Below are 64,314 nucleotides of genomic sequence, written 5' to 3'. Positions count from 1 at the left end.
GAGACGGAGGAAAACGTTGCTACGCTAGTGCTGGGCATTGACAACCGTGGAGAAGGCTCCGGATCTGAAACGAAATCTGAGGGAGACAAAGACGGTGGAGAAGTTTACACCGGAGAGGATGGCTAAGGTGGTTGCGCCGCTGCACTTTGTGGATCTGTGGCCGTTGAGCGGCAAAGATCGGCAGTGAACAGCGCAGCTGAGCAGCGCTTTCTGAACAGTGGACTGCCACTCGCGATGGAAGGCGACACCGGGCACCGAATCTGAGTCGGGGATGGTGGAAGAGAGATCAAACCGGGTTATGAGTGGCGGAACACCCGACGTTGTCCATGACAGGAGGCAGTGTGACGATGATCTGCTGTTGGATTGCCGGTGAAGGCCATGTGGAATTGGTCACCGGAGGCGGCAAAAGTTGCCGGAACCACTGTTGATTTTTTTTAAAAAAAAATTATTCTGGCCATATATAGTGCAAGATCAATGTAAAGAGATCTGCAAAAATATTGACGGTAAAGAACAAGAAAACAAAATAGAAGAAAATAAAAAATTCCCAGGACCACTTTGGCGTTAGCCGAAAAAGATTTGATACCATGTATGAAATAATAATGCAGAAATAATAAGATAATGACACAGAGATATGTGTGGTTCGGTCTATGACCTACATCCACAAGATCAAGCCTTAAGCTCTTATTTCTCTGAGTAATATTTACAATATAACACGTTCCTATTTATAGGAGAATCATGTTGGATACAAATAGATTTCTACTCTAGCTTGGTTAGCTAGGTGATAGTCTTTAACTATTCAACTGAAACTCAGTGATAGTCTTCAAGTGTAACTTAGTGATATTCTTCAACTGCAATACTATGGCTATTATTCTTGAATTCCATGGTATACTCTAACCCTAAATATCATCTATATTCTCAAGAACCCTATTAATGTCAATGTTAGCCTCGGTTAACCTTTTCATGTTATGATGTAACCCTGAATCATTAAGAGTAAAATACAGCCGCTTCTCTGTGGACGTAGGCACATTGCCGAATTACGTTAAATTTGTGTCTCGACTCTCTCTCTTAATCTTTATCTTTTCGATTCTATATTGTTCATAACAACATGAACTTTATAGCAAATGCACTTATCATATATATATACATATATATATATATATAAAAGTTGAGTTCTTCCTTAGAGAGCCACTGTTCTTTTAGAATACATTGGTTTTTACTTATTTGCAACATCAATTCATTGAAACTTAGTCTGCAACATAGAGCCAGTACTGTTCTGACTGTAATTTAATTATAACAAATGATAGAAGTTGAAATGTACTGTTTAGTTGTAGAGCTAATAAATTAGCGTACAGAGAGCCTTGACTGAAACCTTTAATGGTTTTTTATCGGGCTGTCAATCTCTTCCCGCAAAAGCAAACATTATGAATCTCCTTCTACAATGAAAGATGATTTCCTTGATCATTTTGTTGTATTGGGTTTGTCTCAATTTTGTATTTTTTTGAATACCCGTTTGCTTAAAATTAGGTTCTAATTATGTGTTTCTTCATGAGATTGAAGATCAATAATGGTTTTTTTTTTTTAATCCAAATATGCATGAGTTTCCATCTATCAGAAAAGAGAAATGAGAGAGTTGGGAAAGTAACATGCATGGACTAAAATTTTCTCCTAGGTGGAATTTGCACTCTTAGTACTAATTGCTTAACTAATTCTTAACAATGTTAACCATGAAAAATCATTAGTTTGTGTTGCCAAAAAGTTTTATTTGAAAAAGTTTAAGACTTTTATTTGGAGAGAAGGCTTGACTTTTACTCTGTTGTCTCTCTACTTCATATAATTTGTGTTGGAACGTTTTATTGAGCCTTAAACGCTTGGTTTGGACTCAATCTCTTTGTCATTAGAAGTTGCATGCGATTGAATTTTGTGGTATTCTTTTTTTATTATATTCTTTTCTTTTCATTCTCATTAGCGGAGACTGTTTTTGGTGGGTTGATTTTCTACGATATATATATATATATATATATATATATATATATATTTTTTTTTGAGAAAATACATTTTATTCCTTGAACTATTCACCTATTTGCAGTATTTTTAACCTCAATGTTTAAAAAGTGACACTTTACTCCCCCCAAAACTTCCAAATTGTTGCAATTCAACAATTTTGACTTTTTTTTTTTCTTTCCTAAAATGCCCACATCTCAAGTTAAAAAAAAAAAATTTAAATTTAAAATTTTAAAAATTAATGGGTGGCTGGCCTCCCCAGTTGGGCCTGGGGTGGCTTCGGCCACCCCTTAATTTTTAATTTTTTTTTTTTTTTTTTTTAACTTGGGATGGGGACATTTTGGGAAAAAAAAAATGATCGAATTGCAACAATTTAGAAGTTTTTTTTTTGGGGGGGAAGGGTAAAGTGTCACTTTTTAAACATTGGAGTTAAAAGTGCAAATGTGTGAATAGTTCACGGGGATAAAGTGTTTTTTTTTTTTTTTTTGAAGGTTGGTTTTTGTGTTTCGTATATTTGAAAAGTTTGAGACTTTTATTCGGAGAGAAGGTGTGACTTTTACTCTGTTTGCATGATGTAATTTTTGCTTTTGTACATTAATTACGTATAGTTGCTCGTAGAGCTATTTGTTTGTTTTGGAAAGTTCTCTTGATATAGCTTTTGTGTTGGAACTAATGAGATTTGTGTCATTTTTGTTTGTCATATTTTATCAATACTTCATACTTAAGAGTTACGACAACCAACCCTTGAAGCTTCTTTGGAGGCACTCTCAATATCAATGTGTACACATTATATACTGTTATACCAATCAATTGACTGTTCTTTATTTATTTATTTTTTTTATAATATATATATATATATATATATATATATAAGTAATTCTTTCATATCTAACAATGAAGTAAAAACACTCTCTAGCAAACTTGCTAGGAAGTCTCAAGGAAACTACAGTGAGTCCTAAACTCCAAACGACATTAAACATTTACAACCTGCAACCAATAACTCATACATTGTCTAGCTAACAAAAGCCTAACTGAATAAGCTTTCAACAACACTGAAAACAGAACACCATTATTCAGCATACAACAACAAAACAGGGTCAGCATCCCGCAGAAAAAAATGCTCTCCAACTGTCCAAATTTATTACATAGATCTTCATTTTCCTTCTTTCTCTTATACTTCCCTTTAAACACCACCCTTGATCTTACATTCCACTTAATTTTCTGCACAAGTTTTTCTTATATAATAATCTGATTCCCATTCTTGATATTGTTTCTCTCTCTCTCCATATATTGTAAACAGTTGAGCTTAACACCAGTTTGTAGATAATAGCTTTTAATCCTCTACCCTTCCAATCCTTTTCACCCAATTTAACAATAGCATCCCATCCATATGAAAGATTGCTCACCAAGCAGTTTTCCATATTCATCCCCCACACCCATCAGCAAAAACTACATTCAAAAAACAAGTGATTTCTTCCTTCAATGCCTCATCTGTAGAAAACACATATGTTAGTTTATGGTTAGGCATATTCTGTGGTTTATGTGAAATTAGATGAAAATGAGGGTAGCCTATCCGGACATCCAGAATACAAGTCCGGGCAGCATTTCCAGAGAGTTCACTTCGAAGACTTGTCTGGATAGCCAGAAGTCGTGTCTAGACAACATTTCCAGAGAGTTCACTTTGAAGACCTGTCTGGACAGCTAGAAGCCATGCCCAAACAGCATTTCCAGAAAGTTTATTTTCAAGACATGTCTAGACAGCCAGAAGCCTTGTTCGGACAACATTTTCAAAGAGTTCACTTTGAAGACTTGTCTGGACAACATTTCCAGAAAGTTTATTTTTAAGGCCTGTCCAAATAGCCAGAAGCCGTGTCCGGATAGCATTTCCAAAGAGTTCACTTTGAAGACCTGTCCGGACAGTTAGAAGCTGTGTTCGGACAGCATTTCTAGAAAGTTTATTTTCAAGACCTGTCCGGATAGCCAGAAGCCGTGTCCGGACAACATTTCTAGAAAGTTCATTCTACTTGGCCTGTCCGGACACTGGGCTTGTCATGTCCGGACATTGAGGGTTTACGCATATGTAACCCTAGCTGTGTCTGGACACGTACTTAACCCTGTCTGGATACAACCACCTTATTGTTGTGCAAATTTATATTTATACCATTTGTATGCACATTGTGATGTATGTATTTAGAGAGCGAATACTGTGAGCTAAGAGAGAGTGATAGAGATATCGAACTGGAGCATTTGTATCTCTCTTAGAGTAAATGTGAGAAATCTCATCATCTATTTTATGATCAACACTTGAAGCCAATCGCAGTTCCAGTGAAGGAGATCACATAAAAGAAACCCTTAGAAGTTCTGGAAGAACTACTGCGGTAGCAGACAAGTAGGTCGCTTGTCTAGTACACTGGATTGTCAGGAGCAAAGGTTTCGTAAGTTTGACATTGTGTAAATTTTTTTTTTTTTTTTTTTTTATTATTTTTTTTTTTTATATAGTGAAGTGATTTATTGAGTTTGGCTACCCCGAAGAGGTTTTACATTTAGAGAGTTCTCTAAATGGTTTCCTCTTTGTAACCAAATATCTGTGTTCTTTAATATTCATTGCATGTCTGTAGTTGGTTGATTATTCTATGTTAGGTTAGATCTATTTATGCACACTATTTTGTGAAACACCTATACAATCAGAATAGGTATAAATTCGAGTCAATTAGGTTTTTCAATTGGTATTAGAACGGGTTCACTCTGTGAATGATTTATTTCCTGACGGTGATCCGAGAGTCCGTATCAAATGTCTCATACTATTGCACCTTACTCTCTTCCCGTCTTTGATGGAATGAATTATACTCTTTTGAAAATCTGTATGAGCGCATACTTTAAACCCATTGACGTCTGGTATAATGGACTAGTCTAGACAAAGCAATAGCCGAATGGTCAATGGGAGGAAAAGAATGTTGCTACTGCCAATGACAAAGTGATAAATGCCATCTTCATATCTATCTTAAATGAGAAATTTTCAAGAATTTCTCTATGTGAGATAGTCAAGGAAGCTTGGGAGACTTTAGAAATCACACATGAAGGAACTAAGGTTGTAAGATCTTCAAAAATTCAGATGTTGGTTGCTTAGTTTGAAGAGATTTAAATGCAGGAAGATGAAACATTTGATGAATTCTACTCAAAGCTTAGCGTCATTAGAAACTCTACTATCAATCTAGGGATTAAAATGACAAATGCTAAAATTGTTAAAAAGATCTTGAGATCGTTACATGAAAGATCTTCAGACCCGTGAATGGAAACTTTAGAAATAGATATTCAAAAGTACCTTGAAACCTAAAGGTGAGTTTAGAGGCAATTCATGAGAAAAAAATGAGACCGATCAAAGGGATAAGTTTACTAGTGGACGCAAGTGTCATGAATGTGGGGGTTGGGGTCACATTCGTGTTGAATGTGCAAATTTGAAAAAAGTCCAAAGGTAAAGCTTTTAATGTCACTCAAAGTGATGAGTCTGATAAAGAGGAATCTTAAGAAGAAATTGAGGAATGAGTCAATTATCTAGCTTTTACTACTTCCTATGATAATGATTATAAGATGAGTAATTCACCTCATGTGCTAAACAATCCTAAAAATGAATATGATTATGAGGATGATTTACAAATTGCTTATAATAACTTATTTGAGGAATGTGATAAACTGAACAAGCAGAACAGGAGAAACTTGAAAAGTCTTAAAGAAGCTAAACTTGAGAAACAAAAGTTAATGAATTCTATGGATGAGTGTCTTGCTATTCATAACACCTTGATTTTTGAAAACCACATTTTAATTGCTAAAGTTAAATCTCTTGAAAAAGATCAGAATGATTCCAAGGATCATTTAAAAAAAAAAAAAAATCGAGTGATAAACTTAATCAAATGTTAGGAAATCAAAAACATTCATATGACAGGACTGGATTGGGTTTTAGTAAGTTTTCTACTTCTTCATCTTCCAATGTTGCTTACACTTCTAAGATCATGTTTGTGAAACCTAAAATGAAAGATGTGATGACTGAGAACTCATGCTTACGAAAAAAAACCTTAGAAGATGTGACCAAGAATATTAAGTCTAAATTCAAGGTCTCAGTAAGGAAAACTCAAATTCTAAGTTTATCCCTACTTGTTCTCATTGTGGAGTCATGGGTCATACTCGCCCAAATTGTTTTCAAATTGGGGCTAAACAACCATGGTCTCAACAGAATTTCCCTAGGAAAGATGAACTTGGATTTGGGAATCAACTAAAAGTTTTAACTACTCAAGTTAAACTCATTGGTGAAAAGTTAGCTGCTTTGTCAAATTCTGCTGATATGAATGATATGTCTAATTTGACTGCTAATCATATGAAAACAACCCCTTAGAAAGAACAAGTTTGGGTTAAAAAGAAAGATCATTTGTGCTTAGTTGTACATACTGCCTTAAGTGTGCTTAACTCTTGTTTGTGGTATTTGGATAGTGGTTGCTCCAAGCATATGATAGGTGATAAGTCCCTCTTCAAAGAACTTAAGGAAGGTAGAGGTAAAAACATCACTTATGGAGATGGCAGCAACTCAAAAGTAATCGGTCAAGGAATAGTGGAAATTCCCGATGCTCATACTCCTCAAGAAGTATTGTATGTTGAAGGCCTCAAGGCAAATCTACTGAGTATTAGCCAATTTTTTGATCATGATGTCGTCGTTCAGTTCTCTACGAAAGAATGCAATATATTTGACTCTCAAGAAAAATGGTTGATAGAAGGAGAACGCAGTGCTGACAACTGCTATTGTTTCTCCCCAAACTCTCAGATAAGTTTCAACAAGGCAACCTTGGACACTGGAGAACTATGGCATCAACGATTGGGGCATCTGAATTTTCATGATCTTGTCAAGATCTCAAAGACGGAAGCTATAGTTGATTTACCCAAGATCCATCAGGTTGAAAAAGGAAAGTGTGAACCATGCCAATTGGGAAAGCAAACTAGAACTCCTCACAAGAAGACTACAAGCATTTTCAGCTCTAGAAACTTAAAGCTTCTTCGCATGGACCTAATGGGGCCTACACAGATAGCGAGTTTGGGAGGCAAGAGATATATTTTGGTGGTTGTGGATGATTTCTCTCGGTATAACTAGGTAATATTGTTGAGAGAGAAATCAGAGGCATTTGACCAAGCTCAGACCTTGTTCAAAAAAATCCAAAATAAATAAGATTGTCAAATCAAATGAATCTGTAGTGATCATGGCAGAGAATTCAAGAATTCTAACTTCGAAGATTTTTGTGCTAAACATGGTATCCAACAAGAATTCTCATCTCCCATAACTCCTCAACAAAATGGGGTGGTCGGGTAGAAGAATTGAGTGATACAGGAAATGGCTAGAGTCATGATACATGCTAAGAATATGGCCCAACATTTTTTGGGGGAAGCTGTCCATACGGCATGTCATATTATCAATCGAGTATTTCTCAGACCGACAACTAACAAGACACCATATGTGTAGCGTCCCAGATTTTATAAGTCGTATTTTAGATATATTTATTTGATGATGATTAGGTAATAATATTTATTCTTGAGGAATTTATTAGACCATATGATATTGATTTTATCTGATTGTTTTATTGGGTGATTTATGAGATATGGTAATTGAAGATTGATTAATATATTTTGGCGTATGATTATAATATTTGGTGACTGGTTAAATTAGGACATTAAACAGATTATGATGGGTCAGATTTTAGAAAATCTATACCCAAATTAGTCCACTTTGCTTTTTTGTCCATTTTTGACATTACTAACACTCTTTTCCTTTATTTTTCTCTTTCTTCCCTTCAATCACACATATTCTTCCTTCTTTACCATTTAAGTTATATCATCTTTCTTTTCTTTATTTCTACCAATCCACTCTTGCCAACAACACACCTACCTTTCCTTTATTTAATTTTCCTTTCTTCTTCCTTCATTCCATCTTACTTTATTTTGCCTATTTAATTCCTCTCTCCTGCTCAACATATTGCATAATCATAGAGTATAAGTGAGAAAGAAAGAGAGCTAGAGAGAGAGAATTTTCAGAGATGAGACAAACCAAGAGTGAGAAGGGAGGATTGAGACAGAGAGCTGAGGAGGAAGAAAGAGAGTTTGGGCGACAGAGAGAGAAAGTCAATCATTGAGAAAGTTATGGGTAAGGATCAATTTCAGCAGAATGGTTTTAATAAGTAATTACCTTTGACGATTCATTCATGTAATCCATAGTAAGTATTCTTACTTACTGAGAGTGATATTGATATTCAATAATACAGATCTTTGTAGTTTTATTAAATGTTTGGCCTTTTGATATAATTGCTTCAACAATGATTTATATTATTGTGAATCAATTGATTCATTACTTTACAATTTTTGATGTGCTTGTAGGAATGGGAAGTCAAAGTAATTATGCAGTTGTGATTAGAGCTTCATATTTGAGATGTATAAAGATTCTAAATTGATGAAATTTGTCGAGAGATAATACAGTCAGATAGATTTGTATAAATGCCTTGTTCGGCATAATTGTGGGTATTTTGTATAAAGAAAAGTATTTTTAAGAGTATTGTTTTGTATTGATAAATTTCAGATTTTCTACTATGTAAGATTATTTTAGCGTAACACTCGATTTATTTACAAGATAAAAGAAGATAAATATCGGGATGTTACAAAATGGTATCAGAGCATTGCCCAGCCTGAGATGGTGGAAACATGCACAAGCCTATGAGGGCTGCTGGTGGACATACGTTGGTGATGCCAAAAGTGGGTTATATTATAAGGGTGTCAGTTAAGACACAATGAAATGTATAAGGGCCAAACGTTAAGGGCCGAGAATGAAGAAATTCCCTGAGGATAGCCAATGGTGACACTGGTGCCCAAGAAGAGTGTTTGTAGCGTCTCACATCGCCTGTGTATGGAAAATGTTATGGTATTTACTCTATGAACATAAAGAAGTTTAAAGGTATACGCTAACTTGGGTAAGTTATGGTTTAAGTGAGATTTGTTTTAAATTGGGTCGCTCAATTCAAAGATAGGTGATAATTTATGAGTTTTAATTTCGAGGACGAAATTCCTTTAAGGAGGGAAGATTATAGCGCCCTAGATTTTAAAAGTCTTATTATAGATATATTTATTTGATGATGATTAGGTAATGATATTTATTCTTGGAGAATTTATTAGATTATATGATATTGATTTTATCTGATTGTTTTATTGGGTGATTTAAGAGATATGGTAATTGAAGATTGATTAATATATTTTGGAGTATGATTATAATATTTGGTGACTGAGTAAATTAGGACATTAGATAGATTATGATGGGTCAGATTTCGGAAAATCTATACCCAATTTAGTCCACTTTTCTTCTTTGTCCATTTTTGACATTACTAACACTATTTTCCTTTATTTTTCTCTTTCTTCCATTCAATCACGCATATTCTTCTTTCGTTACCATTTAAGTTATATCATCTTTCTTTTCTTTATTTCCACCAACCCACTCTTGCCAACAACACACCTACCTTTCCTTTATTTAATTTTCCTTTCTTCTTCCTTCATTCCATCTTACTTTATTTTGCCTATTTAATTCTTCTCCTCTGCTCAACATATTGCATAATCATAGAGTATAAGTGAGAAAGAAAGAGAGCTAGAGAGAGAGAATTTTCAGAGATTAGAGAAACCAAGAGTGAGAAGGGAGGATTGAGACAGAGAGCTGAGGAAGAAGAAAGAGAGTTTGGGCGACAGAGAGAGAAAGTCAGTCATTGAGAAAGTTATGGGTAATGATCAATTTCAGCTGAATGGTTTTAATAAGTAATTACCTTTGACGATTCATTCATGTAATCCACAGTAAGTATTCTTACTTACTGAGAGTGATATTGATATTCAATAATACAAATCTTTGTAGTTTTATTAAATGTTTGGCCTTTTGATATAATTGTTTCAACAATGATTTATATTATTGTGAATCAATTGATTCATTACTTTACAGTTTTTGTAGTGCTTGTAGGAATGGGAAGTCAAGGTAATTATGCAGTTGTGATTAGAGCTTCATATTTGAGATGTACAAAGATTCTAAATTGGTGAAATTTGTCTAGAGATAATACAGTCATATAGATTTGTATAAATGCCTTGTTCGGCATAATTGTGGGTATTTTGTATAAAGAAAAGTATTTTTAAGAGAATTGTTTTGTATTGATAAATTTCAGATTTTCCACTGTGTAAGATTATTTTAGCATAATACTCAATTTATTTACAAGATAAAAGAAGATAAATATCGGGATGTTACAAAATGGTATCAGAGCATTGCCCAGCCTGAGATGGTGGGAGCATGCACAAGCCTATGAGGGCCGCTAATGGACATACGTTGGTGATGTGGTATTTTTGTGTCAAAAAATATCAATAATAAAAATAACCACTCGCAATAGTACGAATCCTGTAGGATAGGGCTATATTGAGGGTGTTGAACCTCAAGGACTGTAGGGGTTTTATTATCAAAATTCGAAAGATTAAAATTAACTTAATTAAAAAGAGAATTGATTTGATTTTCTTTAAAACTAAAGTGTATGAAAATAAAAGAGATTTAAAATAAGAGAGAGTGTAGGGTATTGACTTCACCTCTATCCGCACAACAATAGTTAATCATAATTAATCCCAGAAATTCATTCTATGCATGTTATAAATAAACAAGAAACTACCTCATTAAAGAATAAGCATAATCTATCTTCGGTTGGCACAGATCGTCCACCTAACCACTAAGATGCGGTATGACCCGTCTTCCCTAGGTATAAATTATCAAATTCTTTAACAGGATACATACAATCAATGAATAAGTGTAACCCATCTTCGGTTGGCACGGATTGTCTACCTAAATTACACTAAACTAGGGTGTAGTACAATCCGTCTTCCCTAGGCATGGCCTATCAAATCCTATTGATCATATGTCAATTAAACCCATTGTATAATCATCATCCTCATAATCACAGAAAACAAGAATGATTTGAGATCAACAAAAGCAAAATACTTTCTAAGACAAGAGAAGAATTTCACAAATATTGATTTTGGAATTTAAAAACAATTGCATTTAATATGAAGAACAGAAATCAATTGTAGCAATCCTCATAGTTATACAATCAACATGCATAAATTGAAAATCTAGAAATTAAATACAATCAAACCATTGTGCTGGATAGGGTTACATCAACACCCCACAAAGGAGTTTAACCGCTCATGATCTTCTAAGATCCAAAGATAATTTTCTAATTTCTAGCTCTAGGAAGCGGTGTCTGTTTTTTTCTCAATGCTTAGAGGCCTATTATAGGGATTAGGAGAGTCCTAGAAGCCCGAGGAATCCCAGAAAAATCGTATTTCAATCTCCTAGTCGGATTGGGAGACCTAGAAAAACTTTCCTTATTAATTTCAGACTGCTTTTTGCATCTGCCGCGCGTGTGCGCTCGAGCGTACTGTAGCTACAGTAACGTGCTACAGTAACTTGCTACAGTGTCCGCTACAGTAACTGCTACAGTGAATCTGCTACAGTAAACTGCATTTTGCGCCCAAAATCAATGATTTTCTTGTATCTTTATTAAACACCTGAAAACACAAAAACAAAACAAAATTAAACAAATAACAATGCTAAGGAATTAACATATGCAAATTAAGGGGCTTGAATGTGCAACATTTAGCACTTATCACACCCCCAAACTTACATATTACTAGTCCCTTAACAATACAAAATAGAAAAGAAACTGAAAAACAAAAAGATAAGTCCATCTTTTGTGGGATGTACGATTGCATTTAGCGTAAGCAACAAGCCTTTTAAACCTCTAGGCATTCCCTAGAGGACGAGTGAAGTCTCGTGAGGGTTTTCCAGGAGTGATACCCACAAACATTGTCATCATTATGTCATTCAAAAGGATAAAGCATCATAAAAATAATGGTTCTCATTCCTTAGCAAACTTAAAATTAAAAACTCCATCTTCAAAATTCCAAGGAGTTATAAGTCAAATCACTTACCAATGGCAGATTGAGATACACAAATTTCAATTAGTGCAAAGTGAACTAACACATAATCATGGGGCTTCAAAATAATTCCAATATGAAAGAATCAACATCTCAGAATTCATTGGACTTCATATCAAATGAAACAACCAAGGCATATATATATATATATATATATATATATATATATATATATATATATATATATATATATATACTTTTTTTTTTTTTTTTTGTAGGCGTTGCAATGCTTAGCTCCCTTAAGCTTTCTAGTTGACCCATATATCGAGTGTTAGGCCAATGTCTCCCAAACCAAATGGCTTTAGGGTACTAGGTGTAAAGACACCCCTAAGGACTTACTAACTCGAGTAAAAAAGGCTATGAAACTAAGCTAGCCATTTTATTAATCAACCCAAAAATTTCACTTTTTGACACGAACACTCACTAATTAATGAGGCAAGAGGTCCAGTTACTCAGCGAAAAATTCAAACTTTATTTATTTATTTTTTTTAATAATTGTATAAATGCCTTGTTCGGCATAATTATGGGTATTTTGTATAAAGAAAAGTATTTTTAAGAGTATTGTTTTGTATTAATAAATTTCAGATTTTTCACTGTGTAAGATTATTTCAGCGTAACACTCAATTTATTTACAAGATAAAAGAAGATAAATATCGGGATGTTACAAAATGGTATCAGAGCATTGCCCAGCCTGAGATGATGGGAGCATGCACAAGCCTATGAGGGCCGCTAGTGGACATATGTTGGTGATGCCAAAAGTAGGTTATATTATAAGGATGTCAATTAAGACACGATGAAATGTATAAGGGGCCAAAAGTTAAGGGCCGAGAATGAAGAAATTCCCTGAGGATTGTCAACGGGGACACTGGTGCCCAAGAAGAGTGCTTGTAGCGTCTCACATCACCTGTGTATGGAAAATGTTATGGTATTTACTTTATAAACATATAAGTTTAAAAGCATACGCTAACTTGGGTAAGTTATGGTTTAAGTGAGATTTGTTTTAAATTGGGTCGCTCAATTTGAAGATAGGTGATAATTTATGCGTTTTAATTTCGAGGACGAAATTCCTTTAAGGAGGGAAGATTGTAGCGCCCCAGATTTTAAAAGTCTTATTTTAGACATACTTATTTGATGATGATTAGGTAATGATATTTATTCTTGAGGAATTTATTAGATCATATGATATTGATTTTATCTGAATGTTTTATTGGGTAATTTAAGAGATATGGTAATTGAAGATTGATTAATATATTTTGGAGTATGATTATAATATTTGGTGACTGATTAAATTAGGACATTAGACAAATTATGATGGGTCAGATTTCGAAAAATTTGTATCCAAATTAGTCGACTTTTCTTCTTTGTCCATTTTTGACATTACTAACACTATTTTCCTTTATTTTTCTCTTTCTTCCCTTCAATCACGCATATTCTTCCTTCTTTACCATTTAAGTTATATCATCTTTCTTTTCTTTATTTCCACCAACCCACTCTTGCCAACAACACACCTACCTTTCTTTTATTTAATTTTCATTTCTTCTTCCTTCATTCCATCTTACTTTATTTTGCCTATTTAATTCATCTCCCCTGCTCAACATATTGCATAATCATAGAGTATAAGTGAGAAAGAAAGAGAGCTAGAGAGAGAGAATTTTCAAAGATGAGAGAAACCAAGAGTGAGAAGGGAGGATTGAGACAGAGAGCTGAGGAGGAAGAAAGAGAGTTTGGGCGATAGAGAGAGAAAGTCAGTCATTGAGAAAGTTATGGGTAATGATCAATTTCAGCAGAATGGTTTCAATAAGTAATTACCTTTGACGATCCATTCATGTAATCCACAGTAAGTATTCTTACTTACTGAAAGTGATATTGATATTCAATAATACAGATCTTTGTAATTTTATTAAATGTTTGGCCTTTTGATATAATTGCTTCAACAATGATTTATATTATTGTGAATTAATTGACTCATTACTTTACAGTTTTTGTAGTGCTTGCAGGAATAGGAAGTCAAGGTAATTATACAGTTGTGATTAGAGCTTCATATTTGAGATGTACAAAGATTCTAAATTGGTGAAATTTGTCTAGAGATAATATAGTCAGATAGATTTGTATAAATGCCTTGTTCGGCATAATTGTGGGTATTTTGTATAAAGAAAAGTATTTTTAAGAGTATTGTTTTGTATTGATAAATTTCAAATTTTTCGCTGTGTAAGATTATTTCAGCGTAACACTTGATTTATTTACAAGATAAAAGAAGATAAATATCGAGATGTTACAATATGAACTATGGCGAGGCAAGAAGCCCACAATCAAATACTTTCGGGTTTTCGAAAGTACGTGTTACATTATTTGTGATAGGGAGAACTTGGGGAAGTTTTATGCGAAGAGTCTTGTAGGTATTTTTCTTGGATATTCCACCACAAGTCGAGCTAGTCAGGTGTATAACTCAAGAACCAAGAGAGTGATGGAATCAATTAATGTAGTCATAGATGATGAAACTACTACTGACCATATTGAGGAAAATGAATCCTATGTTGAGGGGGAGCAAGCAGGCACTTCTGCAAAAACCCATGCACCTCCTAGTCAGAATGTCACTACAGTCAATCAAACAATACCTCAAGTTGCAGAAGATAGAAACATGCCTCAGTCACCAGTTCTGAACATGGTATCCAACGAACCTTCCACCAGAGTTAAACTCAATCACCCGAGAGGATAAAAGTTGGGTTGCTGTCATGCATGATGAACTAAATCAGTCTACGATTTGCTGGGAGATGTCAATGTAGGTCTACGATTGCGAAACATGGTGGTTAATCAAGTGTCTTATTCCTATTACCTTTTTCAGTTTGAGCCAAAGAAAGTTAATGAGGCATTAGAGGATGAAAGTTGGGTTGCTGCCATGCATGATAAACTAAATCAGTTCATTCGGAATGATGTGTGGACTTTAGTTCCAAGACCAAAAGATCAAAATATCATCGGTACCAAATGGATCTTCAAGAATAAATCCGATGAGCATGGTACAGTGGTATGAAACAAGGCACGATTGGTAGCTCCGGTAGTGGTCTTTGATGAGACGTTTGCACCAGTAGCCAAACTGGAATCCATTGGAATTTTGTTCAGCATATCATGTCATACATCAAGAGTGCTTTCCTCAACGACATTCTTCAAGAAGAAGTGTATGTAGCACAACCAAAGAGCTTTTAGGATCCTCAATATCCGAAAAATGTTTACAAGCTGAAGAAGGTGCTATATGGATTGAAGCAAGCTCCGAGAGCATGGTATGAGCATCTCACGACATATCTTCTTTCACATGGTTTCATTCAAGGACATGTTGACCATACTTTGTTCATCCGTGGAAAAGGTGACCAAAAACTAATTGCCCAAATATAAGTTGACCATATTTTTGGCTCTATGGTTGACTCGCGTGCTAATCAATTCTTCGAGGAAATGAAACAAGAGTTCGAAATGAGTGTGAATGGTGAGCTGACATACTTTCTAGGCTTCCAATTCCAGCAATCCACCAACGGTATTTTTGTGTCTCAACCGAAGTATGCCAAATATCTTGTGAAAAGACTCAGTTTGGATGGAAAAAGTCATGCTCACACACCCATGAGTACGAGTGTCAACCTGAGTGCAGATGTGGCTCGGAAATCTATTGAACAATCTTTGTACCAAAGCATGATAGGTTGCCTTGTCTACCTTACATCTAGTTTGCTCAATATATCCTTCAGTGTGGGTGTTTGTGCTCGATTTCAAGCTAATCCCAAGGAATCTCAATTGACAACTGTTAAACAGATCCTCATGTATGTGAATGGCACTGTCCATTTTGATATTCGTTTTTCTAGAAAAACAAATCTTGAGCTTGTAGGTTATTTTGATTTTGATTGGGCTGGAAATGCAGATGATCGGAAGAGTACATCTAGCGGTTGTTTCTATGTGGGTACAAACTTGGTCGCCTGGAAGAGTAAGAAACAAAACCCCATCTCCCTCTCCACTACTAAGGCTGAATATATAGCTGCCGGAGTTGTTGCACACAGCTAATCTGGATGAAGCAACTTCTTGCTGATTATGGATTTGCTCAAGGGATGATGATTGTCTACTGTGACAACACTAGCGCCATCAATATTTCGAAGAATCCGGTTCAACACTCTCGCACGAAGCATATTGACATTTGTCATCATTTCATCCATGACTTGGTAAGAGACCCAGGTGGTATCTTTTAAATTTATGCCTATTGAACATCAATTAGCTCACCTATTTACAAAACCCCTAGATGGCTCTAGGTTCGAGTATCTCAAGAATTCTATTAGTGTATGCGATCTCTCATGATCGGCTGCATAACATGCCTATAATCCATGCATATTTCATTACTCTTTGGTATTCTAGGGCATTTTCTTTTTGGCATTATTTTTGTGTGTCCTTGGTGTGAATTTTTTTTTCCTTGTTAGATGTTTATCATCTGATGTATTGTTACTAAATGAATATCCTATATTTGTGTGGGGTCAACATATTTGTACTTTACATAAGATGATTAATATGTCTATGATCTGCCTCTAGATATTGTTGAGGTAGTAAGAGTCATTCTACTCATGATCGAATTTATGCACTCTATGCCCCTATTAAGTTTGTATTTTTGATAGGTTTTTGGGAGTTCTGATAAGACATTTTTTTGTGAAGAAAAATAGGTAGTGTCATTTCAATCAATTTGACCAACTAGCTAGTTGAACCTAGCTCCTAAACACTCTGGCATTTTCTCATCTGTGCTAAAAGCATAAATATGCTCATTCAATAAAAATAAAATAAAAAATAAAAATTAATAATAAAAAAAGGTTCAATATGCTAAAAGCATGAAATATGATTGATGACTTATGGTTGCTTTAGTGCCCATCTCTTGCAACAATGATGTGACCCTTGACCGAGCTACCATGATTTATGGCATCATTCGGCATATTCAGTTTTGCTTGTGTACCCATATGGTGCTAACCATGATTGAGCTTCATGAGGATCATTCTATTGCATTACCATATGGTGGCCTCGTCTCTAAGCTATTGAACATCAAGTTGCCTCAGATCGACGCAACTGAACCTGTGGATATTCTTGAAGGGAATTTTGTCAAAGGAATGGAGATGAAATCCAATGCTTAGCTTCAAAGGTTCCGACCTCAAGGAGATCCTGCTCCTCTAGTTATTCCAGACCCATAAGGTGCGTCTTCCTCGGGGTCATCAGGTTCAGATGTTTCAACTCAATTGAATACAATCATTGGGTTACTCCAAGCTCAAGGCCTAAGCATCGATGCTATCAACAAACGCCTTGAGGCCATGGAGAAAGATGTGGAGCATATCAAAAACCGTAAATGTCGGGACTGCTCTTCGACACATTTTTCATGAAGACAAACAGAATTTTGTTATGTGATTGTTTTTTTTTTTATCCCTTGACTATTTTAACTCTGCTTATTTAGGGTTTAAGGGTTGTTTATTTTTGAACACTATTTCATAGCGATTTTTTGGATACTTCCTTTTGTCATTTTGTGACAAAAAATGGGAGTTTATTTATGTCGCATTTTCATGTTATGTTTTGTCCCCAAATGGCCAAAGGGGTTGTTATTTTATAGTTTGGCATATTCAGTGCTTTACGTGTAATCAGATGAAAATGAGGGTAGCCTGTCCGAACATCCAGAATGCAGGTCCTAACAGTATTTCAAGAAAGTTCACTTTGAAGACCTGTCTGGACTGCCAGAAGCCGTGTCCAAAGAGAGTTCACTTTGAAGACTTGTCCGGATAGCTAGAAATCGTGTCTAGACAACATTTCGAGAAAGTTTATTTTCAAGACCTATCCAGACAGGCAGAAGCCATGCCGGGATAGCATTTTCAGAAAGTCCATTCTACTTGGCCTGTTCGGACACTGGGCTTGTCATGTCCGGACATTGAGGGTTTACACATATGTAAATCTAGCTATGTTCGGACATGTACCTAACCCTGTTTGGGCACAACCGCTTTATTGTTGTGCAAATTTATATTTATACCATCGGTATGCACATTGTCATGTACGTATTCAAAGAGCGAATACTGTGAGCTAAGAGAGAGTGATAGAGATATCGAACTGGAGCAGTTGTATCTCTCTTAGAGTAAAAGTGAAAATTTTCATCCTCTGTTTTGTGATCAACACTTGAAGCTAATCGGAGTTCCGGTGAAGGAGATCACATAGAAGAAACCCCTAGAGGTTCTGGAAGAACTATTGCGGTAGTGGACAAGTGGGTCGCTTGTCTAATACACTGGATTGTTACGAGCAAAGGTTTTGTAAGTTTGACATTGTGTAAATTTTTGTTTTTTATAGTGAATTGATTTTTTGGGTTTGGCTACCCCGAAGAGATTTTACATTTAGAGAGTTCTCTAAATGGTTTCCTTTTTGTAACCAAATATCTGTGTTTTTTAATTTTCATTGCATGCTTGTATTTGGTTGATTATTCTGTATTAGGTCAGATATATTTCCGCACACTATTTTGTGAAACACCTATACAATCATAATAGGTGTAAATTGGAGTCAATTAGGTTTTCAACATAGAACATCACCTATTTATCCCTATTTGAGTAAAGTATCTCTTGTAGACAGATTATCACTAACAGCCAACCATGTAATAAAAGCATGCTTTGGTATTGCCTCAGGGAACTAAACAATCTTCCACCATGAAACATAATCTTCTTTGAATCGAATAGCTTCCCATGTGTCGGCACAAATCTACCCCTCATTCCTTGAAATGCTCGAAATAGGATGATCATTTTCCCTATACTCACCAAAGGAAGCTTGCTTTGAACCCTCACAAGATTCTCAAATCTTGCTGCCTATCAAAGCCAATCATTGTTATAAATAACAGTAGATATATAGCATAGCATTTTGGTAACTCCCTACTTCAAATATGATTTGGGGACCATAAATTTCTAGTAGACCTCCATTCGGGTGCCAATGATCCAACCATAAAAAAATATTCTCTCCTCCCCCAACCTTATACTTCATAAACTTTCTAGATTTTTCTTTCAAATAGGCATTGATCTTGATTAGATGTTCAATCAATCGATATATTTCCACAAGTCCTACTATATCTATCATGTCTACCTTTTTGTACTTATTTATTTCTTATTATGATTTTTTTTTTCATTTGTTCAAACAGCTACAACTTGTTTAGGATGTGTTTTATAGCAATCCACTCTAAATTTTTGTTTACTTATTAACTAGTAGACAATTCAATCATAAATGTATTTTGACGTGCTAACTTTTGTTTTTAATATTGTTTTTTGTATAAAGAGAGATGTTGAAATCCTAGTGGTTTGTCTTAGACAGAACAAAGCATGGTCATGGAACCCATATCAGATTATATTGGGCTAGTAGCCAGAGCATGGCCATAAATTCCATATATTAGATCAGAGCAAAACAGATAACCAAAACATGGCAACATGTTTTATGTAACGCTCCGGATTTTAAATAAACAGGAAATAGGAAAATATATGATTTTTCACGTGATGCTACTATTTATTAAAACTTACATACCGGAAAATTTTCTTTTAATTTAGAAACCGAAAATTCACTCAAAGAGACAAAACATTAGAGCTACTCCTTTCTACTGAAAGGAAATTTCATAAACATAAACTTATATTGTAATTACAATTCACAACTATTATCTTTATACAACTCAAAAGTTGTCATAAGCAGCATATAAAAACTACAACTGCCTTATAGTAAGTCAGCCCTTGAGGCATCTTGCTAGCCTTATGGACAAAAGTATGGACACTCATATGGGTTTTCGTCAATAATTTCCCTGGTGACATCTGTAAAATTAATACAATTTTACAGGTGAATGTTCACCCACAACTTAGTAAGTGCAAACATTCTGACCATTATGTATGTGATGTAAGCCCCCTTTTTTCGTTTGAAAATTTATCTAAATTGTATTTATTAAATAGCTATTATAATGCAAGGTTTTCACAAAAAGGTTTTTGTTTATAGAGTCATAGCTATTTTGCAAACCAAGCCAAAAATTTTGTTTATATGCAATAATGAAATCAATATTTTTTTCCTTTGCATTTTTTTTTTTATTATGCATATAACTCCACATCCCATTTATGAAACAGTGTAATAATTCATATAATGTAATGAAAAGTATGCTTTAAATGTAGTGCGTACATATCATATTTCATGCATATTTCATGTAAGTATATATAATAGGGGAAAATCCACATACCCCCCTCAAACTACTACTAAATTGACAATGTTCTCCTTAAACTTTCAATTGCGACAATGTACCCTCCAAACTACCAAAACATTGTCAATGTCCCTCTCAATGACGACAATACCCTTAGCAAAATTTTTTTTTTTTTTTTTTTTAAAAAAAAAAAAACTAAAATTTCTTGAAAAACCTAAAAAAAAAAATCTTTTTATAAGAAAAAAAATTAAAAAATTTTCGATTTTTTTTTTTTTAATAAAAATTGAAAAATTTTCATTTGTTTGTTTGTTTTTTTTTTTTTTTAAATGTTTTCTTTTATAATTTTTAAATACAAATTTCCGTTTTTAAAAAAAATTAAAATATTTTCGTTTAAAAAAAGTAAAATTTTCGTTTTTTAAAACATATTAAAAAAAATCCAAAAAAAAATAAAAATTAACAAAAAAATCGTTTTTTTTTTTTAAATAAAAATTTATGTTTTAAAAAAATCGTTTTTTAAAAAATTTAAAATTTTTGGTTTTAATTTTTTTTTTTTTGAATTTTAGGGGTATTTTTGTCATATTGAGAAATATATAGGGGCATTTTGATCTTTTTACTAGCTTTGGGGGGAATATTGACAATATTTTGGTAGTTTGAGGGGTACATTGTCGCAATTGAAAATTTGGGGGGAACATTGTCAATTGAGTAGTAGTTTGAGGGAGGTATGTAGACTTTACCCTATATAATAACATGCTCATTTTTCACTCATTCAGATATCCAATATCTTGCATAAGCTGTGTATACTCCCACTTAACCACTAGGTTGCTAGTATTTTATTTCTTTGCCATCTTCGAGGTGCTAAGTGTGTAATCACTACTAATCCTCACCTAACCGCCGGGTTAAGGTTAGGCTTTTTATTTCCCTTTCCCTAACTTTAGGATATTAAGTGTATAATCCCGCTTATGTTCGGGTACCCATCTCTGATAAACTTTTTCACAAATTACATATTTCACAAAACATATTTTTCACAATCATGGATTTCCTTCCAAACCTTATTTCTGTTCATAATTTTCTTTCAAATATGTTTCCATTAAACACATGTTAATTTTCATAATCATATTCAAATACATAGGGCTTATAATGTAGTACTTCGACTTTTAATCTAGATCAAATATGCTTTAATTGGTATTGGTATAAGAAGTGGTGTAATTGATTTCAAGTGTGTGGAGGTAGAATTTTGGACTTTCTGCCTGGACAAACGTTTGAAGTGGGATTTGATCGTTCAATGAAGAATGTTCGAAGTTGGATTCAAACAATCGAAGGGGAACGTTTGAAGTTGGATTCGAACATTCGATGTCTACCATAAATATTTCTTTTAAAATTTTGGACACCTCAACCCAAATACTCGCTGCAGCTCGTATATAAATAGAATCCTACGAACCTAAACCTCCATTTTTGTTTTCCCTATAGCATAGAAAACCCTAGAAAAAGAGAAATATGAGAGATAGAGAGAAGATAAGGAGAAATGGGAACTCTTAAGGTTATCTTCATAGGAGGTAATCTCATATTCTAATATCATCTTTACTACTATTATGAGCATGTATCCTCTGTATTTATCTTCTATTATTACCTTGGTAATGATAGTTTACATTTGGGTTAGTAGTTTAAGCTTATATGTTGGATTTTAGGAGTTAGATCATGAGTATTGATAGGTTAAGTTGTGGATAACATGTGATTTAGTAGTTTCATCATGGTTAATCTACTGCTTAATAAGTTTAATATAGAGTTACATGGCTAGATATTGTGTTATAATGAGATTAATGATGGGTTAGTAAGTTAATGAGTATGGATGTACATTGTGGTGCATGAGGCTGTTATTTAGGTTTAAGGCAATGTTAATCTTGATAAAGTAGTCTTGAATCTTGTTAGTTTACAATAAAGTTAAGACCTTTGATAGAATGAAGGATTCTACCAAAATGATGAAATATGAATGTTTGTTAGGGTTGCCGAATTATTGACGACGAACGATCAATATGATAACCGAATGTTCAATGATCAGGAAAAATGGCATTTTTGCCCCTCATACAAGTTTAAAGGTATTTTAGTATAGATTGAAGTTTGTCATTAGATCATTTCACAAATTTCAAAAACAGTAAATACCAAGAAGGTTGTTCGACTGGTTCGCACGACCAAGGTGAGTAATACTCACATAGATGTTATTTAAATTATTTTGTAACGTGATTATTTTACGTATCAAACGTATATGCTTACAAATCACATGAGATACATTTTAGAATGATATGAACTCTACTTTTGTGAAAATAAGTGATGAATAATGAAATGAAGAAATATATGAGTTTTGTAAGTGCGGATGTAAAAAATTGTAAATAATTACATCGTATGACATGATATACTGTGCAACAGGATCATGGCAATGGGCTACTATTATACAAGTTAACCTTATGGTCAAAGAGATTTACTTTTTATATTTAACCTTAGATCCAATGGCTGTTTTGTGATTAGCTCAACCATGTTTTATTCGTGATTGCTAAAACATATGTCATTAGCAGTGTGGGCCACTCGAAGTCGGACTCGGTCGGGCTGCTAGTGATTGACGGTATGCAGCAACATCTAGGGCACTAGTGTTATATTATAGGTCCATCAGGACAACGCCAACCCTACCAAAAAAGGGTTAATATAATTGGTAAATCATATGGATGTTTAACATATGACATACTTAATTAATATATTATATTGTACTATATTTGTAATGCATTACTATGACATTCTTTTTATTCAACAGATGATTTCATTTATATTGTTGCTTTTGATTTACAAACTTTTACTAAATAACTGAATTAACTATAAGATAACATATACACCATGTATATTATTACTCACGAACTTGTAGACTTATGCTTACTTTTTACATGTAAAACATGTGTTATTTTAGAAATACCTTTAGATGTTGGATTCGAGACAAACCTCGAGGCTGTTGCAGCTGTTTGTCGTAATGACATTAATTTTATTAATGCTTGAGGACTCATGGTTAGTATCCAGACTTAGTGTTTGAGACATGTTTGTGTCATAATGTTTAGTTTGAATATTTTATAACTATGATATGTATAGTATAATTTCAATTAGCGTGATAACTATTACTGGATGTTTTGGTTGTAATTATTAATGTTGATAGAATAATAGAAAATCTTATGTTTCTGATTCTTAGTATTCTGTTTTGAAGAGTACAAGATCACTTGATCTTATTTCTTGGGAAATGAAATGGAGAGGTCAATCATGAAGTTAATTATCAATTAATTAATTTCTTTGGGTTTTACACAGAAGGGAAAAAAAAAAAAAAATTGCTAGAGGACTAAGGAGGCTTTTATTCCGGGCTTTTATTTTATTATTTTTTCTTTGATTCTTTTTGCTCTTTTATTTTACTTTTTCCATTTTTCCTAAATTTTTTATCCTATGCGACGGATAATTTTGTCATTTTTTGTGTAGTGGGGAGTATTGCAATCCCATTGATAATTTAGCAGAGTACATTATAACAATTGGTAGTTTGAGGGGTTAGGAGCTAGCATGTTTGAGATTTGCATTAATTATAGAGCTTAAAAAACAGATCGATGTGCTATACAAACAAGGCAATGCTAGGTGCTCTCCTAGTGTTCTATTAGTGATCTTACGTAGATATTATTTTCTAAAAGAACAAAAAAGAAAGTTGCTCTTATTTCTTTCACTTAGTATTTATAAAATAATATCTATATAGGACTAGGAGGACATTAGGAAAAAACTGGAAAGCACTTAGCATTTCCCAAACAAAATATTGGGTCCGTTTGGTAAATAATTAAAAAAAAAAAAACTTTTTTTAACTTTTGCTCTAAAAAATTAAACCCCCAAACAACGTTTTGAGGGAAGCTTGAAAATGAGATTTTTTTTTTTTTTTCTAAAAAGTTTTTTGATCGGTCTTTTTCTTTAGACAAATGTTTTATTTATCAACACAATTCCAAACATTAATGTAGTTTATCTTTTTATTAACGTAGTTTGCCTACAAATTCTGTGAGGGATAGAGAGAGAGAGAGAGAGAGAGAGTAGAAGCTAGACTAGGCCTGCTCAATATAGCATAATTGTATGCCCTAAACAAGAACCTTAAAACGTTAATAAACACAGAATGGAGACTCTTCTTCTAGCCTTGTAGGATCTGCAGCTTTATTTATGACCTTGATTGCGATCCTCTAGGGTTTCACTTTAACCCCTTTGATTAGGGTTTTCTTACACAAAACCAAACCAATCATTTCGGTACATTATTCTTAATTAATTTCTCAAACATACAAAGCCAAACCAAACACGTGTGCACATGCATTATTGCCTATATATATATATACATACATACATACAACCAAAATACGTACATGTATTCATTCTACATAAACATATGCATACACTAGTCTACATATCCATGCATGCACATACATATACATATATATATAGAAAGAGAGAGAGAGAGAAAGAGAGAGAAAGAAAGTATAAATATATATATATTAAATAGGGCACCGTAACGTCAGTAGTGTTTTATTCCCGGAAGAGAGTCGGCCAAACAAACTTTCCGGCCAACTCCCACACTTCCATAGGCCTTATTCTATATTATATATAAATGGTTGTACGTAACTCCAGCCATCCGTTATGATTATTCCACAGCCTTTTTAGTCAACAATATCCTAACAACCTTTTCCCCCCTCCTTCCTAAAAAACATTTCAACTTTTTTTACACATATATCAAACACTTGATGCAAGCAATTCCCTTATTACAAATTACTACACAAATCTTTACTTAATTACCCACTAATTAATTACCTCCATATGTAAATCCAGGCACAAATCCTCCATTGCTGCCTTGTGGGTGCTGCTGCGTTGATTGCAGCAAACGAATTTGTCGTTTCAAGAACTTCACGTAACGAATGGCTTCGTCCAGCATAGAGGCGGTGTCCATTTTGGTGCCGCCGGGGACGAGTCTTTGGAGGATTCTGATTTTCTCACTTATCCTTTCTCGTCGGTGCCGGGCGGCTACGCTTTGTGGGTCGTCGCTAATCCGCACGTTCCGCCTCTTGGGCTTTTGGATTGTGGCGGGATCAATGTCCACCGGCTGCATCGCGGCAATCTTGTACATCATCTCCTTCATGGCTCCAAGCTCCTCATCTGCCTCTCCTTCTTCTTCTTCTTCGAACTGGGTCATTGCAGGAAATACATTTGTGGAGGAGGCTGGCGGCGGAGCTTGATGGGTTTGGAGAGCGGGATTTGGCCAAAGGGAATTATAGGGAATTTGTTCTTCGATGGGGAGCTGGAAATCCCAAGTGTTATGGTGGGTGTGGTTGATGTCCATGGGATTTGGTTGTGGAAGATGGAAAAACTTCTTGGCCGGGTGTTTATTTTGTAGCTTCAAAGAAGGTTCATGTGGGAGAGAGAGAGAGAGAGAGAATGGTTTTTGGAGAAGATTTTTACTCAAAGAGAATGATGCAGAAAGATTTAAAAAGGAAATGGAAAAACATCCAGAAGTTAGGTGGTGGACCCACCAGGGATGATCAAATGATTTATTCCAAGGGTTAACATTTTCCTTAATTTGTTTTCTGGCGATTAAAGTACTCTCTACAAAGTCTGGGCTCAAGAATTTGCACCACAGTCCTATATATATATATATATATATATATATGGATGATCGTTAGACGCAGTGAAATCTCTAGGGCTTCTTCTTAAAGGTTTGCGTATATATGCCTCTTGGTTCATGGTATCATTACTTCCGCTTCTTTTTCAGTCAATATTGGGTTCTATGTGTTTCTTGGAGAGAGAGAGAGAGAGAGATAAAGTTGTTGGTTGCCAGATTCCTCAATTTTTTTTTTTTTTACTCAATATATATTTATTAATGGACCCAAAGAAACCAACAAGGTTGTACGTAGTACAACACAAATTCACAAACATCTGATTACATTTTTCAGATAAATATCCCAAGATCTAATTAATTATTAATAAATATTCCCCCTGCATGTTCAAAGGAACTAGCTAGCTAGCTAGCCCTAAATTAATCTAATATCCAACAATATTTCTAGACTTGCGGTGAAAAATGCTAGCTAATTAAGCTTCTTTCCCTTACACAGATCATGATCGAGTTCAGTACTAGAGCAGCTAATTAACATCAATCCTAGAAGTTGACAACATCCAAAATAAAGCTCGATCTAGTACTCTAGCTAGCCCATATGACACCAGTACCGATATTGCATTAATTTAGCATATCAATCTATACTATATACGTATTTGGATATATATAAGTTTTTTGAACCAAACTGCAATAGATTGATACGTACAATGGGATGAATTAGTTTGATAACCGGGCTTTGCCCCAACTAGATTCCTGTGTTAAATTACCACTTATTCTAAAAGCTTAACCTGATAGGAGGATGTAAATTTAATCATTTAATCATATTACTTTAACAGTCTACTTCATGTGTGGACTCAAACTTCTTTTTAATAGGTGATATCCAATATGTGAAATATTTAATTTAAATGAGAAGTGAAAATTTAATCACTTAATTATTAGTTTAATACTCCCATGATATTGTGCGAAGCGCCCACTCGACAAGGGTTGGGTAAAGTTTGGGTTTTTTTCAGTCTAAAGAATTATTTTTCATCGAAAGAGTCTAATCTTAAACCTGATACTTAATGAGGCACCAAGCCACGGCAAAGTAACCATTAGGATTCATTTGTTGCTACCTCTTAGATTAATCTCACTCCCTCTATCTCCCTTTTTCCACCCTAGCTACCACATAAAAGAGGCCTATTCTCCTATCTCAAAATTGAACAAATATCAACTAAAAAAACAAAAAGAACAAATATATATCGATACACCGGATAATTAATCTCTTCAATTTCCACACAGATTTTTTTTTTTTTTGGCTAGATTTCGGTGTTGATACTTAATTAGCTTTGAGGTACTCTTTTTGGAACATTAAACCTTGTTTATATATATATATATATATATCATGCATGTCAATTGTACGTAAGTGGAGACAATACGTTACCTTTTGGTTTTGGCATGTGGTGCTTCCCTAGTTTATCATATTCAACTTGATCATACGTGTTATTCTAGAGCAAGGCATTGAAACGTGATGGATTGTGGATAAATTCATGGTTAATTTCAGAAATTTCAACAAGCTTGAAATATCCTTTATACGTACGTCACTAAATATATATATATATATATATATATATATATATATATATATATACATCGCACTAGATTCAACAAGAAGAAAGAGATATATATATATATATATATATATATATGTGTGTGTGTGTGTGTGTACACGTATGTATGTATGTGAAGTGGTAAATAGCAGCAACAACTTGAAGACAAAAGGAAATGAAAACGCATAGGTTTTAATTAGAGCTGTATTGTATTGCTACCTTTCAGAGTGATGATCGTACCATCAATAATGAAACACTTAACGTACGATTCAGAAGGGTATAGACTTTATAGATAGATCAAATCGCATCACCGTCCAAATTTTGCATCAGACGGTGGGGCAAGTCTCTTAGGTCATCTTTTTGTTTTTATGTGCAACATTCCAGTACTCTTTCTTTGTATCTCTCTCATAATATTTCTTGTTCTTCTCCACTTGCGCATGCATAATGCAATCATTTTAGGGTTTCACTTGCCTGTTCCCAATAACACATTATCTAACATTTCGCTATTTATCCATGCAATATATATATATGAGTCTGCCTCTCTTTGTGGCCCCATGGGATTATTTAGTAGACTGCATTAAATTATATGACAGTAGTATAACAATATATTAAATAATATTACTCGTAATAACTAGGATGGTGTTGGAGCATGATTCTCTCTAGTTCATTTGAACTGAATAATATCTAATTAGTTATATTGCATGAGTATTTTTGTCTTTTCACTTTTTGAGGAGACAAAATTACCCCTCTAGTATAACTAACTGAAAAGAATCCTAATTCAACGGTCTTATATATGGACAATGTTAACGACCATTATATCTACAACAAAAACTTGTAAATGAGGCATGAAAAGCATAATCAGATTCTCTCCCGTTCAAATAAACTGGAGATGAGCTGGTTCCTTATATATAAGGGGTAAATTTGTCATTTCAGTCTTTTTAGACAAATTTACCCCTCAAACATAAGGAACCGGCTCTTCTTCCGTTCATAAAAATATGAATTAAAGGAATGACCCTTATTATAGGAGCTGGATCTTTGAAAATAGTGAGTTAAAAATTGATTAGATTAAATGTGTGTGAGATCTGGAACAGTGATCATGCCTTAAATTGTTGGTCAGAAAAGTTATCACAGGAAAATGCAAGAGAATTCATTTAATGTACACGTGCATGTACGTGCATTGTTTGCAAATTGTAGAAAGTTATAGAGTAGCCAGGACCATCCACACAATGATCAACTTAATTAAATATAGGGTACGCCAATTTAATTTAATTAATTACAGCAAGTACACATTGCAGCAAGAGATATTCATCGATGTTGAAACCCAAAAAGTGCATGCCTCACCACTGAAAATAATACCTAATACATGATAAAAAGAAATAAATTATGCACCCAAAAGCTGTGGTTTTTCTGAATTTCTTAACTTTTACCTCAAAAAATCACCATTTTTTTTTTAGGGTTAACTTTAAAAAGATTCCTTGAACTTTCATGTGTTTTGAAAAAACATTCTCAAAGTTTAAAAATTCTCAAATTTATCCCCCGAACTTTTATAAAAAATTGAGGGTATAAAAATCATTTCATCCATTTTAACCTCTGTTTAACGTCAAATCCTAACAAAAAAAGGTAGATTGCATTAAACTAAAAGCTTGAGGAGTGAAATTGAGATTTTTATAACTTTATGGGGTCTTCTCAAAACGTATGAAAGTTTACGGAACCTTTGTGAATTTTTTATTTTTTTTGGGGGTATAATTAAAATGGTAGGGGTGGGGGGGGGGGGGGGGGGGGGGGGGGGGGATAAAAAGGAGTGAGTTTGGTCAAGAGGTGTTAAATAAGGAGGAACAGTTTCACGAGAAGGATTGGATACTGAGATGTGATGTGACATGTATGGATTCATTTTCGTAGCACTATGCAAAAGAGAATTAAAGGGAAACATGGCCAACTCAGAGTTTGAACAAATGGTGATCAAGTTGCTTAGAGCCAGGAATATAATTTCAAGTTTCCAAGTTTAGGAAAAGGGAAACAAAAGTGGATGTCAATCTTGTTTGGTTCAAAATGGCCCTCACAAAGCTCTCATTGGGCAAATGGTTGCTATTTTATCTCTTGTTTATGTGGAAATCATTGAGGGTTTCATGAGCTAGCTAGCTTCTTGGATCAGTGATTTTTGAATTTGAATTCAATCATGGAGTGTACGGGAAAGCTTTTCTAGATTATATATAATATATTCTCCATCATTAACATAGCATATATAATTAATCACCCTTATTGATTAATTGTGCAAAATAGAATCCATTTAGCAGGCTCTTTGTTTATGGAAAGAATCAATCAATTGCAATTATGCCTAATTGATGCATCTTGTTGAGAAGGAATTGGATTTTTTTTTTAGGTGAATCACTAAGAATAACATTAACCAAGGAAACATGGACACACAAACATCCAATTAGGAAAGCTTCATCCGTCGATAAAGGTTCCGTGCAATAGAATTGTTGATGCAATGTGATGTAATAGGTCGCAAAATTAACAAGCATACAACTCACAATTTTTCAACAAAATCAAATAAATTGGAGGGTTTATAGGAAATTAGAAGAAAATTCACCCTTATGGAATATGGAGTTTCTTATTAAAAAACATATTGAGAATAACAACATACACTAGTAGTAAAACTATCCTTATTAGTCTTAACTAGGAATAGGGTCATGGCCTTGAAAAAAATAAAAGATAAAAGTGGCATGCTGCAACTCAGTCAATTGAGTCTTAAGTTTGATTGAACAAGCTATGACATCATAACCAAAACCCTAGGGAAACACATCGATCGAGATTAGACCGAGACATCGGCCGAGGCTCTCGGGGATTAGTGTTGAAGCTCATCCCAAAACCTCGTTCAAACAAAAAAAAATTTCTCTATATGTTTTTAAGAATTTGTTAATTTGCAACTCGGTCTACATCACTTGTCCTACTACACTGTAATAGAGCATCTCCATTGTTTGATTAGGCCGAATAGGTAGGGTCCAGGCTATCCGAACACCTATTCGAACAAGTGAGATATGGATAGAGTCTCAATTAAGTTGTCATATTATAATGCAATAGAACAACCATGCATATTGCCCGAAATCGAGATAACTACCGGATGAAAGCTAGGTCTATTGATGCTTACCATAATTAATAGGGCCTACAAAATGTACATCATATCAGAAAGAAGAATGCAATTTCTTTAGGTATTTTTTTATTCCATTTCTACCACCTAAAAATTGAGAAAGAAAAGGTTGTAATCACTATCCTATGAAGCAATAATGGCAAGGGTTACGTCAAACTCAAAGGTTTAAGAAAATAGAAAACAGAATTGATTGGTTTGTGAGAAGAAATTAAACTTCCGTGCCCCATCAGCCCATTAACCTAAAGTTACATTAATTAAATATAATCAACCCCAATAGGCTTATCAGGTGAAAGCAGCAATTCACCAAATTTTGAAGCAATTAAGTGTGAATAGAAGAATATAATACTTACTGAGCAAGTTGTACTTTCTTGATTTCAATTTAAAGTCCCACAATTTAACCTAAAAAATTTTGGTCCTTGTAACAAATAGCTACTTGAATTTCAAAAAGTAATTAATCACTCTTTATAATAAGCAAAAGAAAAAAAAGACAAATTAATTCTTGTAATTAAAAAAGTTGACATAATTCATTAATGTGTTAAATAATCAAGGATTGTTGAACCACTTTCATGGCCTTTGAAGTGGCCTCGCCACTCCCCTTTGAACATATCTATGGGTAACTGAACCACCTCATGGCTATTAGGGATGGTTCGACTACCCCCAAATTAAAAATAAAATAAATAAAAATAAAATTGAAGGGGTGGCCAAACCACCTCCAATGCGGCATGGATCAGTTGCCCCCTTTTGTTAGCCTAATTCGTGTTGATGTAACACATTATCGGATTCCGTCAACATTTCTAACGTGAATTTTTTTTTTTTTTTGTTAATCTTAAGGAGCGATTAATATTTTTAAAACTCAAAGAGCTTTTTATATATCCCAAAAAAAATAATAAAAAGGCCTCTAGGGTAGTTGAATGCACCCTGTGCTCGGCATTGAATGGAATCTTAATCTTATGGTATTAAAATTTGGGGTTGAGTTATCTAAATTGGGATTAACTTGGATTTTGATTGATGGGTTGTTTGAAGTGAGGAAAACTTGGATTGACGCATTTGGGCCATTGTCAGATAAAGATATGACCATATATTTCCCAAATTTGTAAAAGTGAATCACTAGTAATTAAAGTTAAAGTGGTCTTATTTTCACCCTACATGGTCATTTTTCTTTCACTCTCTATTTAACCCTAGGACCTATTTGTAAGAAAAAGTAGGGTGAAAATATAGTTTCATTTTTTAAATTTTTAGACATATATATATATATATATATATATATCTTAAACTAGAAGTTAGAATGATTAAATTATGACATGTACGTTAGTAACACTTCTCTTAAAAAGAGAGAAATTAGTTTACATTTTTCTGACACTTTTTTTCAATATTTATTACTACCCAAACCCATTATATATTTCTGAAAAAAAATTGGCATCATATAGTAGGAAATATGTTTTTGTTCTCATTCTCCAAAAGGATCAAAACACATTTTTTTTCAAAACAACAAAGTTGAAATATCTTCAATCAAATCATAATGTTCTGAGATTTGATTCATATAAAAAAATAAATAAATAAACACTTAAAAATATATATGGCATTTCTCGTTGGTTATTTGTACGAGATCTCAATCCACTAAAAGAACCCATATGGCCTTCAAAAGTAACCTAAATATTTCAACGATCCTACATTACTCTACTGTGTAGTTATAAACTATATAATTATAGAAATAGTAAATGTCATACATATAAAAGATTTTTTTTTTTTTTTTTTAAAAAAGAAAAGTTCCTTATATGATAATGGGACAATATACCATTAGTGGCCTCAAAAAAAGTCATCATGTATTAGAGTGAGAGTTCGACTCTCAAAATGAGAATCCACAATCCTTTTAATATTAGCCATCATGAGTCTCACTGATACCCTAATGAGCTGAGTCACGCTATAACTCAGTTAGACTTGAGGGAACAACTACAGTTTTCATCGTCTAAGCCCTTCCTTTGCAGCTTCCGGCTAATAAATGCTATTATATAATCACGCTTAAGTATAATAACCGCAGTTAGTCTCCCTCACCTACTACTAAAAAAACAAAAAAACCACAGTTAATAATGTCTTGGTTCAGAGTTTCTCCCTCCTTAATGAGTAAGCTATACGCAACTGTGTTTATGAGGTAGCTGAAATTGAAGACATTATTAAATGTATGTTCTTTCCAAATTTGGGGTAGATGACATAATGGGTGATGATCAACAATTTGACTTCAAGAGTTTGGCAAAAAGTCCAATTCAAGTTGCGGGTTGAACTATTAAAAAAAAGCACTAACCTTGCATTCCTTCATTGTCTACATGTTTCTTGCTACAATTTTCTACAATTAATTGAACCTCAACCTTCTCTTCCCACACACACACACACACACACACACACACACACACACACATATATATATATATATATATATATATACACTCCCATCAATATCATCATACCAAGCAAAATACCAGGTTTCTACTCCACATTATTTGACAAACAATGGCAAACACTGATGTGATGCATTTTTATTTTTTTCTTTGAAATAGTTATTATTTTATTTTATTTTTTTGTCTTTTATTTTGTCTTTTCAAAACAAAAATATTAACAATCAAACGGTTTTCGCCTTTTTTCATATTATAATATTTTTTTTCAAATCAAAAACAAAAAAAAAAAAAAAATTACACCCTAAAACACATTAACAAACAGGGTCTGAGTATATTCTAAAAGAAAATTTGTGTGTGATTAATCAAAGACACGTCTTGTATGATTACAAAAAAATTTTAATCAATAATGATTATGTTCAAACAGATTTTTGAATGGTCGGGAAGAGACGGAATTCCTGCAAAATACAAAAAAAGTTTTGCCAGAAGACAGTTTCTGCAAATGATAAATGATCATGATATTAGACCATGTGCCCTAGTTCAAATCTTAACTCCACTTTACCTCTCATTAAAATTAAATTCTATGTATTGAATTCTTCTTATTAGAAATGAGTCTAGATTCATAAGAGCATCTTCAACATATGTTCTAAGCTCCCCACATTCTCTTAAGTTTAGCTAATAAAATGGTGAAAGAGCACTCCAGCAGATCTTTTAATAAATACACAATGTCTATATTTTGCTACAGTGCTTGCCCTTTTTAGACAAGCATTGTAGCTTGTCTACTTCCATTTTTAATCATTTCCCATCAATTATTTGTGACCTTTTCCTAGAGGCTTTCACCTGCAAGAAAATAATTCCTTTTTTTTTTAAAAAAAAAAAGGAAAAAAAAAAAGAGAGAAATAATATTTAAAATAAAAACAGAAAAGATTATATATATATATATATACATATCATTGCTGGAGATGCTATTTAAGGATGAGTATTAGAATAAATGTTAGTAAGTGATTAAAAAATTCACCAATTTTTTCTTGTATTTAATTTGACCAATCGATCATCAGGAAAGAAGAAAAAGGTAAAGAAGTACAAAACTAAACCGAGCACATGAAGAAAGACTAGACGGATATTTGTTTGCATTAGACTTCTCCCCAAAACCCATAAGTTGACGAGGCCTCAACCATTAAACAAAAATAAGCGGGCTCATGAGCCCTAAGTTCTGTTATCCAAATTAAATGCTACACCCGTCACCCGCTCTCCACTTTCATTCTCGTTTTATTAGATCAAGGCTGATGTGACAATATCTACCAACCCTAAGATTTTTCTGATTTAAGAATTGATTCGATGCACGTTGCCATATCAGTCGAGTATGATAGAAGTTACTACTCTTATAGTTATTAGAGTAATGCATATATATTACATTTTTATTTCACAATTATCCCACAATTCTGAAGTTATAGTTAAAACTTTTTTTTTTTTTTTTTTTAGCAAAAATTACCATATAAGTAAAAAAGATGCAAGCATTATTGTGATACAACAAATTAAGCACACAGTATATATATATATATATATATATATATATATATATATAACTGTTGCAATAGGGATATTGGGACCAATGAAACATTCACTGCCTGAAAGGTTCATAGTATAGAGAAGACCCAAATTAAGCTCTCTTTTCCCTTGCTTTGTTCCTCCATTCTGGCTAGAAAAGTAACCAAGCCTCCTTGCTAGTATGCTCAAAACTAAAGGCGGAAAAACAGAGGTAATATACAAGTAAAATATGCATGCAATAGAAGAAGCAAGAAAATGAATTCCAGGAAGTTAGACCAGCCTTAAGCCACCCACTAACCCTACAAATACAGCAAGACCTTAGCCAAAAGATACACATGCTTTGAGGACAAACCCAACGCTAACTTCACAATGCAAACCACATATTGTACATGTCCAAGGTTTTATACTGGAGAATTGATGATTATCAGCAATAAAATTCCCAAAATCACATAGTGAAACAGACAAACAGAAGTTAACAAACAAAAGACACTGCTATATTTACATGCATGAGTTGAAAGGTTAGCTAAACCGTGTTAGCAACAACTAAATCACATCAATGTAAAGGAAACAAAGATCAATATTTCCAGAGGCTGCAGAAGCATAAATACACAAGCAATATCATAACCACCTGCTGTATGTCGGAGGAGAGAAACTAAACAAAAGAAACACTGAAGTTCTAATTATGTTTCATTTAGCTCTTCTGAGTTTTTTCCACGTATGCCTGCAGCAAAAGGAAACAAAGTTAACAGAAGATACCGAGCAAAATTACACCCAAGTAATAACTACCCCTTTGACATAATCTAAGTTGGGGGAAAAAATGTCCTATTTCAAAACATAATTATGGAAACTCAATCTAGTTAGCAGGCCCATAGTATGAACTAGAAGATAAGACGGGAAGAAAGGATTTATTCAGCCAAGAAGTCAAAGGTTACAACCACGTTATGTTAGGTTTGAGTTCCCATAAAGAAACCTAAAAGCAAAGTGAATACGTACATTTTCTTTATTATTAAAGGTTTTCTTCCTATGGGATGCAAGAAGTTTCTTTTCATAATTTCAATTACTATGGAAACAAAAGCAATCAGGCATAACATCAGAGCTTCTGATTTCTTTTGATAGGTAAACACATCTAACACATGCACAGGGGTTAATCCTACCCTCTACCATCTCCTTCGTGGGGAGGACATATCATTTGATCCAAAAGACCATCGCAACATCAAAGTTTCTAATGTCCAACTTGGTTGCCAAGAATATCAATTAAAGCAAAAAGATAAGGAAGCTACTAACTTTAAATTGGCTCCTAGCTTTAATTTGGTTGCCCTAAATTATTGCTCTTTTCCTCTATCTTAATTTTCACTTCATTTTGTTTCATTTTATTTTATTTTGATCTTTTGCTATCTGGGTCCCTGCAAAAAGAATGGAAATTTAAATGGATATTTGTGATTTTGAAGCTGTAAGTCGAATTTGAAACATTATTGAGATCTTGGCTGTATGATTCGATTTGTGAGTAGATGGACTAAACATACAAAAATGGATAAGAAAAGCAAATTCCTATTATAAATTGTTTTCAGATAGGAAATTTTTAACCAGGCATGGGAAGAGAACCTAGACCAGTCCTAAATTGAACCAACATAATTCTTTGTAGGTCTGGTTTCATTTGGCAGTTCAATTTAGAAAGTTGAGTGGTCACGTCTAAAAACGTTACAACCCGATCCAACTTGAACCAGGTTGCATCCTATTTATTAGGGACAAGCATTGAATGAAACAACAATAGTAAATTTTCATAAGATAATGCAACCCTTGTCCACTAAATAAGGATATTAAAAAGTTGGGGAAATTACACTAAACCTCCCCAAACTAACACCTCTTTTGCAAAGATGCCTCCAAATGTCAATTGCTCACATTTAGCTCCTTTAAACAATCATTTAGTTGACATTTACACCATCTGATAGATTTTGGCAATAAAATGGACAGAAATTTTCACAAGTGACATACATGTGCACAATTTTGACTTGAAATACCCAACTATCCTTTTGTCAAAAAAAAAATCAAACAAAAACAGATAGAGGTGACAGAAGAACAACTTAAGTAGCTCCAAGTAAGAAAAAAATTGCACAGATCAGTCACTTATGCAACTTTCCGTCCATTTTAATGCCAAAATCTAGCAGATTGTGCAAATTGTAACAAAAATGAGAGTTTGAAGGGATCAAGTATCACAAATGATAATATGGAGTCGTCTTTACAAAAGGAATATCAGTTTTGGGAAGGTTAAGTATAATTTTCCCTAAAAACTAGGAATTAGGTGGTACAAAAGCTTTAAAGAAACTAGAGGATAAAAAGAACTGGAAAGAAAGTGAACAATTTCTAGAGTTGTCACCACATTCACATATCTGAAATTAATAAATGAACCACCACTCACCTGCACTAATTTGGTAAGTTTTGGTTTTGAAGATGACAAATAATGGTCAATTTTCTCTTCTGTCTGAGGGATATTAGCAGCTTGCATGGTACTGGTCACTTTGTCGACTACCTTCTTCACTATAGTCTTGTAAGCATCTTTGCTGATTTGGCCTTCCTTCCATGTGGGTTTTAGTAGTTCCTTAACAAACTCCACAAGTGCAAATTTAAATGCACGAATACCTTTCACATCTTTGCTTTTCTTGCCCTCATCCACTCCAGCATCTCCATCAGCATTCTCCAAAGGACCATCCTCTTCGGCATTTTGGCTCCCCTCTCGTGCTTTCTTGCTTTCCTCAGCCCCAAATCCATTATTTTCCATAACAACCTCACCGATTGCACCTGTCTCCAGCTGATTTGTCTGGTGGCTCTTGTGATTTGGTTCTTCTGAAATGCCAGTCCTATGAAAATCACTGCCATTTTGTCCACCAGGAAAAGATGATGGGGACATGTTTTTAAATGGCATTTCTGATTTTCCATCTAGAGAACTTTTCTGCCCAGTTGGAGTTGGTGGAAAGCCTAAATGATTCTTACTACTGTCAGGCTTCTTAGACTCTATGCTATCACATATAGGATCATACTGCTGGGATCCAATGGCTGGATCTGGCTGAATGAATGATGCCAAAACTGGCTGAACAGAAGCTTCAGACTTGGCAAAGGAAGGAATATCCAATGAATTACGGGAGTTTAGAGAAGCATAAAGTTGTGGAATCTGTTGTCCATCTCCAAGTAACTGAGCCAGAGAGGTTCTTAGTTTGGTAAAATGGGTGAGCTGATCGCCACTTACCACGCTCTGACTAGGAGGAATTCCAGGATTTAATTGTGATGTACTGACATCCACAATGTCTGGTTTGATGAGTGATTTTCCCTCTGGAGAAAATGCCACATTTTGCTGATATTTAATAGTTCCTCCTCTTGAAGGGGCAGTGGGTGTTGCCACTTGATTTTGTCCAACAGAACTTATATTTGAAAGAGGTAAGGAGCTCGAACTCCGGCCGTTTTGGTCAAAGAATTGTCCTGGCGTGATATTGGCAGAAAAATTTAGATCAATGCACGAACCAACAGGTTTTTCAACTGCATTTTTATCATCACGTGACAATACAATAGCACCATTCTCCATCAAATTGTGGTTATGTTGGAAATAAGATTTTTCATTTATTATTGGTAGCGCATCATGCATCCGAACTGACGCCTCTTGAGTTATATCCTGTCCCCGAGTCACTGAAGATGTATCATACGGACCAAGAGATTGTGAAGCCTGTGTAGCATGACCATGCTCTTGTTTCACAACGGGGTTCGCAGACTGTACGCTATAATTCCAATCAGGTGACATGTCCATATCACCGAGCCATTTCTCAGCACCTCTTGATTCAGAAACACCCATGCTAACACCAGCATTTTCTTCCATCCACGGGTTCCCGGCCTTCTCATTGCTCACACCTGCTTTATGACCGACTGTGGGATCGCCACCAGTTTTCTTCTCTTTGTCCAAACTATGGCCCCATCTAGTATCATCCATGGACCAAGCACTGAACCTTGGTTCTGGGGTACCCAATTTTTCATTATTGTCCCCACTTCTTGTAGCATCTGAGACACTAACTGGATCACCCCATTCACTCCATTTTGGTCCATCCCAAGACCGATCCACATCATCTGAATTGTGACGCAGCCCCAACCTATCGTCTCGTGACCTTCCATCAGGACTTACACCTGCCTGACCATGATGAGAAAACCGGCAATATTTCCCATTACGACAATTTCCCACAGCAAAGAATTTACAAGGAACATCACGACCCCTGCGGTGTTCAGGCTCACCACCGCGCTCAAAAGATATATCTCTATTCCTATGACTTTCCCTTTCTCTAATGACATCATTTCCAGACCCTTTACTGAAACCATCAGAAGAACCATCATGGGCATACCTGCAAGATGCCCCCCTCCAACACTTTCCTCTCATAAACTCGGTACAATATGTAGTAGATCTTCCTACCCTTGATGTATAGTCCCTAGTATCACGTGGAGAGGAATATTTTGAATCTCCATCTTTACTGTGTCTACTTTCCCTGCTATCCTCATAATGTTGATTACCCTGGTGAAGAAACTGGCAATGATTGCCTCTCCTGCATCTCCCAGCGAGAAAATCTTTACATAATTGAGTTGATGCTCCTCTGCTTCTACTTCTCTCATGGAATCCTGATTCCCGCCTAATGCCTCGAATAGGGCTTCTACTCCTGCTCCGGCTCCTGCTACTTCTACTCCGACCCCTGTACATCATATTCATAGATAAGGCAAGACAAATTAAGAAACCAACTGCATTTGGCTCCTCACTAGGAGGAAGGACATACTGCTGTGTTCCAAATACAGAATTATACACATATTTGATACATGATTCAGTGTAATTATGGAATCATACACTCATACGTTAGGAAAATTTAATATATGGATGATAGTAATTGATGCATCATATATATGAAGTAGCACTAATAATAAGCTTAGAGACAGAAGTCCACAAAACTTACAAAAGTTGGACAATTTTCCAAAATGGGCATGATAATTGGAGAATCAACTGTAAGATAAAAGGAGGGAAACCAAAAGGAGTGGAGAATCAAACCTGAGTGACCTGGTCCAACCATTTTTAGGGGAGTGACTACGACTTTGCTGTCTCCATTCATCAAGGCCAGGAGACATTTTTGTGCTGTAACTTCCATCTCCATCCTCCCATGCCACAGTGGGTTCCCAATTTCTGCTGCGGCCTTTATTGAAGCTATTATCCTTAAGTGAACCTCTGCTTCTTGGCAAAGGTTCTCCAGATGCCAATCCCAAATCACGCTTCGACTTTAGCAAATCATTCGCCTCCAGATCATATAACTTTGAATTATTACTACCAGCAACTTCTGGAGAGAGCCATCCAGGTTCTAATTCTTTATCATGAAAAGAGATACCTGCTTTTCCAGGCCAACAATCATCTGCTACATTTTTGGGTTCAAAGTGACGCTCTTCTCTCAAATCCCACTTAGAACTACGTTTTCTGCCACTGCCACTCATTTCTCTCGAGCAAAATGCCTTGCCACCTTCTTTTAGTTGAGTTAGGTATAATCTGGAGGCAAGGATAAAAACAGATAAATCAATCTCGATGACATAAAACCCCTCTCCACTTTTTCACTTTATTTTCTTCTCGAAGTCTGCTGTAGTGTTAATTTGAAATCTTCAGCAGTTATTATTTTCCCCCTCACAAATTATTGAGGAAACAAGTCGTACATCATGCACTAACTTGATTGAGTCCAAATAAAAATCAAAGGAAATAAATAGAAAAACTAAAATTAAAAGCTTAGCTAATCCAAATTATTAATCCAGTTAACCTAAAAGATTGTCCAAGGATTATTTAAAAGAGATTTGACACATAATTCAAGGAATAAACGGTGTTTCATAGATTAGATCTAACCGACATAAATATTGGTCACCTTCCATCCCACCTCACAGACCAAATATCTTACAGCAATTTTTGCTCAGACATTATTGGCTAAAAATCGATATTTTTTCCAATGTACAATACTATTGGCTTCAAACCAATGATATCGTAATTCTTTTTTTTAATAAATAATCGAAATATCATTAAAAGATTATGGCATCCAGGAAATATACAAGAAAAGCCACCTAACTCATAGTTGACAGTTGATATATTAACTCATAGATGATAGTAGATATTGTAAGTCACAAATTTCAGTTGGTTAATCTATACATCTCAGGTCATGACAAGCTTAAATTTATCCAGGAACATCCAAACCGAGCCTGAACATCCAACTATTTTAGGATCCTCTACAATCCTAGTGAAGGGATGGGAATAAAAGATTTTCAAATCCACATTATTTTTTTAATATTGTGGCACTTCAAAAAAATGTCCAAAATATTCTTCCCCAAAGCCACATGCTCAACTTCCTATCTAGGAGAAAGGTTTATATGTCAAAATCTGATGCTTGATGCACGTTCATTATTTTTTTTTTTTTTTAATAATGTATTCAAAAATTCATATGTCACACTCCCAACAGCCGTAATTACTTATAAAAGAAAAGATTCCGCAATTACATATAATAGAACCCTAGACATATGACACAACAATAACTTTCTTAAAGAGGCTGAATTTTCAACTTGGCATACATACATATAAATAGCTGCGCATGTATGTTTTTGTGTGTGTGCATGTGTCCATGTTGAATCTCCTAAAGACGTAACCATCACTTGCATGTATCCACCCGGTTTTAAATGTGAGGATTCTTATGTCGCAGATTTTAACTCTGATTCGGACTTATCTATATATAACATGGACCAAACCAGGAGTCATATATATATATATATATATATATATAAGTGATTGAAATATATAAGTATTCGAAATATATAAGTATTCGAAATATCATTAAAAGTGAAAGTACAACTTAAGTATAAAAGAAGTATACAAAAGAAACACCTAACTAGAAGAAGAAGAAAAAATAATTTGGCAATTATGAATGCTAATCTCCAATAGAGTTACAAACGCAGTATCCAAATATAAAGAGAATAAAAAAAGGGCTTAAGCTCCTCCAACATCCTCTAGCCGTCCTCAAAGATTCAATCATTCTTTTCCCTCCAAAGGCACCACAAAAGACAAGAAGGCATTATCTTTCATAGCATAGAACTCTGAGTACTACTACCCATCCAACAAGAAGCGAATAAATTTACTACTTGATTAGGCATAACCCACGACAACCCAAAGCAACTGATAAAAGCATTCCATAAGGCACAAACAACCTAACTAAGGAGTAGAATATGATCCACGACTCCCCTTTCCTCTTCATACAGCATCTATTGACCATAATAACATGCCGCTTCCTAAGATTTTTTTTTTTTTTTTTTTTTTTTTGATAAGTATTTAAAAAACTGTAAAATCTTGTTGTAAGATTATTTATGGTAAAGATCTTCCTTAAGGCCACCGACCAAGCAAAAAAAGTCACTCTCAAAGGAACCTCGGTCCGTCAAATATTATTCCAAAGAAAATGAACGACATCATTACAAACAAAGACATTATAGAAGAATCTAACAATGAACACCCCTTTTTTATGAGACCCACCAAAGCTTGTCTTCGTCTTTTCGTCTTACTCTACTGGAATATAACAAATTAAAGAACGATGCAAAGACATCCACCTCCCACTTGAGAACCACTCGAATGAAACTTATGTTACTAAGGGGAACCACTAGAAAACTCCAAATGATCTGCTACTAAAGCATCCTTCACACAAGCGATACTAAATAAGTACGAAAAAACTTCCTTAAGGGCCTTCTCCCCACACCACGCATCATGCCAAAATCTAATATTGGAGTTATCTCCCATTTCAAATCTGGTATGACTGGAAAACATCATCCATCTCTTCTTGATATTCTTCCATAATCCCACCCCAAACAGTCCAGAAGGTTCAATAGAACACCATCCACCCCATGAACTACTATATTTAGCATCCACAACAATTCTCTACCATACCCCTCTCTCATGTACATAGCGCCAAAACAATTTCCTTAAAAGAGCACAATTGAACATTCTCAAATTCCAAATCCCCACCCTCCCTTAGAGATCATGAGCAAACCTTAGACCAGTTAATCAGGTGAAATTTGAACTCTTTAACTATCCCATCCCATAAGAAGTCTCAATGGATCTTCTCTATGTGGTTTGCAACACCAGCAGGAAGGGAAAAAATAAAAAATAAAAAGAGACATGTAAGTACATAGGTAAATTGAAAATGGTGCTCTTAATAAGGGTAACCATGTCACCCATAAATAAATACATCATTTCCAACTAGTCAACTGACGCTCTATCTTTTCAACAACATCGTCCAAATAAACTTGGCCTTGTAGAAGGCCCCCAACGAAAGACCAAGATACTTCAAAGGAAAAGGAGAAACCCCACATTATCAACATTACCCAAACGAACCAACTCTAACTTAGCTAGGTTAACCTTCAAACCAAAGAGAGCTTCAAAACATACGAAAAAGCACATAGATCAAAGGTGATCAGGATTGGCACCACAAAAAGCCAAAGTGACGTCTGCAAACAAGTGCGATATATTAACAACACCAAAGTGCCTAAACCCAACAATAAAGCTTGAGATAAAGCATCCATCAACAATTGCATAAAGCACTTTACTTAAGTCCTCCATGGCAATAACAAACAAAAAAGAAAACAAAGGATCTCCTTCTCTCAAACTGCAGGAGCTACTGAAAAAATTGGACTCATCACCATTCACCAAAATAGAGAAGCACACTGGAGAGAAAAAATGCGCTATCCAAGAGCGTCATTTCTCCCCAAATCCACACCTCTTCAACAAATATGATAAGAACTCACAAGGATCTGCCTACCTTTAACAAAGGCATTATGGGGCTTCAAAGTAATCTTCTCCACTACCTTCTCAACCTGTTGATACGGACTTTGGCAATAATCTTTTAAACACCACTCACAAGACTAATAGGCCAAAAGTCCTTAAGATCAATAGCCTCAAATACTTCGGAATGGGAGTAACAAACGTGGTACTAAGGCTTTTTTCAAACTTACTACTGCCATGAAAGTCATGGAACACCCCTATAATGTCCACCTTGATCACATCCCAACAAACTTGGAAAAAAGCCATAGAAAAACCATCATGACTTAGAGCCTTATCACCGTTCATATCTTTCACCACCTCTAGGAACTCACTATTTTCAAATGGATCCTCCCAAGAGGCCTCCTCCTCATCTATAGAGTCAAAAGCAAGGCCATCCAACTTAGGCCGCTAGCTGGGGGAAAAAAACAGTCTCATACAACTGAACAATATGTTCCCTGATAACAAGTTGGTTGGAAGAAACTGAGCTCTTTACTGACAACGATTCGATTGAGTAGTTCCTCCTATTCAAGTTGGCCACCCAATGAAAAAAACTCTGTACATTTATCACCTTCTTTTAGCCAAAAAACCCTTGACTTTTGTCTCCAACTTACTGACAAATGGGATTCTTGCAATATTTTTTATGTTTTCTGCCAAAAGCTGGAAAAGGCACAATTGATTTACTTGACCCAATTTTAGAAAACAAGTCTTGCCTAAGCATGCAATCATGCACACATTATTTGATCAAACATTTTGAAACACATCTTGCCTAATCGTGCAATCATGTATGCATTATTTGATCATACATTTTATTTCAGTAAATCATCGCTTGTTAATACAAGCAAACAACTTGAGGTTGACAAACTAGAGGATTCTCTAAAGTACCCTCTTTTTGCAATGAGTTAGACAACCCCACTATCTACCCACTTGATAATTAGTTAGTACTTTCAAATGCAAGGAAGAGAATATTTTTTCAGCATGTGATTGTAGTCAGCCCAAACTAAAAAAAGCTTGGAAACACCACAGGAATGGTATAAACTTTGAAAGCAGCACATGAAACCTATTTAAACCTAGAAACTTTGTTTAAACATAAAAAGAAATATTTCAGAAGATCAACTCAAAACCTTCGAGGCCTACCACCTCTTAGCAACCATAGGCAAGCACATACAAGACTTGATTAAATTGAATTTTTCTTTTTGGGGATGGTGGGCAAGTAAATAAATTGATATTCACATATCCCATTCCTATGAATTTAAGAAATGACAACTCCGCAAAGTACCATTACTTTAATTTTTAAAAAACCAGCAAAATACACTCAAAGACCGAGAGAAATCATAAGTTTCAATGATAATAACAACTATTGGTACATGGGTTGTACTTCATTATTAAAGAAGAGAAAATAACTTAAATGCCACATATTAAGCATCAAGCCTCACTTTTTCCTCACAAAACCAGTGCAATAGAAAATCTTCAATATCTTGGTGATGTATCAAAATATCTCCTAAAACTCCCAATGATCCAATTTCTCAGCAATGCTACCAAGCAGCAACATCTGAATTTTTGATATAGCATTTCGTTTTACACTTATTAGTCTTTCAAGTTTGAATAGCATTAGAGAGTCTCATTTCTCATGCCAGATTACTTCAACAGAAAAGCAATGAAGATAATATCATTTAGCATTCAGCACACTCAACAATGCATTACTTCACAAGCTCAAATACATTTCTCCTAGTAGAAAGAAGCTTCACTCCCAATCATGGAAAACTTTCATCTGCGAAAAGTTGTAGCATGTTCTACACAGATATTATTAGATGTCCCAAAATTCTCATATATACTCTGTTCTCTTGATATTTAATGTACATATAGGCACAAATCTTGCTTTCAATCAACAAATAATCGCTCTTAAAGGATAAAAGTCTGCTAGACTTTAGTATGTATTTTGTTCCAAGCTTTTTATCTCCGTCACAGCATTGATGTACTTTGAGCATCAAAAACTTCAATAAGAGTTACTCTGAAGGTCGATGTATTCTTTTCCCAGTTTTTGAACCAAGGTTTTATGAAGCTATCTCAAAAGCTTTTGGAGCAATCTCCACTAATACAACATGACAAAGATCCATTAATATGTGCAAATATCCCATGTTTCACTTCTGGAAGGATAAATATCACTGCAAATATCATTGTATCAATTCTTTCGAATGCACTTGGTAATCCCTCCATGCAATGAACCCGTGAAAATACTGCATAAAAATTATATGTGATATTAGCACTCAGCTAGATGGACTCTTATTTAGAGGCACAGAACTAAAGCACAGATGAGACTGCCTATCCTGGTACCCAGTCTTTTGGTGTTTAAGCAATCCACCTGAGCACAAAGGTGAGATTTAAGACTCAATCAAAGATTTCACTAGTATACTTACTGTTATTAGAATTTTCCATATTCTAACAACTGCAATTATTTTATCAATATTTGAAAACCATCTACTTCTACTCACAAATCCATACAGGATTGAACCGATAACTTCACCATCCACCACTTTGTTTATCAGGGCAGAGATGCCATCTAACCCATGGAACATCGCCATAACATCATAATTCTATGAGTTAATTGCATATAAAGCAAATAGATGCGTAGAGAAACACTTCCAAACTAACAGACAAGTTTTGCAGCAATCTTCAAGAATTATTTATCTAACGTTGCTCCCAATCCCATTCACAATCCTTTAAAAAAAAATTTACATAACAAAGCTAACAAAACTGTAAAGAACAACCGCTACTAAACAAGCATATCTGGGTATCAGAAGAAAAAAAAAAATGCATCTTGTAGCACACGTTATTCTCGATTCACTCGCAATATCGGGAAAAAAATCATATTTTTGACTTCGGAATTCAATTCTTTATTTATATTTGTGACAGTTCCAGGTAAAACCCTAAAGGCCAATAAAGGGTTTCCTATGATAAAGCATCATTCAACAAACTAATGAATCCAAATTGCACAAAGACAGAGTTCAAACCACACTTACAAATCCCCGGCACAAATACCAAAAACTAAAACCCTAAAAGCCCAAAGTTTGAAGTTCGAGAACCTTATAGCTATATGAATTCAGATCAAAATCAACAATCAGATAGAAAAAGCAACGAATAAAACCCTAGAAACAAAGAAAATGTGCACAAATACATTGCAAGATCGAACAAGTGAGAGTGCGAACAGAGGACTCACAAAGAATCAGAGAGAGAGAGCTCCGAGAATCTGATGTGCAAGTGAATGAAGCCCGCGCGAGCGAACAAAGGGAGAATCCGAGTGTGGCATGCTCGAGCCCCTTGGAGAGAGAGAGCTTGAGAGCAGTCTGCAGGGTGAGATATTCCGAGACAAACCTAGGTTACCAAATAATCTTGCTTAGATTTTTCCTCCTGCTGATTTTTTTTTGCGGGCCACCCCTTTTTTTGACCTTTTTGCCTTTCTTTTTCGCTTTTTCTTGGGCCACATATAATTCCCTTTCTTTTTTCTTTTTTCTTTTTTCTTTTCTTTTTTCTTTTTAATGTAAATTTTGACGTTAAGAGCTTTTATTTATCACTTAACATATTCAAAACCCAAATTGAAAAAATATAACTCCAACTAGATCCTTTTTGAAGATGATAAAATGGCCTATCCAAAAATAAAAAGCAGTTCCTAAGGGATAGCTCAATCGACTATGAACCACGTCTCATAAAACAGAAGTCACTAATTTGAATTTTTTCTCCATTCCCTTGTGTGGACATGTCGAAAAATAAAATAAAATGCAATTTTGACTTCGATACATAAAAATAATAAAATGACATAAATTTTTTAAAATAAATTAAACTAATATTTATTTGGATTTATAAAAAATATATAAACTGTTATATATTTAATTTATATAAAAATGAATAAATTAATTTAATAACTTATGGATAATTTTGAATTTTTTAGGAAAAATAAATTTTGAATATTTAATCTATTTCGTAATCGAAATAATAATAATAATAAAATAAAATGAAAAGGCATTTGTTGTGGATCCGATTACCTACAGGTTGTGGAAGATAGGTACAATAAGTGCAATATGATAGAATTTAAACTATTTGTGGGGATCACAAGGAAAATATAGTTTAGAAGAAACAATGAAGTTCATGGAGGGAAGTTTCTTCATCCTAATCTTATTGTGCGGTCCCGGGAGCAATTAAGTCATTTGACGAATACAAGAAAGCAAGTGCAAAGGAGAGTGACTAGTTGTTTATGACTAGGGTGGGGTTCAAAGAAGATGGAAAGCTCCTCTAAGAGATGTTTATAAAGTGAACTGAGATGCGACGATAAACATAGTCAATGGGTGCAGGAGGATAGAAGTTGTTGTGAGGGATTTTGAGGGATGCGTGATTGTAGAAAGAAGTTTGACTAATGGGAAACTTAGAACCGGTTGTGGCTGAGGCCTTGGTTGTTTTTCATGCAGCAGAATTCGGTAGAGATTTGGAACTACATAATATTATTGTGGAAAGTGATGCGTGTTCCAAGTAGTGAATGAGATGAAATCCACACAATGGAATTGGAATAAATATGGACCGTTAGTGGAGGACACACGTGAGGTGCTTGATTTGCTGCACAGCTGGCAAATTGGCCATATTAGGAGAGATGTAATTTTGATACACATTGTTTAGCCAAATGGACATGAACCCACATTACAAGGAAAGACATTGGACACGAATCCATTTGCACACATGGCATGGACCAATTTTCTTATGAACGAGCTTGGTCTGGACTAAGACCTTTAATTGTTTTAAAAATGGATATAAATTTTCTCTAAATTGGATTGAAATAATTTTCTTCAATCTAGTCTTTAAAAGTATCATGTGTTTTTTGAATATGCGAGATAAACATGTTTTTTTTTTTTAATAATTTTAACTTTTATCGAGACTTGGTATAAACTAAGTCCTTTACACCCACTAATAATAGCTCACCACGTCAGCTTAGAACACCAAAGCATATTGGGAGGAAAACACCCAATTACACATATTCTCTAAAGAGAAAACCTAATCTGAAACCATCGACAAAGAACACCACCAAATCTGAAATTATTCAGTACGTTCCTCCTCTATATACCACCATCTCCATTCCGCTGCTGACCACCGAAGCCCCACTCAAGAGATGCAACACCTACAAAGACGTGATTGTTATTTGAAACATAATCGCATAATCGGGGTAATATGTTTGGATCATATAAGCCCAATCTTCCTAAACATGACAACTACTAAAGCTATAGAACGTCTATTTGAAGCTGCAAATGTTGATTTCTAGAGAATTTTACAACAAACAATATGCTATGATACATGGCTTTCATGGACCATTTTTGTGTCTCGGGGTTATGATGTTCAAATATTCAAAAACCATATATATTTTCCAAATTCTCTCCATGTGCAAGAGCATTGACACAGTGGAAAAGTGGCAGAGGATGTCTTTTTAGGTTTTAGATTTGGTTCTCAGAATATATGTGATCATGTATTTACTCCCAATGTGTTTTGGTATTCCAAGTTGAAGTGGCGGGCTATTATTTGTGGATGTAAAGGACTTGGTTTACACCATGTTCCGATAGAAGTTAAATTCTTTTCTTAATTACATTAATAATAAAAGAAAGTAAAAAAAAAAAAAAAAGGCGCATGTTTCTCACATGCTAAATGACGCATGAAACTTTTAGAGATTAAGTTAGACTCTAGAAAGCGTGTTTGCAATGGGAGGAATAGTGGGTGTAATAGTGATAGTGAAGAAGGAAAAGAACGAAGAACGTGGTAGGTATGACGTGCTTAATTCGTATGTGTGCTATGTCACTAATAAATGTGACTTGGTAAGGTGGTTACTTGGAGGTTATATTGTTTATTATTAGGAGCAAATAAGGTTGGCAAACAGAAAGATTTGAAAAGGAAGTAAAAGATAGAATTAATTGTAACACCCTGAATTCTAGAAATAAAATTCGAACATTTAAAATTTCTCAAAAATTGTTAGTTTTTAGGTTGGCTAATTTAGCATCCAAAAGTGTAATTTCTTCTCGGTTGAAGCTCCGTTCACTTCACTGGACCGTCCAAACATGATGTGTTTCATAGTAAAACCCGAACACTTTGTTTGCTAGGCGTTCGCAGGGCCATCTGGATGGGAGTTGCACTTGGTAAATCTAGAGAGCTTCATTCGCAAGGCCATTCGTTGTGGGTTCGAACAAGAAATGTCAGAGAAGAAGTTTAACCTAGCCCTGTCCAAACGGGTATCAATTTCGTCCGAATGAAAGCTGTTTGTTGCGAATTAGGGTTTTCCAACTTCAGCTTAAATTTCTATAAAACCCTAGTTCCGTTCGAACGAGACCATTTGCCGTTCGAACGCTACTGCGGATTTTCCATAATAAGGTTTTCTACTTCAACAAGGAAACCTAATTCTCAAGTGCCTATATATAGGACTTTATAGACCACCATTTTTTCAAGCAACTGAGAGGCAAAATTCCATATTAAGCTAAGAGAGGATTAGTAGTATTCAAAGCTTCAAAACTATTTTCTCTTTAGAGTGTTATGTGTTTGAGAAGCCAATTTGTTCGTCAACGATAAGAAGTATCAGAGGATTCGATAAAGGAGAATCACTTCAAGAAGATTGTCGATCTAGGAGACAAGCAGGAAGCTTGTTGATCTTACAAAGCCTAGGAGCTGCAAAGGGTTATAAGTATCCTTGTGTCTGTAATATGGATTTTCTTTTAGTGATTTCCTAGGTTTGGCTGCATCATAGAGACTTTACTTTTAGAGTGTTTTCTAAAAGGTTTCCTATTCGTCACCAAAATATATATGTCCTCGTGATTTACTGCTTTACACATTTTGGTAATTGATTTTTGCATGCTTCTTATTTTTAATTTCGTATTAATTTTCCTCCGGCCCTCTAGGTGTATTTTGGAGTCTTATTATGTATTTTCAATTAATATCAGAGCGAATTCACTCTGTAAAGGATTAATTTCCTAAGTGTTATCTTAGACTCCTCATAAGATGTCTTAAACTCTTAATTTTGTTCTTTCTTTTGATGGATCTAGTTATGGCTATTGGAAATCCTGCATGAGATTTTTCCTAAAATCCATAGACGTTTGGTCTGTCATCAAATCTAGATGGAAAGCACCAAATAAGTCGATAGTTGAATGGTCTACTCTTGAAAAACAAACTCGTTTTGGGAATGATAGAGCTATGAATGCCATTTTCCTGGCAATATCATAAGACGAATTCTCCAAAATATCTGATTGTGATAGTGCTAAAGCAGCATGGGAAATCCTAGAAATTACATATGAAGGTACACAACTTGTTAAATCTTCAAAATTTCAAATGTTAGTTTCTCAGTTTGAGGGAACCAAGATGCTAGAGGATGAGGCATTTAATGAGTTTTATGCTAAACTTAGTGTGATTCGTAATTCCATGATCAACCTATGAAAGAAAGTTTTCGACACTAAGTTGATTAAAAAAATTATGAGATCTCTCCCTAGAAGATTCAGAATCAAAGTTACTGCTATTGAAGAGAGTAAAGACCTAAAAACTAGAAGAATAGAAGAATTGATTGGCTCTCTTCAGACTTATGAGTTTTCTTTGCCTCAACCTAAGAAAACCCAAACCCTTGCCCTTAGAACTCATAGAAAAAATTTTGATGAGGAACTTGCCGTGGTAGCCTGAAAGTTCTTTAACTATAAAAATAGATATGCCAAGCTGACTCAGAAAAAGAAAAGGGACTTTAGAGGTGGTAAGGATGAGCCCGAGTGGAAAGAAAGAGATCCTCGAAGTCAAACGTGTTATAAGTAGTTTGCGGAGTCTATGTGTGCATTTGTGGTAGAATTCTTCCAGCAAACTTAGTAGTGTTCACTATGCACAATTACGACGTCATTCTAGGAATTGATTGGTTAGTAAAGCATGACACTAGTATCGATTACACTCGGAAGCAAGTGACACTTAAGCCTTAGGGAGAAGCGGAAGTCACTTTTGTGGGTTCATAAGTAAAATCCCTACCTCTTACCGCATCAGTCGTTTGGGCCAAGAAACTTATTATGAATGGAGACTAGGAGTTTTTGGCATTCATCACCAAACCTGCAGAGAAGAAGGAGAAGGGTTTACAAGAAATCTCGATAGTGCGAGACTTTCCAAACATCTTCTGAATAGACTATTCTACATTGTTGCCTAAAAGAGAGCTTAAATTCATAATATAATGTATTTTGAGTATTGGTCCTATATCGAAGATACCATGCAAGACGGAATTGACAAAACTGAAGGAGTTGAAGATCTAGTTGTAGGAATTACTAGATAACAGTTTTATTCGCCCTAGTTCATCGCCATGGGCATGGGCGAAGGGAGGGGATCAAAGGGGGTCAAATGCACCCTCAACACCTAAAAAATTTTTTTACCCCCAATAAAAGTTGCTCGGATGCCTTAGTTATTCACCCTCAACCATTCATCAGGGGTCATCGAAATTATTGGCAAAAATTTTCCAAGTAGACCGAGAATCAGTATGTGAAGTCTTTGTTGCTCTTTTTCAGTTTCACTGTTTTAGAGATTTAGGGTTAAAGAGCAACTAAGAAGGCGAGTTCAAAATTTCTTTTAATTTTTATGTCCAAAACGTTGCGTCTGACGAGAATTAAAATGATGCGTTTATTTGACCAAGCTGGTGGCTCGTTTTGGTTTCCGTGAGTAAACACCAACTTAAATTTGGAATGGGATCCTCTCCATTTCAAATGAAATGGGGAAGAACCGGTTGGTTGAAATTTGAGAGGCAAAATTGTAATTTCACTTTTGGTGGACAATTTTGCCTCTCAAAAGTAACCAAACGGTTCCTCTCTATTTCAAATATCCAGTTGCCTTAAACTTTTACTAAAATAATAAATTCCCATGCATTTAATAGTGTGAGAACCACAACATAAAAATTTAAAATGATGGATTTCTTTTAAGTAAAATGATGCGTCAAATGTTCAAGTGTTGTACTTTCCAAAATTTGTTTTCCAAATGATTTGTCACTATCTCATGAGTTTTTCTTTTTTTTTTTAGAAAAGTGGTAGAATTCATTGATTAACTCAAGCCTTGCTCAGTGAGTACAAGTTCCTGAATGCATAAGGTAAAATCATCAGTCCATAAAAAATCGTGTCCTAAAGAAAGAGCCAGCTTTGCAAGACTATGAGCTACACCAATGCCTTCACGATAGACATAGTTAACCCTCTATTCTTGATAGTGCCCCAAAATATGCTTAGCATCTTGTATAACATGATCGTAACTACCCAACCAAGCCCCTTCCAATTTAAAAATATTGATGACCTCCAACGCATCCCCTTCTAGAACAACTTGCCTCACACCCAGCCGTTGTGTAAGCTCTGCCGCTTGCCACACAACTAGTGCCTCCATAGTCCTAGAATCCAAAACCAGCTTCCTAGTCGCACATAGTGAAGCCAGCACAACACCTGCACAGTTTCTTACAACTATTCCCAACCCCACTCGTCTCCGAGCCCGATCTAGAGAGGCATCCCAATTTAGCTTGAGAAATCCTTTAGGTGGTTTCTGCCATTTAGCGTTTGCATGGTTTTTCCATGTTAACTAACCTTTTCATCTTCCAGCTTCTGCCCTGTCAAATGCCAACATTTGCTCCTTTGCCCTGTGGATCACCTCAATTGGCACTATCAGTGGTCCCCCAAAAACAAATGATTCCTCCTAAGCCATAATTGACGGGCAACAGTGGCAAAGAGCTGCACCTCCTCTGTATCCATTGTATCATATACTTTGTCAAAAATTCCCGCAAAGGCTTCATCCTCAATAGAGCTATTTTGTAGTTTCTTGGAAATTTCCAGCCAGACATCCGTAGTCGAGCCACACCTCCTCAAAATATGCCCCAAAGTTTCGGGCTCTAGCTCACAGATAGGACACAGAGGATTCTGAGTAATGTTATGTCTATATAGATTTTCTCTAGTTTCCAACGTGTTGCTACATGCCTTCCATAGAAATAATTTCACCACCGATGGCCCTCTAACACGCCAGACTTTCCTCCAAAACCCAATTACTACATTAGCATTAGAGCTTTGCCTTTTTTTCCTCTCCTCTAGGGATTTGTATAGATAGTATGCACTTCGGACTAAATAGATTTCATTTTTTGTACCTACCCAAACCAGTTGATCCGATTGCCCACCTGGATTAGGAACTAGGTTGCATATTCTAGTTATCTCCTCTTCAAAGAAAAGGTCATGTAGAAAGGCATGGTTCCACCATTTAGTATGAGGATCAATGAGAGCACTGACTTTTTCCTCCCTGTGTATCAATTGTGTTGGAGATTGTATAGAATATGTGTGTGGATACAAAAGCCAACGGTCTCCCTATATGTTGATCAATTGTCCATCTCCCACCCTCCAGATCAATCCCTCTTTAAGGAGCTTCAAGGAGTTCCAAATACTTCTCCAAGCATATGATGGCTTATTTCCCAACGTCGAGTCCAAAATAGAGCCCCCGGGGAAATATTATAGTTGCCACTAGTGAGTTAGGATTCTTCAAAATTCTCCAACCCTGCTTTGCAAGTAAAGCTTGGTTGAAAGCCTCCAAATCCCGGTACCCCATACCCCCTTTATCCTTAGGCAAACTCAATTTTTTCCAACTCATCCAAGCAATCCGAGAGAGGTTCTCCTTATGCCCCCACCAAAATTTTGCCATCAAAGAATTAATCTTTTTACATAAAACCTTTGGGATTTGGAATATGCTCATTGTGTAGGTAGGTATGGCTTGAATCATGGCCTTCAAAAGCACCTCATTCCCCGCTTGAGAAAGAAATCTCTCCTTCCACCCATTGAGTCTATCATAAACCCGACTTTGAATATTTTGGAAAGATCGAGTTCGGGATCTCTCAACAAGAGCTGGAAGCCCTAGATATTTCTCATAGCACGTTGTAGAACTCACACCCAATACAGCAAGGATTTGGTCCCTTGTGCTCACCTTTGTATTCTTATTAAAGAAAATAAGGGTCGTGTCTTGATTTATCTTTTGCCCTAAAGACCTTTCATATACCTCCAAGACCTCTTGAATTTTATTCCATTCAGCGAGCTTAGCCTTACAAAATAGTAGACTGTAATTTGCAAAAAGGAGATGGTTACCTCCCCATGTAATTGGAAGCCCCGATAAATCATTGTTCAATTCGACCCTACGAAGCAAAGTGCTCAACCCATCTGCACAAATTAAGAACAGGTAAGGTGACAAAGGGTCACCTTGCCGTATTCCTCTAGATGGAATGATCCGGCCATGGGGTTGTCCATTGATGAGAATGAAGTGTGAACGGTTTTGACACAAGTCATGATCAACTGGATCCATCTGCCCTCAAACCCAAGTCGCTTCATCATCTCTTCCAGGAAAGGTCACTCGACCCTATCATAGGCCTTGCTTATGTCCAACTTGAGCGCCATATAGCCCTCTTTTCCCTGCAATCGACCATTCATGGTGTGCAATGCCTCATAAGCCACCAATAAGTTATCAACGATCAACCTCCCCGGAATAAAAGCACTTTGGGTGGGGGAGATTATTTGGGGCAACACCAACTTCAACCAATTTGTTAGAACTTTAGTACTCAGCTTGTAAATTACGTTACGAAAACTAATCGGTCGAAAATTAGTTACACATGAAGGGTTTTTCTTTTTCGGAATAAGAGCTACAAAGGTATTATTAATGACAAGGTCAAAAATTCTACAATTATGGAAATCAAGCACTGTTGTACATACCTCTTGTCCCACAATAGACCACGAGCTTTGGTAGAAGCAGGCTGCAAAACCGTCAGGACTAGGGGATTTTAGTGGGTGCATTTGTCCCAATGCTACCTCCATTTTAGCTACTGTGAAGTTAGCCAACAGCCGTGTATTCATTTCATGGGACACCCTTACCTCCACTCCAGATAAGCAAGCATTCAGATCATTTGCACCTCCTGATGTGAACAATTGTTGATAGTATTGGATGAATGATGTGTGTATGTCCTCCATGTTAGTCCACTCCCTGCCCAATTCATCCTTAATACCACCAATCCTATTGTTCCTTCTCCGTTGGGACACCCAAGCATGAAAGTAAGGGGTGTTACGATCCCCTTTTTGATACCATGTTTGCTTAGCCTGCTACTGCCACTTTAAATCTTCTTGTTCTAGAATGAGTTCGATCTAACTTTTGATGCCCATGATTTCCTCTAGCTGATTATGGGTTTCTTGCCTTTGTAATTCTTCAAGCCGTGCTATTAGTTCTTTTATAGAAACCTCCCTTTGCTTAAGTTTGTCCCTGTTCCATCTCTACAGAGCATGACGACATTGGTCCAGCTTGTACCCCAGCCCCTGTAATGCACTACTTTCCTCCACCCATGCCTCTTTCACCACTTCTTGGAAATCTTGTTCCACAGTCCAACTAGCCTCAAAACAGAAACCCCAGCGCTTGGTATTACAACCTGCCGAAGATGTCCCAAACTACACTAGAAGAGGCTTGTGGTCAAATGTTCGCGCCGCTAGCACACGAACCTCCTGTTCGCAGAACATGGAGCACCACCCATGGTTAGCCAAGCCTCGGTCTAGCCTCTCCTTCGTGAAGCTTGTATCCTCCCTATCGTTATTCCATGTAAAATGTGAACCAGAATACCCAGTATCAGTGAGTTGGCATTCTTTAATGGCTTCTTGGAATTTCTCCATTTGGCTTGTCCTCCTCAACGATGCTCCCCATTTTTCAGATTGGGCAACAATCTCATTAAAGTCTCCCACGCATAGCCAAGGTCTCGAGGCGAAGTATTTTAGATGTTTGAGCATGGCCCAAGTCATGCATCTTCGTCACTTCGGGGTGCCCATAAAAACCAATAAAAAACCATTGACTATCACTATTTTGTGGGCTGACTTCTGCATTGACATGCCTCCTTGAGAAATTCTGAATAGTAATTCCACATTCTTCTTGCCATAGAAGCGCCAACACTCCACTCCTTTCCACCGTATCAATGACAAATAAACCATAGTATCCCAACTTCACGCGAATGATCTCCATTTTATTCTTTGAACTTCTTGTTTCCATAAGAAACAAAAAGTTTGGTTTATTTTCCTTCACCATCTCATGAGTTGGTGACACATTTTTTAAAATAATAAATGTTATGTGATCGTGACATATCGTTTAGGAACTAACTTCTTGAAGAAAAAAAAAATTGAGAAGTGTAGCTCTTCTAGATATAAAAACCTATAATCCTCGCTTTACGTTAGCAGACCTACATGTCGGGATTTAAATACTTATAAGGAAAAAAAATAAATGACGGTATCAAAATTATAATGTGAGTGGAACAATCTAAATTGAAGGCCAGCCTAAATTCGTCAACCTCGAACTCAAGTTCAACTCAAAACAAACTTAGAAAGACTAGTCATCCGAAGTTTTGCTTGTAGAAATTTTTTGGGCTAATTTTTATGTTGCATTCAATTTAGGCATGCGAGTTTGCAAGAGAATACGAAATTAGAGATCCAGACTTTCTAATAGTTTGAGAATATGTTATGTGTAGAATTTTTAAACATGTTTAGGATATAATCCTAACAATAAATTTGTAGAATATGTTATTTATAGAGTATCACTACAAAAATGGTGATAATTTTTGACTAGGGGTTTTTTACGTTTATCAACGGTTAAAAGAGGGGATGTCAAAAATCCCAAATTTTTGATGTGTCTACAGTGACACGTCAAAAATTTTTTGACGTGTCACGCTGTTTGACACGTCAATATATATATATAAGAAATAATTACAATATTCAAATTCCAATATTCCTAATATTCCAATATTTCTAATCCACATACTCCAATCCATAATCCAATCCATAATCCAATCCAATATTATTCCATAATCCACATACATAATCCAATTCAATTCATAATTCACATACATAATCCAATCCAATATTTCATAATCCACATACATAATCCAATATCCACATACATAATCCACATACATAATCAACATCCATAATCCACATACATAATCCAATCCAATACATAATCCAATCCACATCCATAATACATATCCATAATCCACATACATAATCTAATCCATAATCCACATACATAATCCACATACATAATCCAATCCAATCTATAATCTACATCCATAATACACATTCATAATCTACATACATAATCCAATCCATAATCCACATACATAATCCAATACATAACCCAATCCAATCCAATCAATAATCCAATCCATAATCCCTAATACATAATCCAATATCTAATACATAATCCACCAAAAACATCTAACTAGAAGGAGCCATTTGAAAATGCTACTAGGATTGTGAATTTCGCATGCAACATTTGCAATATTTTTCAATTCAGATTTGGAAATATCCAAAAACATTGTTATGCACATTCATATATAGATAATATTCAACTATGAGCAACAAAATCATTTAAGAAAAACCTAACCAAAACCATCAATTCTGACCTAACCAAAACAAAGTTCATCTATCAAATAACCATTCAACTAAAGAGTACTCTAACTTAACCGGAAGTAAAGCAAGCAAGGCAAAGTTATAAGAAAATATTTTATTAACTAAAAAGCAAAAAAATCCTCTAAAAAGTTTTATTAAATTAGCTCAATAATGCTATGGTTAAATTAGCTCAAAATCCACTTCCAACAACCACACTCTACTTAAAAGTAGCTCAACCACAACAACCCACCTCATAATTTCTTTCAACATTCTTCCAAGAAACTTAATAGTGTTCATAAATGGTTGCCCAACACAAAGCTTAAATTTATAAAAATCAAGTTAAACTAGACTTCAAGCTTCTAAGCAAGTTTCTAATATAGCTACTAATAGTTCCAGCCCACCCATTAGTAATTACAAGAACATACTATGAAGTTCAAAGAATATATATATCCAACACAACTTCATTAAACAAAATCCAATATCCAATATATATATCCAACACAACACAACTTCATTAATAATATATATCCAATACATACTTTATTAAACAAAATTCCAACACACATATTACATTCCAACACAACACATAACAAAACATATATATACATCGAAAACATGTTCTAACACAAGGAAAAACAAATATACAATAAAACACTTCTGGACTATCTACTAGAAATAAGTTTCAATTAGTCTCAACAAACATATAGTTTGATCTAACTATATACAAAACAATAAACAGTAGTATGTATATAGAACTTAACAAATAGTGATGATAAACGACGTGTGGCGCCCAACTCAACGCAGTCATCCCCTAACTCTTAATCTGCATTACCTGCAAATGAGTTGTGAACCAATAATAATCAATACAAAAATTCAAAATTACTCTGTAATATGATGCAAATATACGTAAGTTCTAAAATGGACCGCTGTAATTAGGGGTTTCTAACAGTTGTTTCTAACCGTTGTTTCTAACAGTTAACAATTGTGACAAAAACAAAATAAAATCTATCATTACCTTTGTGGGGCGCAGATCCAGACGTCGACCCGAACATGGCCTCGATCTGGCGGAAACGAGCCTCAATCGTAGCATCTTTCTCTGCTATCTGCGCTTTTTGTGCTTCAATCTGCCTCGCCATCTCATCCATTGCACCTCTTTGTGCTGTCCGCTCTTCTTCCATCACACGTCTTTCTTGTGCCCGCTCCTTTTCAAGTTCTCTAATTCTATCTGTCATCTGTGAGAACGAGGAGCTCCAAAAATTTTGAGATCGTGTATGGGACGGTGTATAGTATGAATGTATGCTGCCCCGCACCGGTAGGACATTCGGACCCAGCTGGTGGACCCTGCCAGCATACTCATACTTATTTTCATGCGCCTGAGCATACGCGTCATCAGGTGTCCACCATACCGTCCCTTCCGTCACGGTCTTAGTATTTGCCGGGTCAATGGGCATCAATTCCTTCATCCTCTCCTGTACATTAACAAACAAGTTAGTATCTCGTATAAGGAACATTAATCATAAATAATTTATCAAAATATATATGCTTGAGTACTTACACATCTCTCCCTGACCACGTCATTCGGATAGCCACCATCCTTCGTTGTGTGAGTTGTGATGTAACTTTGCGCTCGAGCTGGAAGAGTACTCACGGATACGGTCTGCATAGAAAATATATCAATACAACAACAACAAAATCGGAACCTTATCGATTGAGAACGTATATACTTGCTTTTATTTTTAAAATCGAAACCTTATCGATTGAGAGAATTATGTTTTAGGACGTTCCAACGTTGTCGGAGTCGTTTAGTACTCTTGATGTCTAATGAGTGGGTGTCGATTGCCCCTAACTTGTAGCTGAGGGTGGGCAACTAGACATCCGAAGAATTTTCTACCATGATAAGGAGAATTTTTGGAGGTTGAGGGGGCAATTGACCCTTGTCAACCCCCCTCCCTCCGCCCCTATATATAAACAAGTATTACATAATTCAAAAGAAGCTAAAAAAGCTAAAATTTTCTTTCACTTTGACATGAAGGAGAAGAAGTGTAAGTTAGTTGTTTTTGTTTTGAGAGGGAAACAAGTTGTTTATTATTTTTTTGTTTTGAGAGAGAAACAAAATAAATAAATCACTTCTTAAAAAAAAAAAAAAAAAGTAAAATCATTTATGCGTTGCCTTTTTATTTGGGGAATATAATGAGTTATTTCGTTTCCTTAATAAGACCATAAAAGGTGACATTCGTTTTAACGGTTAGATATAATAAACAGCCATATTTAAAATTTTAAGAAATTCAAATTCTTTTAAGAATTAAGAATTATAGTAGATCCGAATCCATGCTGCTTGTGGTTTGGATTAATAACTGCATCAAGACTCGGTAATAAAAGAAAAGAATATGGTTCATAATTTTGGGAATAGGATCCTATCCAGTTCATGACTATGATTTTTTCTTAGAAATCCTAAAGTCACAAATAAAACACCTATCCACTAATCAAAAATAATAATAAAATACTATTTTAGATTTAAATAAAAATAAAAAATAAAATTATAAAATATTAAGGGGTGGTTGGGGTGGCCAGACCACCCCATTGGGGGCTGGGGTGGCTTCGGCCACCCCCAAGGGCCAAATCTAAAAAATAAATAAATAAAGGTTTGGCCCTTGGGGTTGGCTGGACCACCCCCGTTGAAGCTACTCTAGACCGGCGATTTGGGGTGGCTTCACCTAACTGGGGTGGTCCAGCCACCCCCAATGGGGTGACCAACCACCCTTTAATATTTTATAATTTTATTTTTTATTTTTATTTAAATTTAAAATAATATTTTATTATTATTTTTAGTTAATAGATAAATATCCTATTTATGATTTTAAAATTTTTAAGAAAAAGCCCTAACTATATACTAAATATTCTCCGGACTGAGACGATCCTATTCTATAATTTCGGTGGTTGATGGTCAAAAGTTAAAGCTAAAAAAACAAGGGCATGAGCTCACCTATTCTCGGCAAAATTTTGCTTAATTCCCGTTCACCCAAATCCAATCACCCTGCAAAATATATATATATAGATATATACATATAGATTGGCAATGGCCACTAACCCATCACAGAAAACCCAACAACCATGGCCTCCGTATTGTTTTTCTCTCTCCTCCTCTTTCTCTCCCTCCCCTCCGCCACCCTCCCCCAGTCCCCAGACCAACCCACTGCCGCCTCCGTTCCCCCTGAGATCCAACAAGCGTGCAAGGCGACGCGCTTCCCTATCCAATGCGGGAACGCTTTGACGCAATCGAAGCGCGTGGCATCCAACCCCACCTCTCTCCAGCTCATCCAGGCCGCCATCTCGGTCTCCTCTGACAAGCTCCACATCATCCAGTCCATGGTCAAGTCCATCCTTGAGTCCTCCGCCGGGAGCCCAAACCGCACCATTGCCGCCAAGAGCTGCGTCGACCTCCTCCACAACTGCGACTACCGGCTCCGGACGGCCAGCGAGGCCCTGCCACATGGCAGGGTCAAGGACGCCAGGGCCTGGTCGAGCGCTGCGTTACAATTCCAGTACGATTGTTGGGCCACGCTCAACAGGACAGCCGACACGAAGATGGTGAACGAGACGATAACACTTTTTGACCCGATTACTAAGCTCACAAGCAACGCGATAAGCATGGTGTTTGCGTACGACGTTTACGGGAAGGATACCAAGTCGTGGGCCCCGCCCAAGACGGAGCGCGACGGGCTCTGGGAGAGAAACGAGGCAGGTGGCGGAGGAGGGTCCACCGCAAGTTTCAAGGGTGGGGTTCCGAAGAATTTGAAGGCGGACGTGACAGTGTGTAAGGATGCCACTAAGGGTGGTGGGTGCTACAAGACGGTGCAGGAAGCCGTGAACGCGGCGCCGGATAACGGTGGGAAACGGAGGTTCGTGATATACATAAAGGAGGGGGTGTACGAGGAGACGGTTAGAATTCCGTTGGAGAAGAAGAACGTGGTGTTTTTGGGAGACGGGATGGGCAAAACGGTCATCACAGGGTCGTTGAATGTGGACCAGCTTGGGATTTCCACCTACGGCTCCGCCACAGTTGGTTAGTTTCTAAATCCATTTTTTCGTCTTGGATTCATTTATTTTCAAGGAAAAAGTATAAAAAAGCCGGCCAAACTATCAAGCGTGTTAATTTTTTTTTTTTCAAAGGGGCGAATTTCTTTTTTTTCTTTTAGTTTAATATATATATATATATATATATATATATATATATATATATATATATATATATATATATATATTAAGAATGACATATGTCACCATTTTTATTGGCGTTAACGTTACTTTTAATAGAATTTGTCACGTTCTTTAAGAGGTAGCTCAATTGACTGTAAACCACGCCTAATGAAGTAAAAACCACTAGTTCGAATCCCCATCTTCCCTGGTGTGGACATGTCAAAAAAAAAAAAAAAAAAAAAAAGAATTCTTCACATTTTTTAACGGAATTTGACTCGAGGGACTAAATTGTTTTTTCATAATATCTTAAGAACCTTTGATTTTACTTTCATACGATATGAAACGATTTATAATTTAAGCCCATTACAGTGACTAATTATTTATTTATTCCAAAAAAAACTCTTTTTTTTTTGTTATTTTTTTCTTTTAAAAAAATTGTTTGGTTTTTTGAAATTATTTAATTTTTTAAAAGAATATGGGTATTATAGGAATATAAAAAATAAGTAGCATTTTTTTTATACATTTTGGTAATTTGATGAGCTAATTTAATAACTTTTGAACATTGTAGGACACTATGGCAAACAACTATTAATTTGAGAATGTGTACTCATCTTTTGAGAATGAAATGCAATATGATTTACAAAAAAAAAAAAAAACTATTAATTTGAGAGTTTTTATTTTTTTTATTTTTTTTTCCCTATTTCCAAAATTAAAAGCATTTTTGTTGTTGTGCTCACAGGTGTTACTGGTGATGGATTCATGGCCGCTTGGCTCACAATCCAAAACACCGCCGGACCTAATACCCACCAAGCAGTGGCCTTTAGATCCGACAGTGATTTATCCGTCATCGAGAACTGCGAATTTTTGGGCAATCAAGATACCCTCTATCCTCACACCCTTCGTCAATTCTACAAATCATGCCGCATCCAAGGCAATGTAGATTTCATTTGCGGAAACTCCGCCGCAGTTTTTCAAGATTCCCAAATCTTAGTCCGTCCCCGGCAAGTCGATCCAGAGAAAGGCGAGAACAATGCTGTCACTGCACATGGCAGAAATGACCCGGCCCAAGCAACTGGTTTTGTTTTCCAAAATTGCGTCATCAATGGCACCAACGAATACATGGCATTGTACTATAAAAACCCCCAAGTGCACAAGAGTTACTTAGGGAGGCCATGGAAGGAGTACTCGAGAACCATTTTCCTAAACTCCAACATAGAATCTCTTATTACACCAGAAGGTTGGATGCCTTGGAACGGCGATGTTGGATTGACAACGCTTTATTATGGAGAAGCTGGAAATTCTGGACCAGGATCTAATTTGTCCAAGAGGGTAACATGGAGTAGCCAGATCCCGGCAGAGCACATTAACACATATTCGGTACATAATTTTATTCAGGGAAATGAGTGGATTCCAGCGTCTTAATTTACTATCTGTAAATCTAGGCATAAAGAGTATCTCAAAAAGAAGCCGTCACTCGGATGCTTCTCCTCGAAAAATAGTTTTGAGAGGAGGAAAGTAGTATATCTCCTCCTCTTCCCTTCGCCTTTTACTTTCCACTCCTACGAATAAAGTTCAAAGAACACTATATGATGAAATGGCGTTCGTACCCATCTACATAGGTATTCATTGATATATATAATAATTCTTTACAACTAGATTTTCTACAATTTCTCAATTACAGCTAGCCATCAAATAACAAATAATATTTAAACTAAGATATACATAAGTGACAGATAAGGAATAAGAGACATTATCCCTTATCACTTGAATTCAAATGTGAACTATCTTCAATGATATTTGAATTCAAACTTGAAGCTTTATCTTGTGCTTTATCATTCCCCCGCAAGTTCAACGGGGAGTCACGAAGGTTGAGCTTGTAATAGAACCATTTAAACCGTGTAGATACAATTGGTTTTGTTAGAACATCCGCAATCTGATCTTTACTTGGAATAAACAAAACTTGAATAGTTTTGTCTGTTACACGTTCCCTGATAAAATGAAAATCGATTTCTACATGCTTAGTTCTTCCATGGAACACCGGATTAGCGCAAAGATAAGTTACTCCAATGTTGTTGCACCATAATTTCAAAGGTGTGGAAAGTTGTATACCAAGATCACCGAGTAAGGCCTTAATCCAAATTAATTATGCGGCAGTGTTAGCAACTAACTTGTACTTAGCCTCAGTGCTAGACCGTGAGACTGTAGGTTATTTTCTCTAAGATATAAGATTTGAGCCAAGATACACACAATATGCACCTGTGGATTTTCTGTCATTCGGGCATCCAGCCCAATCTGCA

At 35.4% G+C, this 64,314-nt stretch overlaps 3 protein-coding genes across 4 annotated transcripts; 1 reads left to right on the top strand and 2 right to left on the bottom strand.

The window, feature by feature from the left end:
• Positions 1 to 24,780: 24,780 nt before the first annotated feature.
• LOC132166684 (transcription factor HEC3) lies at positions 24,781 to 25,852 on the bottom strand. Its single transcript, XM_059577546.2, has one exon. It carries the CDS (start codon positions 25,599 to 25,601, stop codon positions 25,068 to 25,070), a length of 534 nt encoding a protein of 177 aa, XP_059433529.2. The 5' UTR covers positions 25,602 to 25,852; the 3' UTR covers positions 24,781 to 25,067.
• A 7,718-nt stretch (positions 25,853 to 33,570) lies between these two features.
• Positions 33,571 to 46,774, bottom strand: LOC132165330 (Zinc finger C-x8-C-x5-C-x3-H type family protein). 2 transcript variants are annotated; one of them, XR_009438486.2, is made up of 5 exons: positions 46,594 to 46,774; positions 39,606 to 40,091; positions 36,957 to 39,258; positions 35,169 to 35,261; positions 33,571 to 33,832 (listed from the first exon to the last, which is right to left on the bottom strand). XR_009438486.2 is itself a non-coding variant. In XM_059575849.2 (4 exons), exons 2-4 carry the CDS (start codon positions 40,037 to 40,039, stop codon positions 35,232 to 35,234), a joined length of 2,766 nt encoding a protein of 921 aa, XP_059431832.2. In that variant the 5' UTR covers positions 40,040 to 40,091; positions 46,594 to 46,773; the 3' UTR covers positions 34,962 to 35,231. The 2 variants fall into 2 exon arrangements, 1 of the variants encoding a protein (XP_059431832.2); XM_059575849.2 differs by lacking the exon at positions 33,571 to 33,832 and having other exon boundaries at positions 34,962 to 35,261; positions 46,594 to 46,773.
• A 14,157-nt stretch (positions 46,775 to 60,931) lies between these two features.
• Positions 60,932 to 63,607, top strand: LOC132166464 (putative pectinesterase/pectinesterase inhibitor 51). Its single transcript, XM_059577281.2, has 2 exons — positions 60,932 to 61,883; positions 62,757 to 63,607. The coding sequence occupies exons 1-2, from the start codon at positions 60,932 to 60,934 to the stop codon at positions 63,437 to 63,439; spliced, it is 1,635 nt and encodes a 544-aa protein (XP_059433264.2). The 3' UTR covers positions 63,440 to 63,607.
• Positions 63,608 to 64,314: the final 707 nt, after the last annotated feature.

Source organism: Corylus avellana, chromosome 11 (genome assembly GCF_965113065.1).
Source record: "Corylus avellana chromosome 11, dhCorAvel1.hap1.2, whole genome shotgun sequence".
In the NCBI taxonomy this organism is placed as follows: Eukaryota; Viridiplantae; Streptophyta; class Magnoliopsida; order Fagales; family Betulaceae; genus Corylus; species Corylus avellana.
The sequence above is the reverse complement of the archived record's forward strand: the minus strand, read 5'-3'. Positions and strand labels throughout refer to the sequence as shown.

Bases quoted from the DNA above. Each gene is read 5' to 3' on its own strand.
- LOC132166684 (XM_059577546.2), bottom strand. From the start codon at position 25,601: ATGGACATCAACCACACCCACCATAACACTTGGGATTTCCAGCTCCCC.
- LOC132165330 (XM_059575849.2), bottom strand. From the start codon at position 40,039: ATGAGTGGCAGTGGCAGAAAACGTAGTTCTAAGTGGGATTTGAGAGAA. The intron at 39,259-39,605 runs GTTTGATTCTCC...TATGATGTACAG, and splicing joins GGTTGGACCAGGTCACTCAG to GGGTCGGAGTAGAAGTAGCA. The intron at 35,262-36,956 runs GTGAGTGGTGGT...CTTTTGCTGCAG, and splicing joins AACTTACCAAATTAGTGCAG to GCATACGTGGAAAAAACTCA.
- LOC132166464 (XM_059577281.2), top strand. From the start codon at position 60,932: ATGGCCTCCGTATTGTTTTTCTCTCTCCTCCTCTTTCTCTCCCTCCCC. The intron at 61,884-62,756 runs GTTAGTTTCTAA...TTGTGCTCACAG, and splicing joins CTACGGCTCCGCCACAGTTG to GTGTTACTGGTGATGGATTC.